Source organism: Mustela nivalis (genome assembly GCF_964662115.1).
Source record: "Mustela nivalis genome assembly, chromosome: 5".
Lineage (NCBI taxonomy): Eukaryota > Metazoa > Chordata > Mammalia > Carnivora > Mustelidae > Mustela > Mustela nivalis.
In genome coordinates this window covers 98,637,054-98,707,107 of record NC_139024.1, presented here as the reverse complement: position 1 = coordinate 98,707,107, position 70,054 = coordinate 98,637,054, and the positions used below count along the sequence as shown (strand labels likewise).

The following is a 70,054-nucleotide window of genomic DNA, read 5'->3' as shown; positions in this document are numbered from 1 at the left end:
CAAGCAGGGAGCTTCTCCTTTGATCAAGGAGCCTGACTCGGGGCTCGATCCCAGAACCCTGAGATCATGACCTGAGACACTTACCCGACTGAGCCCCCTAGGTGCCTCTGGGGGAAATTATTTGTTTGTGGTGGCCTTCCTCCACCATATTCATGAGGTGAGACCTATATCCTCTTGCTTCTCACTGTATTCACCCATCTGCCTTGTCCAGTGTCCAGCCCCATTCTCAAGGGGTTGGATGGCTGGTTCATAATCATCCTGAGTCATATATACCCAGCATTCTTCAGCTGCCCCAAGTGCCCCTGTTTGCTAGCATCCGTCCACGTCTGTTTGTTCCAGGACAAGGGCCCATGCCTTCTTTTGCTTACTGTTGTGGTTCCAGTCCAATGCTTAGTTCAGTGCCTGTGTGTATGAAGTACCACCCACGCCCACCTCCTGTTCCAGCCACTGCCCCTGCTCCCAGTTCTTTGCAAGCATTCCCCTACATGGTACAGGTATAATTGGTCAGCACCTCACTGGGCCCACTCCACATAGCTCTCTCTTCCTGCACCGGTGCTTCTCTGGCCTCTGGTGTGGAATCCCAGGAAAACCCACTTGACTCACAAGAATACACAAGCCAGAGGCCAGAATGTTAATGCCTGTGGGACAACTTTTGTTCCATGTGGACAGTTCTGAGATCCACTTCAGAAAGTTTCTCAAGAGGTCCAGGGGCTGGGCCACAGCAGCCCACAGTGCTAGCCAACTTTTTAATGCATCCTTGTGCTGCTGTCTTCCCTTCTGTCCTTTTTCAGTCTCCTGGCCTCTCACTCCTCCCTGGGATCACTTCCCAAATACACCTCTTATCTCAGGCTCTGCTTTCAGGAAGATTCAGGCTAAGACATGATGCAACAATTTGTTGTTGGAAGAAGGAATGAACGACCCAGTGAACGAATAAAGCCATAATAACTCCTGGAAACAAGAGTGTAACTGGTTCACCAAAAATATCATGATTGAATATTTACCTTCATTATAACTTCTAAGAACAGAATTACCTCTGATTGGTAAAAAGATGTTATCCCAAAGAATATCCTTAAAAGAACACATTCATTAAAAAGCAGGAAGAGAATGGTGGGTGTTTGCTAGGGACTGGAGGGAGAGGGGTGAGGAGTTATTTTCAACAGGTACAGGATCCCAGTTTATGAAGATAAAGATTTCTGGAGATGGCAGGTGGTGATGTTGGGACAACAAGCTGAGGATTCTTAGAATCACTGAAATGTACACCTAAAGATGGCTAGAATGATAAATTTTGCTAAGTATATTTTACTATAATAAAGAATTATGCCAAAACTATACATATATGGTTATAATGATAAAAAATACAAAGAACATAAACAAATATTAGTAAGAAATAAATACAAATGTTGATAGCTATGATATAAGAGTGGGATTTTGGAATATGTTATTTTTAGCTCCCAATTTTCTCTACCATTCTTTTATTGCACTCTTGACCTAATAGTGTGATGATAAAGCTATATTATTCCTTTGAGATGGCCCCAAAACATAAATCTCTATATATTTTTTTAAAGATTTTATTTATTTATTTGACAAAGAGAGATCACAAGTAGACAGAGAGGCAGGCAGAGAGAGAGAGGGAAGCAGGCTCCCTGCTGAGCAGAGAGCCTGATGCAGGACTCGATCCCAGGACCCTGGGATCATGACCCGAGCCGAAGGCAGCAGCTTAACCCACAGAGCCATCCAGGCACCCTACATCTCTATATTTTAGCTAACATTAAATCCCAAGTACAAAAAGAGACTTACTAATGAGACTGCCTGTCTCTAACAATGATAATTTAATGATGATGGTGGGAAATTTTGTTTTGTTCTCTTCAATTTTTCCTTCATGAGGACTTAATTTTGACAGGAGGTACAAATGAGACCATAATCATTGTATGACTTGCTTTTGTAATAGATATGCTTATAACATATATTACATATACTAAAGTCTTATGTAAAATATGAACAGCAAAGGAAAGAGTACTTCAGCTTTTTACAAAAATAAAGCTAAGCCCCCATTAATTACCTTCTTAACCTCCTAACCACCTCCCATTCTTATTGTTATTATGTGTTTTGCTATCACTGATTCTACATTAACATCGGTGTTTATCAAGGTGGTCACACTTTCCTCTTCCACTATTATGGATTTAACTAAGCCTATTTATCCCCAAATTTAGTGATCAGTGTACACACTCCATATGCATCCTGCTACTACTACTGATGTCAGGATTCTGGGATTCCATCTCAGTTTCATCACAGCCACAGTTTCTGTGTTCTAGAGCAAGTTGCTGTATCTTGTTTCCAGCTGACTTTTCAGAAACAGTAGAGACAACATAATAAAATTTAGAAATCCTTAAGAATCCCTATATGAATTATCCAAGGGTAGTCCCATGAAAACAGGTTTTATGGTCAAATATATATGAAGAAAGTCTACATGTTTATCCTCCTATTAGAGACCAACAATGAGCAATAATATTTTAAAGGCTCTAAGAAGTCCTTCAGTAAGGAAAAAAAAAAAAAAAGAAAGAAAGGAAGAAAGAAAGAGAAAGGGAAAAAGCAATAATTTACCTTTGATGATAAATGAATAAATACCTATTGAAATTTTTCTTTTATGTAACACCAATTTTAAAAGATCTTATTTATTCTTTTTTAAAAGATTTTTATTTGTTTATTTATTTGACATAAAAAAAGAGCATAAGCAAGGGAAGCGGCAAGCAGGCAGAGGGAGAGGGAGAAGCAGGCTCCCCAACAAGCAAGGAGCCTGATACGGGGCTACATCCCAGGACCCTGGGATCATGACCTGAGCCGAAGGCAGATGCTTAACCGAATGAACCACCCAGGAGCCCCAGATTTTATTTTTTCTTTGGGAGAGAGAGAGCACATATGAGAGTGAGAGTGGGGTGAGGAGCAGAGGGAGAGGGAGAAGCAGACTCCCCATTGAATATGGAGCCCTTGAGGCCAGGCTCAACCCCAGAACCCTGAGATCATGACCTGAGCCGAACAGCAGACACTTAACCAACTGAACACCTAGGCACCCTGTTACACCAATTTTAACATCCCTTGGAATGAAGGTTCTATAGAACACACTTGGAGTTTTACACAAATAAAAGTAACCAATTCTAGGCGAGCAGGAGGCAAGAACATCTTCTTGCTGCAGTGGAGAATTTCCTGTCACCGTGAAAACGTCAATGGTATGACAATTAGAAAATGGACCATGATGTGAAGCTCTTTGTGCCAAACTGAATTGCCTACAGTGGCAAACAGCCGGGATGGGGGCCGGGTAACCCACATGTCAGCAGTGGAACTGACCCACAGGGGTTATGTGCCTTCTCTCTCAGGTGCAGTCACCACGGAGCGTCAACTACTCTTCACATGTACCTGCCCAGGCCCGGTACTGCCAGATGGTATGATTGCTCATGAAACTGCCTTTGCTAAGGACATTGTTCTATGGAACAATATACTGTTCTGTGAGGGGCGCCTGGGTGGCTCAGTTGGTTAAGTGGCTGGCTTTGGCTCAGGTCATGATCTCTGGGTCCTGGGATTGAGCCCCGCATCAGGTTCCCTGCTCTGCAGGGAGTCTGCTTCTCCCCCTGCCGCTCCCCCTGCTTGTGTGCTCACTCTCTCTCCCTCTCTCTTTCTCTCTGACACATAAAATCTTTAAAAATAAACAAGTCTAAAAAGTACCTTTAAAAAATATATATTGTGGGGTGCCTGGGTGGTTCAGTGGGTTAAGCCTCTGCCTTGGGCTTGGGTCATGATCTCAGGGTCCTGGGATCGAGCCCTGCATCGGGCTTTCTGCTCGGCAGGGAGCCTGCTTCTGCCTCTCTCTCTCTGCCTGCCTTTCTGCCTACTTGTGATCTCTCTCTGTGTCAAATAAATAAAAAATAAATCTTAAAAAAAATAAAAACATATATTGTTCTGTGGACACCCCTTTATTCAAAAATATTAGCTCAATAAAACAAAAAAATGAAAACACTGTAAAGGCCAAACAAAACACTTGGGCAACCCATATTTGGTCCATAGGACAGCTGTCTTAAGTCTTCACAATGATGCTCAGAAAGAGTACCCCTACCCTCAAAGATCTAAAACTGAGGGTTTGGAAATTCCTGTGCCATGTTTTCAACAGTTGGCCTCCATCCCAATCCACTGGCCACCTCTTGCATGCATGCCCTCTTGATTGCCTGGGAACGTGACTGAAATATGTGACAAAAGAATTAGAATGCATTTAGCGAGGATGTGAAGGGACCTCCTATGGGGAAAGAATAAGGGACCTATAATATCTGGGTTTTGATCATTTTATTCTTTCCAGCTGTTTTCCACTAGCATGGAGTCACTTTGTTGCCTGAAAGGACTCAGGGACAGCCATCCAGCTTTCAGAAGATAGTTTTAATAAATTCTTCTGTTCAGAAATAGATTTTACAATTTAAATCTGTTTTAAGACAACCGAGGATTGATTCCAGCTTGCACAAACGCAAGCCACTATGGTTTCAAGATTTTACGATTGCTGTTCTTTTTTAAAAGAGGGGTAGAGGCTGGGATGAAATTGATTGATGAAACGTTACCAAAAAGACACCTCATCTCTTCTTTCAATGCTTTAAATCGTGCATAATGATAGAGCTTTTGATCATGGTGAGGCAGAGGAGAAGGATTTTAATGAAAGAGCTGGATGGGTGAAAAAGGAGAGCCGGGCAGGAAGGAGAGAGTGGGACCATCACTTATCTAGGGCATTGAGTAAAAGGCACTTTCAGTCTTTTAATTACCTTTTGAAGGTAATTTGACAACGCAACTAATGAGAAATCAATCTTCAGCATCTTGTCTAATCTTGTTTAAATCTTGTTTAATTCCAGATTAGTGGGTCATTAATGCAAGCAAATGGGTCATTCCTAGAGTGAGAGACTTTCTTGAGTGCTGACAAGGTACCAGACATCATACTGGGTATAGAGATTTTTAAAAATAAAAAAAAAAAAAGGACACTACAAGGACCTTGTCCTCCAAGATGTCCCAGGTCAGGGAGGAAAAAACCACATTATTATAATGTGGTAAGTGCCACAAGAGACAGCTATACCCATGGCATCACGGGGACATGGAAGGAGTCACCTAACATGGCCTGGAAGCATGTAGGAGAAGGGGAAGTGGACAGGTCAGGAAAGGAGTGTGCAAGAAGAATGTAACTAATGGAGAAACACCATTCACCCTTTGCTAATAGAGAAAGTTACCGCATTTTAACTCACAGTCTTCCTGTGGCCATTAAAGCAAGTTCCTGATTAAGAGGTTTTCTACATTTTAGCTGGGTTGACTCTGCAGTAGTGCCACAGCAAATGAGTGTCAGTCCTCAGCTTTCATATATGGATCATTTTTATTATTTGGTTTCGAAAAGCAACCCTCAGTGACTGTGCACTTACAATCATTGGAGAAGCGTGCTCTGTGTTTTGAAAATGGTCAGACTCTTAACAGGGCTTGCAGTGAATACATGTTCTCCTTTACAAGTGTGTCTTTGTACCAAAACAGTACTGCTGCCTTTAAAATGTCATAACAGAGCATGTGGCTTGCGCGTGTCCTCCTACGTCAAGAACCTCTTAACTAAAACAAGTACAGTCCATGCACAATTGGCATCCGTGGATACTATTGGAGTAGGCTGTATAAACTGATGCATTAGGTGCAGTTTCCATGTAAGTTTTTATGTCATCGACCGCTCTCATGTTTATTTTCCAAAAGTAAGAACTTAATGGGACCTATGAACACCTCTGTGTTGGATGTTGCTAGTCAATGTTGTCTGCTTAACACCTATGTGTTTAAAATAATGAACTAGAACCCTTTGTGTCACCTCGAAAAGACAATGCTTCACGTCTGCTATCTGAAAATTCTTGGCATATGGACTCTCTTAGCTTGTCTCTTCCTTTTGTTTTAGAGATTCACTAACAGCCCCTCTTTCAAAGATTACTAATCCCGTGATCAAGATGAGAAACTCTTGGTTGTCCCCGGTGACCCATCCCTGAGCTAGTCCTTTCTAGTACAGACAAATAGATTAATATAGGTGTGACCCTGATGTCAGCTGACTTCTCCAAGACTTTCTAATATTTAAATAAAATTGTCTTAACATTTCTAAGTCACAGCCGTTCCATGCCTTCACCAGGATTTGGGGGAATGAGCCAGGGCCGTAGGCTCACATGCTGTCACCTCTGAATCCAAGTTACTGCTCTGTTGAGCTGTCCCTCACAGCCCATCTCCGCACTCTGCTGCCATTTTTTGTTCTGTGCCAACCTGGGTGACTTCTTACTGATATCCACTGAAAACACCTACCCAGAATATCTACGTAGAGATGTAGAGCAGTCTTTCCTGAAACTTTTATGCCGTGGAGATCATTTACAGGGCAGAAATGCAAACTGAATGCTCAACATGGATAATTAGGCACCTTTGTTGGCACAGCTCCCTCAGCCACCAAGCCATCAGAAATGACTCCATCCTCCCTGGCTTCCCCACCTTCCCTGCCACCAGCAGACCACAGCTCCGGTCTTGTAACTCCACCCGTCTCCCTCGAGACTCCCACCATCTCTGGGCTTCCCTGTTTTCCAGGCTGCCTTCTCTCTGTTTCTGTCCCTTGGGTCCCCTCATTTCATTACACAGAGATGCTGAGCTCCAGAGCCCGCCAGCAGAGTAACCGAGGAAGGGAATCTACTGAAAGGATACCACGCAGCTCCTGCACTGACTCCTGGACCGCCAAAGAGGCCAGGAAAAGGACAGGAACAAGTAAAGACCCCACAGCCATAGAGAAGAGCCCCAGGCACCACAGCTACCCCTATGGAACAGTAGAAGCCACTGCTGGAAGTCCCCATGCTTCTGGCTCCAGACGCAGAGGTTGCCACCAGCCCTACCAGCTGCGCACAGTCCTGCAAACCAATGTTGCTGGTGCTGCTCACCAGGGCCTGCCAATCCCGGAACAGCTTCCTCTCTGACCTGCTTCTCTGCATCACTGGCTCCCAGTTTCCAATGCAGGGTACAGGCAGCCGATCAGTCAAACCCATGACCCAACCCTGCCATAGTGGACAAGAAGCCAGACAAAAGCATCCGACTTTTTTGGCTTATATGGTGGAGACAGACTCTGCTTCCCACCCAGCCTCTTACAGTGGGAAAGTAAATACACAACCATCGGAAAGGGGTTCAGAGGCCCAGAGTTTACTTCAGAGCCTGAAGTAAAGATGTCTTCATCACTTTCCATCGCTTATTTGTCTCCTGGCCTTTTGGTCCCGACCAGCCAAAGACTTACAGTAACCTTTGCGAATCAAAGGGAGACGTTCTCCACCCCTGCCTTCTAGAAACTGTCAGTTTGGTTCTCTGAGACTTTCCTGTCTTCTGCCTGAAATGAAACTGCATATTTCAGGCAACCTAAATTTTAGAAGCATCAAGGCAGGTGCTCAAACCCTACCATTTGAGATGACACATCATGATTTTTTTTTCAGTTTCCATTTAAAGAAAATCTTTAAGACAACGTCTGTCCCTGAAGTTCAGTTCTTATTTTGAACTATTTCTAGTACGTCCTGGTATTGTAACAGAAAGAGTAACTATAAGGACAAAAGATAACTCTGTTGACTTCCAGACTCTTTTGTCTTTCTTCCAAGTTTTCTTTACACCTGCACTGACCATACACCTATATTGTCCTTATCCTCAGTGTCTAATACAAACTATTGGACCCTTGAAGTAGGGCGCATCCAGATTTCAGCACTTGAAATGTCTCGAAAGTATAAAAGACCTGATTTTGAAGATTTAGTACTTACGTAGCATGTAAAAATACCTCATAATTTTATATTGATTGTCTGTTAAAACAATATTATAGATATACTGACTTCAGTAAAATGTTATTAAAATTCATTTCACCCGTTCCCTTTTTCATTTTCTGATGCAACTCCTAGAAAATTTGAAGTTAAATATGTGGCTTACATCATGCTTATATTACACTGCTTTGTGCTCTGAAATACACCTATTTTTTTATTTTATTTTAATTTTGGTATGTTATACAATGTATTAGTTTCAGGTTATAGTATAGTGATCCCTTCACCTTTTTCACCCATTCTCCCACCTAACTGGTAACCATCTGTTCTCCAAACTGTTAACCCAGTTAAGAGACTGGGTTTTTGTTTTTTTGTTGGGTTTTGGTTTTTGTGGGGCTATTTTTTGGTTTGTACCTTTTTTTTTCCTCCCTTTTTTTATTTTTTTATTTCTTAAATTCCACAAGTGAATGAAAGGATTTGGTATTTTGTCTTTCTCTTGACTTGTTTCACTTAGCATTATACTTTCTAGATCATCCATGTTGTTTGCAAGGGGCAGGATTTCATTCTTCTTATGACTAAATAATATCCCACTGTATATGTATATGCATATAAATATACACATATGATAAGTATTATTTGCATATGTATATGTATATACACATTATTTATATATCATATATAATATGACATATTATTTTTATATCATATATATATTAAATATGTATACACACACACACACACACACATACCACCTCTCCTTTATCCATTTATCCATCAATGGATACTTGGGCTGCTTTCATAATTTGGCTATTATAGATAATGCTGCAGTAAACATAAGGGTACATGTGTCCCTCTGAATTAGTGTTTTGTATTCTTTAGGTAAATACTCAGCAGTGAGATTATTGGATCATATAATTACTCTATTTTTAGTTTTTGGAAGAACCTCCATACTGATTCCACAGTGGCTGCACCAGTTTGCATTCCTACCAACAGTGTATGAGGGTTCCTTTTTCTCCATATCCTTTCCAACACCTGTTGTTCCTTGTGTTGTTGTTGTTTTTTTTTTTTTAATTTCAGCCATTCTGACAGGGATGAGGTGACATCTCAGTGTGGTTTTGATTTGCATTTCCTTGATGATGGCTGATGTTGAGTGTCTTTTCATGTGTCTGTTGGCCATCCAGATGTCTTCTTTGAAGAAATGACTGTTCATGTCTTCTGCCCATTTTTAATGAGAATATTTGTTCTCTGGGTGTTGAGTTGTATCAGCTCTTTATATATTTTGGATACTAACCCTTTATTGGATATGTCATTTGCAAATATCTTCTCCTATTCAATAACTTGCCTTTTAGTTGTATAGTATGTTTCCTGTGCTGTGCAGAAGCTTTATATTTTGATGTATTCCCAACAGTTTATTTTTACTTTTATCTTCCTTGTCTCAGCAGACATACCTAGAAAGATGTTGTTATGGTCAATGTCAGATAAATGGCTGCCTGTGCTCCCTACTAGGATGTTTATGGTTTCAGGTCTCACATTTAGATCTTTAATCCATTGTGAGTTTATTTGTGTGTATGGTATAAGAATGTGGTCCAGTTCCATTGTTTTTGCCATGTGGCTGTCCCATTTTCCCAACACCATTTGTTGAAGAGACTGCCTTTTTCCCATTGTATATGCTTGCCAACTTTGTTGAAGATTAATTGAGCATATAATTGTGGGTTTCTTTCTGGGCTCTATATTCTGTTCCACTGATTTATGTTCCTATTTTTGCATGGAAACCATACTGTTTTGATTACTACAGCTCTGTAGTATAACTTGAAATCTGGGATTCTGATCCTTCTAGCTTTGTTTTTCTTTTTCAAGATTGCTCCAGCTGTTTGGGTCTTTTGTGGTTCCCAAAAGTTTTTGGATTGTTTGTTCTAGTTCTGTGAAAAATGCTGTTGTGTGCACCTGTAATTTTCAGTCAGTCAGCATGTAGCCCATTCTGTTACTACATACCACAAAATGGAAAAATCCTTTGAGACCAAAAAGGATCAATTATACTGAAAATACTCTTATAAAATTCCTTTGCATGAACAAAAACAAAATTTATTCATCACTCATTTAGCAATTTTCTAAATTAAGTAATGAATTAACCAATTATTGATCACTAGTACATGTCAAATCTTGTGTTGTTGGTTGGGACTATAGTTGTCAACAAATCAGTTACAGTCACTGCTTCATGCAGAATGAAGTGGTTAAAAGCACAGACCATGGAGCCTGACAATGTGGGTCCAAATTTTGGCTCCATCCCTTACCAGCATGTGCTCTGTGATAAGTTAAAAGTTCTTCAGTTTCCTTATCTACAAAACATGGATCCTGTCTGATAAAAATATTATGAGGACTATGTTAGTTTATAAGGAAAAGCTCATCCTAAGGGTACTGTTATCAGTTACCTATTGCTGCATAAATAGCAGCTTAAAAAAATATACATTTATTATCTCACAGTTTCAGTAGGTCAGGGATCCATGAAGAGCTTAACTAGAGACTTTCTTTCATGAAATCAAAGTACTACACAAAGCACTGTGCAGTTTGAGAAGCAAACCTCAGAGAACAGCTTCATGTCGGCCAAGGCCACAAACACCGTGTATGACAATTTAACAGACAGATTTTGACATGTTCAAAATACAATATTAGTGCACAATGGGGATCACTGGTGCTGGAAACAAGGGTGATGGGGGGCAAAGCTAGTCCTTAGTAGTTTCACCCTCCTTGATTTTAACTGAAGCACTCTCTTGAGCTTTGGCCAACATAGAGCAAATGATCTCCAAGCCAATGGCTTTGATCAGGAATGGCAGCACTGTGTTACCCACCTGCCTGTGCTTATCCAGGATGTTCACAAGAGTTGAAGTCTCATCTGAAGGCTCAGCTGAGGAAGGGCCGACTTGCAAGTTCATGCAGGGTTGGTTGGCGGGATCCCACATCTTTGGGGGATGTTGGACTGAGGGCTTCATTCCTAGATGGCTTTTCCTTTCCTGGGTATTTCAGGTGGGACACTGAGCTTCATTAAAGCCAGCAAGGAAGAAAGTCTGCTCTAAAGATGGAAGTTGGAATCTTTCATAATCTACTCATAGAAATCATATCCCTTCAACATTAAGGTATTGTTATTTAGAAGTAAGTTGCTAAAAGTTAAGACATTATCTAATGCTCTGAATCGCAGGGAGCAGAGATCATTTAGGGATCATCCTAGAAGGGGAAATAGACAGCATCTTGGGAGCAAGTATGATGACCTTAAGGCAGGAGAGAGTTATGGTATATTTGAGACACTTGGAGAGGATGGATTTTGCTGGAACATGAAGATATCATAGAGGAAATCAGGGATCAGGTGCTGAAAGGCACTATAAACCAGAGAAGGATTTGGACCTCTATTCTGAGGAAACAGAAAGCTACTGAATTTTCTGCATGGAAGTTACATGATGAAATTTGAAAATATCACTTTGGCTACATTGTGGGAAAGATGGATTAGAGAGAAGCAAGAGTGAACACAAGAATGCCATTTTAGGGATTTCACAATGGTCTAGGTGAGAAGTAATAATAGCTGGGACCAGAACGGTAGCAGTGGGAAAGATATTACAGATATATAATAGCAGGACATGGTGAATAATGAGATGAGGAGACAGAGGTTCAGGGTGGAAAAGATGAGGCAAATGATGATGCCAAGTCCACCCTTTAAGGAACTAGATGAGTAATGGCTTGTATACTACCAATGGGAATACTGTAGAAAGAGCATATTTTGAGGGAAAATATGACTTGAGTCTTGGAAATAATGATTTTTAAGGACCCTATGAGATATCTAAGGACGTGTGAGCTCATCTGCCAAATGCAGCTTTGAGAAGTGAAGAGAGTCTAAGATGGCTCTGAAGTCCTTTAACCTGCAAGAGTTGCATTGAAGATCTAGAAAGAGAGAATGAGAAGAAATCAAAGTGATTGGTCAACTGTGTGAAGTAATTCTGAAAGGTCAAGCCCTGGAAAATGTCCCAAGCAATGAGGCGACCCAGGGTTATTTATGACTTCGGCACAAGCCCTTCGGTAGAAGGGCAAACAGGGAAGCTTAGTTGGACTGATTTGAGGAGAAAATGGGCAGCAACATGATAGAGGCTACAGATACAAATACATACAATACATCTGAGAAGTTTGCTTTTGAAGAAGTGGAGAGAAATATAGCCTCATCTAGAAGGGGAAATGGACTAAATTGAAAGCTTTCTTTTGTTGCACTGGTTTTAAACAGAAGAGTTTGTCTACCATTAAATAGAGGTAGAAATTGGCTAGCAGAGACAGGGCAGGGAGGTTGCTGGGTAAGAGTAGGATGAACTGATACAGCAAAGTTCCTGAAAAGGTGGTTCTATCTATAACCCAAAGTAACAGTGTGGGGGCTGGCTTTCGAAGGAGGACTCCTCTGTTGTAACAAGGCAAAGAAAGAGAGCTTGTAGTCTTCTTCCTGGTGGATTTGTAGATTTGGTATTAGTACATTGAATGTGTTCTGATACAATGGCTTTTACTGCCTTTTCAACAAACCCTCTTCCTTCAGGTGTTAGGGAGCCAAAGCATTCTAAATCCTTGCTACTCCAAGTGTGGTCTTTAGATCAGCAATATCAGCAACACCTGTGAACTTATTAGAAAAACAGAATCTCAGGCTTCATTCCAGACTTACCTTATCAAAACTGATTTTTTAAAAAAGATTTCATTTATTTATTTGACAGGCAGAGATCACAAGTAGGCAGAGAGGCAGGCGGTGGGGTGGGGAGGCAGGGTCCCCACTGAGCAGAGAGCCTGATGCGGGGCTCGATCCCAGGACCCTGGGATCATGACCTGAGCCGAAGGCAGAGGCTTTAACCCACTGAGCCACCCAGGCGCCCCTCAAAACTGATTTTTAATAAAGTTTCCAAGTAATTTTCTGCTTACTTCTTAAAGGACCTTTCCATAATCATGTAATCATTATCATAAATACTTATCTAAAGCTGATTTTTATCATACTACTAAGAAGAGAGTTGAATGCCTTGGCCCTTGACTGGAATCAAGGAGGGGGAAACATGAAGGATCACCTGGGAATGATCCTCTGTTAGCTTTGTAAACTGTACAATAAAGTTCTTTGATATACTTCTGACACATTTGAAGCTGGATGGCTATGTGTGAAAACAAAGAATTTTTTTTTAAAAAAATCAAAAGAGTTTTCCCTGCTAAAAAGCTGAATGGAATTTAAGACTAAGTGGTAACTAAGATGCCAACCAGTGAGCTGAGAGGTTTGGGAAGTCTGGAAGCCAATACATATGGCATCATAGAGTCTTAGAGTTGGAATTATATTAAGGATGAGCTAAGCCAAGTGCCCAGCTGGAGTGAGAGTCCCTACATCACCTTTTACCTCCCCACTTTCACTCATAAGGAACTGGCTCCTTTTCATCATTAGGACCCATTTTAATCATTAAGAGTCAGTTGCTATCAGAGTTTTCTTTCCTTACTTTTAATATTTCCCAGGAATATCCGCCCATCGGGCCCAATTTTGGCCACAATAGGGTATAAGAATGTTTGCTAAATCCACTTGTTGCCCAACAACCCCCAATACACTTGCACAGGTGTTTCATCCATCATAAGTCCTCTCTCGGTATTTTCTTCAGATTGTCCCAACAGTCACAGCTTCCGAAGTTCTCTTCGTTCCCGCCACTCCTTCAGGGTGCAGAATAATTTCCTAGTGTGCCAACACGCAAAGTGATGCCCATCATCCAACAAATGAAAAATAATTATAACATGAATTTTCCAGGGCCTATTTTTCCATTATTACAGTCTAATATCACATTAACTCTTATCAGCTGTTTCACATCCTTGGTGTCTATTAAAAACTTGTGGTCAGTTGTAATCCTCTGATTTTTTTTTTTAAAGATTTTATTTATTTATTTGACAGACAGAGATCACAAGTAGGCAGAGAGGCAGAGAGAGAGAGAGAGAAGAGGAAGCAGGCTCCCTGTTGAGCAGAGAGCCCGATGCGGGACTCGATCCCAGGACCCTGAGATCATGACCTGAGCCGAAGGCAGCGGCTTAACCCACTGAGCCACCCAGGCGCCCATAATCCTCTGATTTTGTTAGTTTGTTTTCATATGGAGTGTTGCCGAAGTAGGTATTTCTACACCTGCCCGTGTGCTAGAGTGTGTGTTAGTCTCAGACATCCCTGGGGATCACTGGAGAGTTAAGCACTGGTCCCAGACCTCACTCTGTGCAACTATACCATGACCCTAATCGTGTTGACGCCATATCTGAGGTACCAAAGAAAGCACTTTGTCCTCCTGAACATGCGCTCCACTTCTAAAGAACAGCCTATTTATAAACTCGATCTTTTCAGAGGACCTGAGGTGACCAGGGGATTGACGTTTCTAGAAGCTAATTTTTTCTTCACCAACTTCCCTTCTTCTTACCAAGTATGTACCCTGATATCCCTGCTTCCAACCATTCAATTCCCACCAAATTAATTTTTTTCCTCGCACCCAGGCTGACGGACTCTTGACTTACTTATTTTTTTGTTTAAACAGCTGAGCAGGCCAAGAAACCCAACCCCTCTCCACCAACCAGAGCCCCGCCTCTGCCCCAGGAGGCCTGGAGTTGAAGGCCAAAGAGGGAGAGGGGACTGTACTCTGGGTGGGGGAGCGTGGGCTCTGCTGCCTCATCCAGTAGGACCGCAAGGGTCACTCTAAAAATTGCTGCTGCTGGGACTCCTCAGGTGGCTGCTGGTGGCTCCCCAGTGCGGTTTCCTTTCCCTCCGTCCCTCTCTCTCCCCACAGATTGCTTCCCAAGAGGAGCCTCCTGCTGAAAACTCATCATTACACATCCCGACACCACACAAGAGGGTAAGGAGCTGGGACCACGATCTCCAATTCCTGACTTCTAGATTCTAGGGTGCGTATGGGTGGGTGGGTGGGAGCGGGTGGAGGTATCTGTGTGCTCGTGGTAGGGGGGCTGTGCCACTGACAGGCAGTCTATAGCCGGACCCCACGGCTCATGTTCTGGATCTGAAATTGGGAGCCAGAACACATTCTCTCCCAGTGTAAGGAATGCCAGAGATCAGAAGAATGTCATAGTAAGAGAAATGCGTGAGAGGGCTGCTTTTAAAAAGTAAAATGACCTGTCATTTCCATGGATAATTTTCAGTCTCTAAAGCCTAAAACATGTTCACCTTCCTTTATAGAGAAAGGGGGGACAAAGTAAAATTTGTAGGTTTTGTTCACAAAGTTTTGAATTCCGTCTTCATTTTTATCAGGAACCATGTAAACATTCAGTACCTGATAGGTTTAGATGAAATACAATCAGTTTAATTCAATCGGTAACACAAAAGTCAGAGAACTCCTTGAAGTCCCAGAAATATCCATATTGGCAACATAGAAACTCCCCCTATAAAAAGAACACAGGTTTTACTTAACCATAAAATGAGTTTTTGTTCTTAATGTGCACCTTTGGCTATCCTGACCTCAGTTTTACGTTAGAAGTGAAACGGTGAAATGGAAAACCCCCCCTTAAGTCGGACTTCACTTAAAATGGCAAGTGGCAGAAGCTGGAATGTTTCTATTCCCGGAGTCCGTGCTGATGAGCTAGAACAGATGCAGCGACTGGAATGTGACAGGACAGGGCAAAGGCACAGCTGATTCGCCCCTTTGGCAAAGACACATTCTGGGATCCCAGTTCATTCTGGCATGAGAGTGACAGTGACACTTCTACACACATGGCTTTGCAGCTTGCCCTGTGTAGAGTCTCTCCCAGGAGGCAAGGAGAGAAGGCGGCAGAAAAGAGAATGTTCTTAAATATAAAGTGGCAATTCTTTTCTATAATCAGTTGTAGAGGTTTGCATCTGAGGGCTGTGTCAAGACAGGAGGAGCTTCTCTCTAGGGTAATGCCTCCACAGGGACTTGCCGGCTCCTCAAAGAGAGTAGAATTACATCACCATTTCTTGTCTTCACTGTCCTCAGCCCAAAGGTTCTAGGTCTATTTTGGGTCATGGGTCTTTTTCAGAACCTCAAGGAAGGTCTAGGCCCGCTCCTCAGAAAAAGACACATAAACACACATGCGTAACATGTTTCTTAATATTCTAGAAATTTCCATGGAATACATGGACTCACTTGAAATGCAAACCAGAGCAGGGTTGCTAGATAAAATACGGAACACCCAAGACTCCATTTGAATTTCAGATAAACCACAAACCAGCTTTTTGTATAAGCATGTCCCAAAATAGCGTGAGAGATATACTTATTCTAAAATATGATACATGGTTGATCTGAAATTCAAATTTAACTGGACATCTTGTATTTTTATTGGCTAAATCCGGCAACCGAGACCCCACTGCATACCTCCTAGGTGAAGAATCCCCTGTCCCAGATGGTGTGTCTCTATCTGATACAGTTGATCGTAGGATTCTGAAAAAAACATAGTGAGGGGAGAAGAGATACCAGACCAGACTTTGACAGTTCTGGCAGCAAAAGCCAGCTGTTTATTCTTAACTCTGTGTAAAGTTTTAGAAGAGAAAGTTACACATATCCCCATCTAATAGATGTTGAAACCGAATTCCTAATTCATTGATGTTTTGCTATAGGTCTATTAGATGGTTAGAGCAAAAAGAACACTAAAACTCGATTTCCAGTTCTGTGACAACCAGAGAGACATGAATCTGAAAAATTACATTTCCAACCACCCCTTCCCACACACAAACACACAAAAGACTAGGAAGAGAAAGCTGTTTTCCTGAAATTTCAATAAAACCCAAACCAAAAGTTTTAGCACTAGATCCTTGTGTCCTGTATGCAGCCTTGGTGAATGGAATTGTAGTTAACTTTGTGCATAGTTTCTATATACTTAGATAAAAGCCAGGCATAATTCTTTAGCTAAATTAAAACATATGGAATAAATATTTGTTTTTAAACAACAAATTGGGTTGGGTTGATAATTTCATATTCAACCCAACACTTGAAGTGCTTTGTGCTCTGATCAGAGCAACCAATTCATGCAGAATCTCCTTGAACCTCTTTCTGTTTTTGGCTTACCCAACCTATGGGAGTTTTCTGTCTTTACTACCTATAACAGAATTAAGAAATCCACAGGTTTACTTCATCCTCTGATTTATTTTAAACGCAAAAAGGCAATCCTTTTTATTTCAGTGTTTGGCGTTACAAAGAACCATTTCATGTTCTCTATATCCAAATTTTATTTGACAACCTTAGGTCTGCGTCACTCAGTCTCTCTCTTCTCATGCTGGAAAGAGTTAACTTTTTAACCTGCTACAGGTTTTAACCTACCCTGCCTTTGAGGGAGGCGATTACGGTGGTCAGGACTCACTCTGGGTTTGAGTCTTTGTTGCACTATGGGTTGCACACTTGTGTGGCCTTGGATATGTTTTCAAAGTCTCTCTGACTCTTAATCTCTTCATTTGTAAAATGAACATAATATAACCATCTCTTCAGATTTCAGTGGTGCTTAAATTTAAAAAAATAATCATAATAAAGTCATGTAAAGTATTAAACCCAGGGCTCCACACACAGTTCTCAATTAATAAATTAATATAATTATTATTTCAATTAGAAGTGGAGGTAACAGTTTACAATTAATACATAATATGGATTCATGCTCGGTGACTTATATTTAGGAATAATTATTAATGTACTTAAATTTGGCAAATACAAAAGGTGATGAAAATACAATGGCTCACATCACTGCCCAGCTGTTTATTGGATGTCGAATGTAGGATACTATCGTAATAGAAATGGCATGGGAGCCAAGGTCTGTGGTGGACAATGGAGGAGAGTATGGAGGTGCCTTTCTATTGCCCTTCTATCTAGTTTTGAATGGGCAGCTCTACCAGGAACCCAAGAGACTGTTCTGGGTAATCCTGGATCCAGCAGAGAGAGGAAGGAGGCTGTGGTGTCCGTGACCAGAGAAAAAAAATTCTCTTGTGTGTTCTGCACAGAATGAAGGCATAGTTCGGAAGCATAGGGAGCCTTCTATAACCCTCTGCACCCTGTCCAAAGTCTTTTCTTTCACCCAAAAAGGGAAGGACAGGAAAGGATTTGCAGTGCTTCTAAAGAGCTGTTCACCCCATTACACAACCTCCCCTGCTGTAGCTGGTCCCCTTTCCAGCAACAGTCTTACTGTGGCAGGGGCTATGGGAAAAGTGCAAGTTCAAACGGTCTCAGAGAGTGTGTATGGTTCTTCCTTTCTTTCATTCCCCCCGTTGGGAAGGCTCCCCCACCCTTGAGCTCACTGGAGCTGGGTGCGGAGGGAGAATCAAGCCTGTTGTGCTGTAAGAAAAACAGAAACAATCTTGAAACTCTGCTAGCCATGGGCACCTCAGCAAGGCTGTGTGCTCCTCACCATGCAGCCCAGACCACGACCCCAGTCAAAGCCCCACAACCCCTACACCCCCCCACCCTTCACCCCCACCAATGGTAGCCATGGCAACTGCCCAAGTACCAAGCCCAGAGAATCCCTGAGCAGCTGGCCACAAGGCACTCACTCAGTTTTTAAAAAAAGAAAAAGAAAAAAGCTTTAAAAAAAATAACAATAACTAAAATCCTCATCCAACTCTGAATTGATATATAAGGGAATCAATGAGAATGGGGTGCTTTCAAAATGTATTACTTAATGTCTATGTTATACTCTAGATTTGCCCAGCTTCACAGGGGTGAGTGGTCCTCAGGTTTCTCTGAGGCATCTGTGGAGTCCTGATTGGAGGAAGAGGACACAGACTAAGAACACCTGGGCAGGTGGAGAGACAGCCTCACCTCCAAGGTGCACACCTAGGAAAAGGATGTAGTGGCAGCACTCGTAAAGAAAGATTGAATTTGCGAGCATATCTGAGAAAATATGGCCACTAGGAAGTGGAATGTAGGCTCTGATTTCGTGGTCTGTTAAATGGTCTCCTGTTTCTCTCCCTCTGCCTCCCCTAGAGCTAAAAAAGCCACTTACCTCTACAGAGTGATTTTTTTTAAATTTTTTATTTTTTTAAACATATAATATATTTTTAACCCCCGGGATTCAGGTATGTGAATAGCCAGGTTTACACACTTCACAGCACTCACCATAGTCTACAGAGTGATTTTAAGGGCTCTAAGAGCTCTCTCGTATTTTAAAAATGTATATATTAAAATATTGTTTTAAATATTACTTAATAGGAGCACCTGGCAGGCTCAGTCAGTAGAGCATGTGGCTCGATCTCAGGGTTGTGGGTTCAAGCCCCACATCGAGTGTAAAAATTACTTGAAAATAAAATCTTTGAAAATGTTAATAATATTAAAATCAAATTAATTGAATCAATTGATGTTATTTAAAATAACATTTACAGAATAAAATGACATATCCATAATAAACAGTTACCCCTTGAATAGCACAGAGGTTTGGGGTGCCAGCCTCCTCCATAATAAAAAATCGGAATATAACTTGACTCCCCCAAAACTGAACTAGTGCCATACACAAGTTACCAGGGAAACAAACTCTTTATGCAGAGAAGATTAAGGTCACACAGCATGTTAAGAGAATACTTGCAACACTTGAGCTCACTGCAATAGTACCAGTGAGTTCTACCACTTTCTTAGGTAGTGTAGTATGGACCACCGTTGCTTTTATGCAGCTATGACTTCATACTGTAGCTTCACATCTGTTTACATTTCTCCCAACTATAAATGGTGCCATGCATGTGGTCTGTAAGCATTTGTATGCCTAAGTTTTGACAAATTCTAACTTTTTATAACAGATTTGTGTATATCTCAAGGTGGTAAACAATAAAACAGGCTAGTATCTATGTATGTTTTATGTATTCATGACAGACCAAACTTTTCCTTAATTTTTTCAATATTTCTAGACTACATGGTTCATCCTTTTTTTTTTCTTCAAATTATTGCAAATCTCCAAAAATATACTTCTTGAAAAAAACCTGTGTAAGTGGACCCATGCAGTTCAGACTTGGGCTGTTCAAGAGTCAACTGTGTGTCCATATATATAGATATATATACCCACACATACATAAAGGAAATAAAAAGTGGCAACAGGAAATAAGAGAAGGAAGGACTGGAAGAACTACCAATTCCCCTAGGGCCTCATATTGTCTTCTCCATTCCTGGAGATTTTGTAATCCTTCTTGATCACAAAGGAATTTATTGAGTCCAAACTCTTCTCAGCATCCAACATCCTTTATATATTGACCGAATATGCCCACCCACTGTCTCCATCCTTTATATATTGGCCTAATATATAAGTAGTCTCCTTCATGACTCAGCTATCTGAATCTATGCATACCATGCTGAGTCATGGCTCCCTGCTTCAGCATGAGGCATTTCCTCTACTTCTAATGACCTTCTCCTTCCTATACCCACTCCTCTTAAAAATTCTTGGTTTGGTACCAGGACCAGCAAGACTCCTATTAACTGCAAATCTTCCCACCCCAACACCACTTCATCAAAATGATCAGAGAACGTACTCTGTATGACTTCAGTGCTTTTAAATTTATGGAAACGTGTTTTGTGGTCCAAAATAGGGTCTGCCTTGGTGAGTGTATCATGTACACTTGAGAACAATTTGTATTCTGCATTTGTTGAGTGTAATGTTCAAGAAATATCAATTAAGTCAGGGTGATTAATAATGTTCTTCAGATAATCTATAGCTTTACTGATTTTTTTTTTGTCTAGTAGTTCTGTCAGTGTCTGAGAGACAGTTATGAACATTTTCAAATATAATTGAGGAATTGGCTATTTCTCCCTTTAATTCAATCACATTGTTTTCCTTCACATAATTTTGAAAGTCTGTTATTTGCACATATAAATGTATATGTGTTATACCTGTGATGATTTGACCTTCTAATCATTATGAAATTCCCTCTTCATCACTGATAATTTTTTTTTCTTGAGGTGTATTTCACCTGGATATTAACATATCCACTCCAGTCTTCTTAGGTCTACCATTTTATGGTAAATCTTTTTATGCCCATTTATTTTTTTACCTATCTGTGTCTTTGTATTTATATTGAGTCTTTTGTACACAGCATATATTTGGGTCTTGCCTTTCTTATCCATTCTGAAATCCTGTGCCTTTTAATTACAATGTTTCACCCTTTAGCATTTAATATAATGAATAATATAATTGGATTTAGGTTGACCATTAAATTATTTGGAGGTTTTTTTTTTTTTTTGGTCTCCTCTAATTTTTGTCCCTCTGTTACAAGTTTCTTGCCCTCTTTTGAATGCCATTAAATTTACCTATTGGGTTTTTTCAGCTATATTTTGCATTCCTTAAGTGATTGTCTTAGGGCTCTGCTATCCATTACCAGTCATCAGTTCACATGTAGCTATTAAGCACTTGAAGCGCAGCTCGTCCAAAATGAGCCGTGCTGTAAATATAAAACACACCTTGTGTTTTGAAGACTTAGGATTAAAAATATGTAAAATATCACATTAATAATTTCATTCCAATTACATGTTGAAATGATAATATTTTATAAATACTAGGTTGAATAAACTCTACCATCAAAATCAATTTCACCTGGTTCTTTTTAACATTTTAATGTTCCTACTGGAAATTTTTTAATTGCATATGTGACTCATGTTATATCTCTATTGGCAAGCACTACTCTAGAGATTACGATATACAGTGAAACTCTCACAACTATAGAAGTTAATACTTATTACTTCACATAAAATATAGAAACCTTGCAACTGTAAGATTCACTTACCATCACTCCATCCTTTATGCTGTAATAATCATATGTGCTACATCCAGAAATGTTAGAATCTCCATGAGACGATGTTACCAGTTTTGCTTTGAAGAGTTATATGAATTTTAAAGAAGTTCAGAGTCTTTTATATGCATCCAGATATTTATTATTTCTCATGTTCTTCATTCCTTCATTCCCCTTTTGGGATCTCTCTTGCCCAGAATTCCCAGCTCACTTTCCAGGGGATGTGTTTGCCACAAACCCTCTGCTTCTTCAAGGCAGTGATACTTTCTGTTGGAGTTGTTGCTGCCCTGTAAAGTACCAATTGCAGTCTGCTCTTAGGTGAAAAGCCATCCAAAAAAAAAACCCCTAAAGTCAAAATCCACAAAAGCACCCCAAAATCTGTTAAGGGTTGGGGGACTCATGCTATGCTATTTCTTTTTTCCAACTCTTGATTCCTCTTTGAAATTATCCTGTTTTTTATACTCCCTACAGACCGTGGATAGTTTCCCTTACTTCTCTCCCTACCCCCTCCAACCCATGCCTCCCCCACCCTCACTCCCTAGAGCTCCTTCTTAAACTCAAGTGGTTCTTCTTCGGAGGGTGGAGTTTTCCCAACAATATTATGATATTCCTAAAGGCAGAGAGTGAGCTAGTCAGCAATCTATCAAACTTAATTTAGGATACTTGAGGATGCTCCAATTATGTGTGATATAGGGAAATAACAATGTAGCAAAGGAAGATTTGAAACTGGAAATCATATATTAGTGGCCCTGCAGTTCACCTTTGGATTCCTTTGGAATTCCCTGCTGACCCTTTGCCTCCTTGGACTCATCATATCGCTATGTTGTCAAGGCCAGATTCTCTCTTTTCTCCAGACACCTCAGAATTACACCCTGTCCCTGGGACAAGAATGATTGAATACAGTATACAGTTGTTAAAATAAAGAGATCCTTCTGTACAGAGTTGGTAAATGGGCAAATAAACAGCCAAATAGTTGCTGCCCTGAGCTCCCCCTGAAGCCCTTCCACTCCTCCATCCTTCTCCGAGAAGCCCCCGGGCCCCACTATTATCCAGCAACTGAAGACTTACACAGAGTCCTTCAGGGAAGCCTCTGGAACCCCGCTCCAGACCTGTGGCCTGTGAATCCATACTATTTAGTAGGTGCCATGTTTTATCAGTTGTTGAATATTTGAATACCACCCTGCACTCTAGCAAGAAAACAGGAGTTCCCCCTTCTCCACCGAGACACCTTCCAAGCCCCTTGGTGCTGCCTAAAATTGCAAATAGTTCTGAAGCTTCGATACACTATGTTTTTTCCTATACATATACTTGTGATAAAGTTTATTTTATAAATTAGACAACAGTAAAATATTAACAACAGTAACTAATAATGAAATAGAACAATTATAACAACATACTATATCAAAGTTATGTGAACGTGGTCTCTCTCTCTCTCAAAATATCCTATTGTTCCGTGCTCAGAACAGAACTTCTTCTTGCAGGGTTGGGAGATGATAAAATGCCTGTATGATAAGAAGATGAGATTGGTGTAGGCATTGTGACTTCGCATTAGGATAACACTGACCTTCTGATGATATGTCAGGAGGATCATTGCTTCCTGACCACAGCTGACCACGGGAAACTGAAACCAAGGAAAGCAAAACCACAGATAAAAAGGGGACTACTGTAATCATTTACCGATAGATAAACAGAATATTTACCATTTCAGTCTAAAATATTCACGTTACTCCTCAAGGTCAGGATTGCCTTCCAAATAAGGAGTGGTCACGAGCCCTACATCTGCATGAATAGAAACATCTCCAAAGGCGTTCTTCCAGGAAAATAGACAAGGCTTTTCCCAAAGACACATTGGTGCTTCTATTCATATGGTAGAAACTGATGCTTTAAAAAAAAAAAAAAAAAAAATTCTGCTGTGCTTCCCTAGTTGCTTGTTATCAATTTGTACTTGTCCTGTCTTGTCTGTCTCACATAACTTACATATCGTATGGCTCCATCCTTCCCAGAATGATGCTGCCCACACAGCAGTAGGTGTCTGATAACTGAACAAAATTTTTAAATTTTTTAAAATTTAAAATTTGCTCCAGATAAGTCCATCACAGGGACACTTGCCACCTAAGTCAAATGCATTTGAAGACTAAACTGATGGTGGGTTGGAAATCTGTTTCACAAGGTAAGGCTGCATCTGTCATTGCTTGCAAGAAAGAATGAGGAAGGACAAATAGGCTGTAGTTTGTAGACAAATATGAATATGAATATGACAATTTGAGCTTAATGAGGAAGACAAAGTCCCTGGCAAAGGGATAGATTTCTGTTTCCCACCCACTTGCTTTACTTCTTCCACATGGAAAGGAATAAGGACAAACACAATAGAAAGGTTATAGAATTTTTAAACATACTTTCCCATAATTAAACTGAAGGGCTTTTCAAGGGGGATCAAAGCCGGGTTTTACCCTTCAGGGTGAACTCAGCAGTGTGACTTAAGAGAGATACATACACATACAAACACACACCCCTCAAGAAAACTATGAAACACCGAAATACCTAAATGTCCATCAGTCGAAGCATGACATAAGTTTTGTATATCTTTAGTGTGGGAGACTATGAGAGAGTCAAGTATCATATGGTTTTACTTATGGAGCATAAGGGAGGACATTGGGAGATGGAGAGGAGAAGTGAGTTGGGGGAAATCGGAGGGGAAGACAAACCATGAGAGACTGTGGACTCTGAGAAACAAACAGGGTTTGGGGGTGGGGTGGGGGGTGGGGTAAGCCTGGTGGTATTAAGGAGGACACGTATTGCATGGAGCACTAGGTGTGGTGCATAAACATTTTGGATCACTGAAAAAAAAATTAAATAAAATTTTTAAAAAAGAATGATGTAAATTTATGTGTGTAGCAATCTGGAAGGAGAGCCATTAGTTACTGCTAGGTAAACAAAGCAAACTGCCCAATAATAAAACATAAAAATGCTTTGATGCAAGTTCTCCTAGAGGGGCTGGAAGTGACTTATATTGGCTCATGGGAGGCAGTTGTTACATTTTCATGAATTTGACAGGCTGGTTGTTAAACAGTAGACACTTTAAAATCAGCTACAATGAGTGTATTTGCACCAAAGAAATCTACACCTTACCAATAAGGGCTCTCCCCCCAGCCCCACTACCACCCCCAATCCCTTGCCTCCTTAGAGAGCTGGTTTATCAGCACACCACTGCTCAAAAATGTGCAGATACAAGTTTGTGTAAGCATAGCCAGTTATCTGAAATAATATATACCAAACCGTGAATTGTTGAATTTACGCATACTGATTTTATAATCTTTTCTTTAAAGATTTTATTTATTTATTTGACACACAGAGAGAGACAGGGAGTGAGGGAACACAAGCAGGGGGAGTGGGAGAGGGAGAAGCAGGCTTCCCGTGGAGCAGAGAGCCTGATGGGGTGCACAACCCCAGGACCCTGGGATCATGACCTGAGCTGAAGGCAAATGCTTAACAACTGAGCCACCCAGCCACCCCTGATTTTATCATCTTAAAAATGGAAAAAAAAAAAAAAAAAGAATAGTCTCACAAAAAAGTGAATGCTACCACGCTATAAGTATAATCAATTGAAAAGTCCAAGTGTAACATCTTCTGATAACTATGCTCAGAATTTTGAAAAATTCTAAAACAATTTAATCAATGGTATTTTAAAGGTTCTGCATGTATTTGCTAAACTTAATATATTTCAAGTCTGTTTAATACTAAAGCTGCTTAGAGCTGCCTTAAAGGGTCAGACCACGTCAGGTTTAAATACTGGTTCAAATATTGGGGCGCCTGGGTGGCTCAGATGGGTTAGTATCCAGCTCTTAGTTTTGGCTCAGGTCATGATCTCAGGGTCCTGAGATTGAGCTTGCGTTGGGTTCTGCACTGGGTATGGAGTCTGCCTAAGATTCTCTCTCTTCCTCCCTCTGCCCCTCCCCTAATCACTTGCACTCACTCTCTCTCTCTCTAAAAACAAACACACGAACAAAACTGGCTCAAATATTTATAACACTGATAATAGAAAATAGTTCTATTATATATAGAACCATATGTATATAGAATCCATATAAATATGTCCTTATGAGGATATATCTCTATGAGCACATTCCTACACTTAGATTTAATGTCAAAGCAAAAACTGTATCAGTCATACTCCCATCAACAATGCATGGGGAGTGCCACAGCAAAATCTGATTATTGTGAACACTAAAAAATATTTTAACTATCTGATAAGCAAAATGTGTCCACCAAAAAGTAAAAAAATCTCTGTGTTTCAGTTGACAGTTCCCTGATTATAGTTCAGTTTTAAAAAAAATATGTTGATCAACTATTTGTATTTTATTTTCTGTGAACAACCTAGTTTCCTAGTCACAGCCTTTGAGAATTTTGAGTTGAATTACCTGTTCCTTATTAACTAATTGTTGGAATTCTTTAAACATGTTAGTTAACCTTTCGTCAAGAATGTTACAAACATCTTTCACTATCAATGCTTGTCTTTTAAACATTTGATGTTTTATAGAAGTTGTGGGGTTTTGTTGCTGTTGCTGCTGTTGTTTGTATTCAGATGTTTCAGTCTTTTCCCTATGACTTCTGGATTTTTGGCTATGCTTAAGAGGGCCTTTCCTACCCTAAAATTAAAACAAACAAAAACCTACTTTGTTCTAGTTTTTGTGTGTGTGAGTGTGATCTAGCAATTTCATCCATCTGGACGTTATTTTAGTGACTGCAGAGAGTAGAAATCAGTTGAACTAATGTATCGCTTCAAGTCCTTACCCACTGATTTTTAAGTTCCATATTTATTCTGATATGTATGTGTGTGTATACACACACACACACACACACACACACACATTTTATATGGATTCCTGAACTTCAGTATTTTTCTGAGGAAAACTTTAGAATTTTAATCTTTAAGCCCTTCATGTGATGTTTAACTATTATTCTGTAATTGCTCTACAGCTAAATCAGAGACTATCTGGTCATTTCTGCTGAATAAAATGACTTGGCATAAGGAGAGGGTGGTGGGGTTATGGACATTGGGGAAGGTATGTGCTATGGTGAGTGCTGTGAAGTGTGTAAACCTGGCGATTCACAGACCTGTATTCCTAGGGCTAATAATACATTATATGTCTATAAAAATTTTTTTAAAATTAGTAAAATGACTTGGCAGTATAGCTACGGGGAGGTCACATTTGATAGTATAAATCTTTCTAGAATTGTCTTCAGTGCTTGATGCTGAAGTAAACTCAATAAAATGTGCATTTAGTTTAATGTAAGTCTTTAAATCCCCTTTGAAGTTTAATCTACGTCATTTAAAAACTATTATGGAAAAGAACGGTTTCTCAATGTGGCATTTCAAAGTCCAAAGAGCTGTTAAAATAAAACCATGCTTTTTTCTTTTCTTTTCTTTTCTTTTTTTTTTAGCAATATCTTGCCTGTGACAGTGTGTTTGCCAACATGGCCCCCAAAAAGAAGACTGTGAAAAAGAGCAAAGGAGATATTAATGAGATGACCATAATCGTAGAAGATAGCCCTCTGAACAAACTAAACACTTTGAATGGGCTCCTAGAAGGAGGCAATGGCTTTAGCTGCCTTTCTTCTGAATTAACAGATGCTTCTTATGGCCCCAACCTCTTGGAAGGCTTAAGTAAAATGAGGCAGGAGAACTTCCTTTGCGACCTAGTCATTGGCACCAAAACGAAGTCCTTTGATGTTCACAAGTCAGTGATGGCTTCGTGCAGTGAATACTTCTACAACATCCTAAAAAAAGACCCATCTACCCAAAGGATAGATCTCAACGATATCTCACCGCTGGGCCTGGCTACTGTCATTGCATATGCCTATACTGGAAAGCTGACACTCTCTTTGTATACTATAGGAAGCATTATCTCTGCTGCTGTCTATCTTCAGATCCATACCCTTGTAAAGATGTGCAGTGATTTTTTGATACGAGAGATGAGTGTTGAGAATTGCATGTACATTGCTAACATTGCTGAAACATACTCCCTGAAAAATGCCAAAGCAGCAGCCCAAAAATTTATCCGGGATAACTTCCTTGAATTTGCAGAATCAGATCAGTTTTTGAAACTTACATTTGAGCAAATTAATGAACTTCTCATAGATGATGACTTACAGTTGCCTTCTGAAATAGTAGCATTCCAGATTGCAATGAAATGGTTAGAATTTGACCAAAAGAGAGTGAAATATGCTGCAGATCTTCTGAGCAATATCCGCTTTGGTACCATCTCTGCACAAGACCTGGTCAATTACGTTCAGTCTGTACCAAGAATGATGCAAGACGCTGATTGTCACAAACTTCTTGTAGATGCTATGAACTACCACTTACTTCCATATCGTCAAAACACATTGCAGTCTAGGCGCACAAGAATCCGCGGAGGCTGTCGAGTCCTCGTCACTGTTGGGGGACGTCCAGGCCTTACGGAGAAGTCCCTTAGTAGAGACATCCTGTACAGAGACCCTGAAAACGGATGGAGCAAGCTTACAGAAATGCCAGCCAAGAGTTTTAATCAGTGTGTGGCTGTGATGGATGGATTTCTTTATGTGGCTGGTGGTGAAGACCAGAATGATGCTAGAAACCAAGCCAAGCATGCAGTCAGCAATTTCTGCAGGTATTTGATCCTTTATTAGGAACTGAAATGGTTCAGTATTGTGAGGAAATTGCTCTGACATAGAAGTAAATGAGTCCTGCCTGTTAGCTTAGTTCACTGGCTCAGTAAATCAATAATGCCACATTACATATATACAAAAGTCCACATTACATCAAGTATATGCATATATAAAATGCACTCCAGATTTCTGAATAAGCCTATGAAATGAGCTGGGAAAATGTGGTTATTCGGATCTTACATGTGAGACATCTGATACCCAGACAAGTTATACCACAAGTCAGTGGTAATTCATATTCTCTCATTTATAGTAACATTCCCTCACAGTACACTGTTTTTCTGAAAACAAACTGGGTACAAATTTAGTTTTTAACACTGAGTAATAAGAAAAGTCAAAATAATACAGAATTTCTTTTAAATGACTATTACTGATGATTGTCAAGATTCATAATTGGCAAATACAATGAGATCATTTAAAAATGTGGCAGGTCATTAATTCTTAATATTTTTTGAAGACTGAATTCTATAAAAACTGTCCATTGCTTTCACACATGTAGAAATAGTAAGGGTATAATATATCCTTCAGAAAATGGAATTCGAATGCCATATTGTCTGTGTATATTTATAATAAAAACACTTTCATATATATATGAAATGTCAGGAAGTCATGCTTATATCGTGGTATAACGATATACCTCATCATAACTGATGAGGAAGATCTAAAAATTTATAAAGCATATCATGAAAATATCCTTTATTATTTTATGTCTGTGTGTCATTTAAATGAATCCAAACAATTAACTGATTTTCACCCTTTAATTTATAACTATAGTTAAGTTTTGATTTGGAGGTTAAATGGGACAAAAATGAAGGAACATCAAACTAATGCAGGGAGGCCTGTGTTTACAATGCTTTGGAACTACGTAAACAGTTTAAAACAGGTTTTCTAGGACTACTTATTTTCCTCCTGCTGATAACTCTGTTGGGTACTCAGCCGTTTTTGCAGTATTGGTTTCAGTAGTTATGATATAATAACTGTAATATCAAACACTGAAAAGACAGATCTCTAAACTGAAAAAGCTTACCTATGGATAAGTGCTAGAAAATAGAGAAATATCGAAAGTTAACCCTCTGGTGATGCTTTTGGACATGAGTTCCATTGATCTCATTCTAAGCAGATAGAAGACTTGGTTGAGTGACGTAGCTTTACTGTTCCAGTGGCCAGGTGTCTGCCAGACCTGGAGAAGTCCAGTTAGCCAACTGCTATCTAATGAAGCAGGAGGAATGAGCCAGGGATGGCTGGTGTCTGAAGATGTGTGGAACTGACTTAAATGTGGCAGGGTTCCCTTTGTGATTGCCGCAGATACCCAGCTTCCACCTGCCTCCCCCACAAGCCCCCGTCTCATAAACACCCCTCTACCCCCATGATGTGGGAGTACGGGAGAAGGGAGAAGAGGGCCTGACGAGTGGCGTCTGTGGGGACTTCTCCAAGAGGCCCGATAAAGGCAGCGGTTTTATAAACGGGAGGAGGGGAGTCGCAAACTCGTCACCCTTCACTAGCTGAGAAACAAACCCCAGCCTGCGGGTGAGGAAGTGCGCTCTGTGCCTAGCGTAGCCTCCCTGCCTGAAGAGTGTCACAGTGGCCACGCCGCGGGTTGTGGCGTCACGCGGGTCCCTGGCTGCCGCCAACCTGGCTGTCACACTTGCTCTACCATTTTCAGATACGATCCCCGCTTCAACACCTGGATCCACCTGGCCAACATGACCCAGAAGCGCACGCACTTCAGCCTGAGCGTGTTCAACGGGCTCCTGTACGCCGTGGGCGGCCGCAATCCCGAAGGCAGCCTGGCCTCGCTCGAGTGCTACGTGCCCGCCACCAATCAGTGGCAGCCCAAGACGCCCCTGGAGGTGGCGCGCTGCTGCCACGCCAGCGCGGTCGCCGACGGCCGCGTGCTGGTGACCGGCGGCTACATCGGCAGCGCGTACTCGCGCTCCGTGTGCGCGTACGACCCCACCGGCGACTCGTGGCAGGAGCTGCCGGGCCTCAGCACGCCGCGAGGCTGGCACTGCGCGGTCACGCTGGCCGACCGGGTGTACGTGATGGGGGGCAGCCAGCTGGGGCCGCGCGGGGAGCGCGTGGACGTGCTGACCGTGGAGTGCTACAGCCCGGCCAGCGGCCAGTGGAGCTACGCGGCGCCGCTGCTGGTGGGCGTGAGCACGGCGGGCGCCTCGGCGCTGCACGGCCGCGCCTACCTGCTGGGGGGCTGGAACGAGGGCGAGAAGAAGTACAAGAAGTGCATCCAGTGCTTCAGCCCGGAGCTCAACGAGTGGACGGAGGACGACGAGCTGCCCGAGGCCACCGTGGGCGTGTCCTGCTGCACCCTCTCGATGCCCAACAGCGTGACCCGGGAGTCCCGAGCCAGCTCGGTGTCCTCGGTGCCAGTCAGTATCTGAACCCAGGTAGCTGCGGGGACGCAGGAAGGGCAAACAGGCGTTCGTGGGTTCGCGGAAAGGAAAATACGTAACATTTACTACAATGATTGTATCTTACGCCGTATCGAGGCGTCTGTCTTGCTAGTTTTGAATTCCTGGTAGGGCGGGCGTAATCTACCTCTTTAAAAAAAAAAAAAAAAAAAGGCAAAATACGGGGCCCTGGCCAACAAAGAAAAGAAACCATTTATTTCAGCGGCCACTGGGTGGCAGACAGAATTCGTCGTAGGCACTCTTCCCGCAGGGGCATGGCCCCTTCGTGGATAGCGGTTACACCCACATTTGAGATTTTTCTTCTACCCTTTAGTACACATGAAGCTTATGTGAGTAAGCAATTTCAGGTACGAAAGTTGATCTTCTCTCGTCTTTTTCTTTAGGAATTTAAAAGTGTTCAGTTACAGCTTTTATTTTAAAATGGAAGTCCATCTATATCCATAAAGGTTAAGTTCTACGTTTAAATACAGTTTCTTTTTCCATACGCGACTGAGTAAAGAATATTGAAAGGCGTCCCATGATAACGTTCTAAAACTTACAACAAGGTTTGACTGGAGAGTAACAGGGATTCCTCCCTGGACTGTCACACTGATCCCTTTGGTTTATCCCTTAATTCTCCTCTAATTCTGTGCCTTAGTCCCCAGGGTATTTGCTATTGAAAAATACTTGCTTTCAAAGAAGCTACTAGCCATTTAGTTTATGGTGTAAATTTTGTATATTTCAGTCATTTTGTTGTTTCTCCTGGAAGTATTGGCACTTTAACCTTTGTCCCCTATTAAAGGAATTGCCAGTATCATGGCAGTCTTACTTTGACCCTAAAAAGATGCAACCTTGACCCTAATATAAGCCCCAAGAAGAACACCAGATAAAACTATGGCCGTAAGGACTATTAACTTAAAGCTTATATAGCCCGTAGATTATACGACTGATAGCAATAATTTGATTTCCCTCGTTTTTTATATGGATGAGAATGAAGGGAACATTTGGAATTCTTGGGTTTGGCAGTAACAGGATGAATGGCTTCTCCTGTTGGTAAATGTCACCATTTCCCATTTCATAGCAATTCTCCTGATTTCCTAATTAAAACTCTAACACATTTATTTCACATGGACATAATAATGCCCTTCTGTTCTATATATTTTAACTTCATCTGCTCCAAATTAGCTTTGCAAATTAAAATGTATCCACTGGATATCATTTTTCTTACATATTTGCCAAGTTTTAGAGCAAGGGAATGATTGTAGTAAATGATATATATTTTCCTTTCTTACAATTAATCACTCTACTCTGGTGGCTTATTTGTTTTGGAGATGTGGCCTATCAATTATGGGTTATGTGCAATTGGTTTTTGAAAAATAAAACTATTTAAATGGTTAACCATGAGATGTATGGAAATCTAACTGGGTTTTCATTAGTCCCATTTCTCCTACCCTGTGTAGCTAGGTTGTTGCTAGAGTTACAATATTTATATTTAAAATATTTTATTTGAACTGTGAAAAGTGGTTCATATAGTACACTTTGTGGAACAATTTTATATCATCGCCCCTTATGAAAAGTTCAGTCTATGTGTATTTAACAGTAACACTTGGTAAAGCATACAACACTGTAAACTAAGAACAAGGCATTATTAATGTAAAAACACTGGGCTGTCTCCTCACCCCACACAGAACATTCGGAGCTTCTCCAAGTAGGGAGTAGGTCTAAAGGCACCTGCTCCCTTGACTCATTCTCCGGCCACACTGGAGAATAAAGCTGTACAAGAAACAAGTTTATGGAACAAGTTAAACCACTGAGCCCCTTAAGCTATCAGCATACTAACTATAGATAATTTTTGTCCTTGCAGGATCTTTGATAAAATAAACTTCATTTTTAATAAATTAGTTTGGCCACAACTAACAAAACCTATGTGAGGGTGGCTATGACATCTTTTAGTTTGGTATAAATATAATATATTCTTGTACACTTGAGCAGCCTATAGTATCTTATAAATTTTGAAAGAAAGAAAGGTGATTTATTGTGGATCACAGGTCACAAGTGGGGCAAATAGGCATAATTCCTGATGTACAATAGTAGATGTGTCTCCCATTGAGATTCTAGAGGTTTTGTGAAGTGGAGGACCTAAGGCTTGGAATGAAATAGGAATCAATCAGTTGTAACATTTTATCTTGGAAGAATGAGAGATTGAAACGAGAGGGTTCTTCAGCCTTCAGAGCTTGGTAAGAGGTTGTCCATAGACTTGGCAGTGGCTTTCTAGACATGAGAGTGAAGACATGTTAGCGCCGGATAAATCATTTAAAATGACCATGTAACATATTTTCCATATTGTTTATCTGAAGATTCTGAAAACACACCCGTCGAGGCTTACCAGGTACCGGATGCGTCGCTGTTCTATCTTATGCCTCAACAGATAGGTCAATAAATAAAGACGGTATGAATTTAGAATCCTGGGATTTCTGGCATGGCAAATTGATAAGGAGGGTGGGACATAAGGGTGGGAGAAATGGGTGGGGTCCTATCCTGGAACATCTCTCACGGACAACTGAAAGACATGGAGGTCTAGAGAATCAAAATAACGTGTGTCCTGTTTCGTGTGCTGGAGCCATTGCTCCTAGAAATGTGACGGTTTGTCCATGTTTCCCAGCTGGAAAACGATGTCATTTCTAATGTGTTTTGAGCTTACATTTAGTTATACTTCCAGCCTCAGGATCCAACTCCAGACCTCCTTTTATTTTTCTGAAAGAAAAGGACATCTAATTTTTGTAATGTGTATTTTGTAATCACCAAGTCCTGTGATTAAATAAAAGCATCAATTCAATCCATCAGAGTAGGAGCAAGTTCCCCAGCTGCTGAAGGGATAAGCTGTCTTTTTCTGAATGGGCCAGATTCCTGATGTGCTAGTCTCGAGGAAGCAAGACTTTAATGTAGTCTGTCCGCTTTGAGTTAGACTCTTGGTGCTTCGCTCTTGTCCCTGGTGCACTAGTTGCTTTAAGTGACTTTGAATGAGTTTCATGTTTACTTCTTCTGGTGTAAGACTGGTTAAGTATAGAAAGTCGGTGATGGTACAGATTAATATAATTCAAATCAGTGATTCGACGATAGTGGGGTTTTAGGAGCGAAGAGGTGTAACTGGGGAAAGAAGGAAGTGAAAATGTACTAAATGGTTCCTATTTAAGCCAGAGCAGCAATTATAGTAAATATATTTTACAAACATGCATGTAACTAGAGGCTTCCCTGGAAATACGTGAGTGTTAAAAGGCCAATTTTTTGCTGGTTATCTTGGCCAAATATCTTCAGAAATTGATCCAAGATACTAGACAAACTGGAATTACTTCATTTTTTCCCCCGAGTTACAAAGAAACATGTTTATGTAATCTTCTTTAAAGGACTCTTCTGCATTCTCTTTTGAACGAATGTTCTCTGAATGAGCTCCGTCCTCATCCGAGCCACTGATGAATACGATTTCTAGCACCAGATAGCATTACAAGGAATTATTTTTCAGTATGTCTCTTCATACCAGTAAAAACACAGCATAATTACCTCAACACTCCTCTGTGGTAATTATAAGAACTAAAGATTCTAAAATATTAAAGATTTACCCTCCAGCACATTCAGAGGGTAAAAACCACCTAAATTTCCCTCCCAGAGAATTTGGGATAAAAATACTTGTCTTGGACACTCCTTTAAAAAACAAACAAACAAAAAACCTTTGTATTTATTCAGCAAATCCTGGCGAAACAAAACAAATTCTTTCTTTAAAACATTCTGGTATTATATAAGGAACAACAAACTAAAATGTATGTGTATCTGTATCCTTACCACTATCAATAAAGCTGTATTCAGTGAGAACTTAGTCAATATCAGATGTGGGTGGTTTTGAAGTGTCCTTTGTGTGATGGTTGGGGTGTTTGGTTTTCTCCTCCAGTTAGTTTTCATGATGATTCATCTCAGCAAAACACAACAACAACAAAAGAGATGACAAATAATTGAAGGGTTGTTCCAACAGCTTGCAGACTAGTAAAAGAAAAATGTATAAGCAAGTCAGCAGTGACTTGCTTGTGGCTCAGACAAAAGCCTACGTTTGGTCTCTCTCAGCCCTGACCATTTAGAAATCACAGATAAAGTGTGGTGGTTTCTAGCCTTATTCCCACCCTGACCACAGCTGCCCGGTCACGGACTCGGGTTCGTCATCATTGCGATGAAGCTACATTTTCGGAAATGAAATCGTGCTGGTGTCCCGGCAAACTCTCACCGCCTTACTCTTCCACCTCGCCTTCCAGATGAGCAAAGGAAGCGTAACCCACATAAGATGCTCAATCTTCGATCTGATCTAGCAGTTAAAGAGTAACACTCAGTTGAGATGGTCCTTTCCAGAAAATTCAAAATGGCAGCAATTACTTTTTCTTAAACTTCTCCAAGCTCTGTTATCATGAAAAGAGACTAGAAAACCCGTGCCACATTCCCAGTTTTGAGCATACCTGCAGGAGCCCCAGAGTTTCCTTGAGTTCTCTTTGAACTCCCACATCTAGAACTCCAAGCTTCCCCACAGGTCTGCACTCCCTCCCACGTTCACATACTAGTCTGTCTGTCCAGTTCACAGCACATGTGAAATTATTTAATGACACGAAGGACATCTAAGGTACTCTAGGATGTAGCAAAGGAATAACCATTTTGCACCTACTGTGTTTGGCAAATTTGATAGAAAGACCAGAGACAAAAAGATATCCAAACCCACCTCTATGCTTTTTCCTCATCTGGGTGATAAAGAAGTGCATTAGGAAGTCCACTTCAGGAAAGGGGACAGGCCTGGATGGAGAGAGGAAATCCAACCCATGCCCTCTAGAAATACTCTGCTCAGCCCCTCTTTTTTTTTTTTTTTTTAAAGATTTTATCTATTTTATTTGACAGAGAGATAGATCATAAGTAGGCAGAGAGGCGGGCAGAGACAGAGGGGAAAGCAGGCTCCCCGCTGAGCAGAGAGCCCGATACGGGACTTGATCCCAGGACACTGAGATCACGACCCAAGCCGAAGGCAGCGGCTTAATCCACTGAGCCACCCAGGCGCCCCTCAGCCCCTCTTGTTTTCCTTTCCAGCCACATTCACAAGTTGGGCTATGAACATAGGTGTGTGATAAACGATTCCTTAGCCAATGCCAGTCTTCCACCCTGTTTCAGGCCAGACTTGCTCCTTAAAGAGTGGTGAGGAAGGGAGGCACTTTTCCCTAACCTTTGGACAAATGCAGTAGCTTCTGGTTAGCCAGCCCAAGATCCTATATTGCTTCTTTTCTTATCCCTTTCAGGGAAGCACCTTTAAAAGTCAGCCTGACTCATCTTGGAGAAATGACCATTCAGGTTTTGCCTCAATATTTAGTTGTAACTATAGAAGCAATGTTCAAGAAAGACCTTTTATTTTTTTAAGACTGTATTCATTTATTTGTTAGAGAGAGAGAGAGCACAAGCAGGGGGAGCTGTAGGCAGAGGGAGAAGCAGGTTCCCTGCGGGGCTCACTCCGAGGACCTTGGGATCATGACCTGAACTAAAGGCAGACATGTAACCAACTGAACCACTCAGGCGTCACCAAAAAAGGCTTTGAAAATGACTATTTCTCTCATTCAGATGGGGTGATATGTCAAAATGGAAGAAACAAGACCGTAATTTCATAACAAACATGTCTCTGTACCCCGCCGCCACCATCTCAATCCGTATCCACAAGAGGGAAGTGCCCCATGATATGAATGGAGGACTGGCTGGTTTTGCCTTGTGCTCACATTTAGGTTATCCCTGTAGGCTCTCCATTCAGAAATTATTTTTCCGTCTTGGAGACATCACTACCATCAATTAGAGGGGGAAACTGAGCGGGATCTATTTTTGGTGAGCCAGGTATGAAGTGACTTAGGTCAATTCTGCCTCCATCACTACATCACAGAAGTAGGCATCTGGCCATACCTAGAAGCAAGGGAGCTGGAGAAGAAGACTTCAGGGGAGCCCAAGAGGAAGAAGAAAGGATTTCATATAGCATCATCTCTGCACATTGAATGATTACATTTTGGAAACCACTGCTCCCAGCTTCCTTCCTCATTGCCCATGGAGCGAAGAGCTTCCCAGGCCAACTGCCTCCCCTTAATCTCTGGATCCACGTTCTCCTCTTTCCTTTTCCTGGCTCATAAGACTTGTTCTGAAGTCCTCTAGTGTGTCTTGCCTTTTCCCTTCTGAAGGCCAAGCCCGAACAACTCTTGCGGCCTTTTTTCAATTCAGGGCCCCCACAGGTCTACACAAACTTCAGTTTACTTAATGCTTTTCAAAGTTTATTTAAGTAATCTCTATCCTTGATGTGGGGCTCGAACCCAGGACCCCGAGAATGAGTCACACATTCTTCTGACTGAGTCAGCCAGGTGCCTTGCGTTATTGCTTTTTTTTTTTTTTAAAGACTGTATTTATTTGACAGACAGAAATCACAAGTAGGCAGAGCAGCAGGCAGAGAGAGAGGGGGAAGCAGGCTCCCTGCCGAGCAGAGAGCCCAATGAGGGGCTCGATCCCAGAACCCTGGGATCATGCATTACTGTATTCAGTAAGCCTTGACTGTTGGTATAAATCTGGTTCCCACAAACCATCAAGGAAATCCGTCCAATATCAGAATCACCCCCTCCTCCCTCCTTGGGTCTCCCTGTCCCAGGGCCCTGGGATCATGAAATGAGCCCAGACAGATGCTTAATCAACTGAGCCCCCCAGGGTTCCCCATTTCTTTAAATATTTCTTGAGGGCGGCCACATTCCTGGCCACATGGAGAAACCTGAAAAGTCAGGAGCCTACCCATTAACACCCAGAGGACTTCTTCCAATTCAGGAATAAGAGCTAGAAGGAGGGACTGCGCAGGGCACTCGCAGCCCAAACCCTGGCCCCTTCAGGACCTCCACACCTGCCTCCATCTGTGGTTCTTTCACTTCTTTCAAAGTTAACGATACTGAGGACAAGGGAGAGTCCTGGGTGATAGACAGTAAGGCTCTGGACCTGAGGCGACCAGAGATTGTAGGAGAATGAGATGTTGTATTACAAAGACAAAAAGTGGCAAATGCAGGGATGCCTGGGTGGCTCAGCCGGTTAAGCCACTGCCTTCAGCTCAGGTCAGGATCCGGGTCCTGGGATTGACTCCCGCATGGGGATCCTTCCTCAGTAGGGAGCCTGCTTCTCTCTCCACCTCTGCCTGCCACTCTGCCTGCTTGTGTGCTCTCTCTCTCTCTCTGACAAATAAATAAATAAATAAATCTTAAAAAAAAAAAAAAAGGTGGTAAATGCAGCTGTAAGGGGGATCTGCTTGTTGTTCTTCAGAGACACAACACGGAGGCACACTTCTGAAGGCGATGTGGTGGACCACAGACCAGCCCCACGCACACTTGGGAGCTGCGCTCTGAGGGTGACAGGGCCACTGGAAGAGAGTCTCCCAGGAATGTTTGCATTGAATGGAGACAGACCGGCTCCATAAAAAACCATGAAATATGAAGACACATCAGCTCCCCCTTGATTTCTCCTGAATTTTCCCAGTTGAAATCCAGCTCAGCAAGTGAGTACCTTTGGTGAAGACCTCTGCCCTTGCCTCTACTGACCAAACCGAAAAGAGAGAGGGAGACTGCAGGGCTGGGAGGGCCCTGGGATCACTGTGGGCAGACCAGAGTCCTGGGCTGCAGAAGGAAACTTGAAACAGAAGAGTGAGGCTCCCCCGGGGTGGGGGGGGGGGGCAGTGGCAGGGAGCCCTTTACTGCAGGGTGTGCCACCATTAAGCCCTGACATGCAGGGACTGGGGTCTGGAGCAGCACTGCTTTGATGCCTCCCAGGTTTGCTGCTGGGGTTTTGCTGCAGGTTTGCAGGGAGAGCTGAGAGAGGCCAGTGCTCACAGGCTGGTCTTCTCTGGCTGCATCAGCCCTTTCCGTTCTCCACCCGGTCCCTTTGCTGCCCCACCCCCACTCCTTGCGCCATACAAACCGTTTCCTTATACACTTTCTCTTTCCCTGGGCAGGGCAAAGTTAGACAGCCCTGTTGTACAAAACCTGGCTTCCCCCTCTCCCTGTCCCACTAGTGGTCTGTCCTGGATGGAGGTGAGGGTTTAAGAGTCAGATGTGGAACAGTCTGCAGGGTTCTGTGCCAGTAGTGGCTAAGGGCACCAGCCAACAAGAGGTGGCGCTGCGGTACCCTTTGGAAGGATGGAGGGCCTGCCGGCTGGCACAACTATGACCTTCCAGCAGTCCTGAGCAGCTGTGCTGGGATCAGCCAGGGCTGTCGGGAAGCTGGAGACAATGCACAGTTCTCTCTGGGTCTCCTGGTGATTCTGGTATTTGCTTTCTATAATAAAGAGCCCGTGTACTTTAAAGAGGAAGAAAAGAGCTAGGCAAAAGCTTTTCTGTGCCGGGTGGAAGAATAATGTGAAGTCGGTGACGCCTGGACTCCTTACAAGACCCGGAAGGACCCGAGTCACCTCTAGCCAGGGTGATTCCTCAGTGTTGCAATCATCGTGCCTGCCTTCAAGGACAGACGTGTGGCCACTTGCAAATGAATCAAAATCCCCCCAGTCCTTCAAAACTCACATCAGAAATGTCTTAAAGGCTCTTGATTTCATCTCATTCATGATCTCAGGATCCTGAGCTGGAGCTCTGCATCAGAGGCTGGTGAAATCTGGAGCAGAGAAACCGGCCAAGTTAACGCCTCTCCAACCTGCAGAACTCAAAAGGCAATAAATGTGTGTTGCTTTAAGGCACTCAGTTGGAAGGGTGATGTGTTCAGCAACAGAAGAAAACTAAAGTCTCTGCTGTTCAATGAGCAGCCCTGGCACAGGCCCAAGAGAATCGGGACATCCCCTGATCAGCAGGTCCCTAGGGGAAGAGCAGAGTTAAGCTGGGAGGACTCAGGAAACCTGGGTCACATGCAGGTTTGATTCAACTTTCAAAGCACCTGACCCCTGAGTGTCCACAGCCAATGGTGATATGCCTGTGTTCCCCCTCTTTAAAAGTCATTTTGATGGACCTCTTTTTCATTTAACTACTATTATTTGATTGATGCTACATTTACTGTTAGTGAGGGCTGACAGAATAATGACCCATAAGGTAGTGTTTTTCAGATACAGATGTTGTTCTATCATTCTTCTGCGGGCCCTGTAGACTATATACAATGAATTGTATTTTGCTCAAAGAAAAATGTCCATTATTACTTAAATGATCATTGAACTTTGACACGACCAAATGGAGACATTCAGAAGAATAACAACCATTTCTTTACCCTCTGAGCTGCTATTAGAAATCGGTAGACGTTGGGCAACCTGGATGGCTCAGTCAGTGAAGCATCTGCCTTCAGCTCAGGTCATGATCCCAGGGTCCTGGGATTGAGTCCTGCATCAGGCTCCTTGCTGAGCTGGGAGCCTGACTCTCCCTCTGCCTGCCTCTCCCCTCTGTTTGTGCTCTCTCTGTCTCTCTGACAAATAAATAGTGTATTTTTTTAAAAAAATAAAAGTAACTTAATATTACCTCAAAATGGTTTGACTGGTTTTAAAATAACACATACACACAACCCCAAATGGCAGTACCATCCCCAGCTAAACTTAGTAATGTTTTTATTATTAATTCATAGGTTAGGGGATTTGTCATTTTGCAACCATTTGTTTCTTATTTTTCTATTTCTTTTTAATTTTATTTCATTTTTTATCTTCCTTACTGTTTATTTTTTTTTAAGGTTTTATTTACTTATTTGACACAGAGAGATCACAAGTAGGCAGAGAGGTAGGCAGAGAGAGAGGAAGGGAAGTAGGCTCCCTGCTGAGCAGAGAGCCAGACGAGGGGCTCGATCCCAGGACCCTGGGATCATGACCTCCTTACTATTTTTAAATGTTTCTGAATTTTAGCAGTCAAAATAAATTTTCCTTTTAGGAAAAAAATAAAGATCCTTCTCGAACATCTCCTATGTCTAGAAACCTGCTAGGTGCTGGAGACCCAAGATGGCTTGCCCTTGTCTTACTGTCCCCTGGGGTGGGGGTGGGGGGACCAGGAGGAGGAGTCTGGAGAGGCAGACATGCACATGAACTATTGCTGTGTGACAAGATATGTGTAATTACAGGGCTGAGAAAGCAGCCTTATGGGATTGCTACAAGGGTAACAGATTCTTATCCAGAAGGGTCAAAGTAAAAAAGGCAAGCTTGGAGCTGAATTTTAAGAAGATTTTGGAATTCAGTGTCACTGTGGATTACATACTCTGTTCAAAGACCTTATCAAGTCTATGTGTGCGCTAGTCTGTCTTGAATTTTGCCAAGAAATTTAGCAAGGGTTGACCCCAAAATGCCTCTTCTATTGTCTCTGGAAAGTAGTCTAAACTGAGAGTTGGAAGACAGGATTTTTATCCCTAGACCCAGCATGTACTAAACAAATGGTTTGGGTCTCAGTTTTTGTAAAAATTGCAATTGATCATAACCATCCTGCTTACATCATAGGGCAATTATAAAGATTGAATTAGACCATGTATATGAAAACACCAAGTCACTCTAAAATTTATCAAGGTCACACCATTTCTATTCTGAGTTGCTGATGACCAATGTTAATTACTACTATGTATTAAAAGAGACAGTAACCAAAGTAACAAAAATGTTTGATGCCTTAGAGTTTCATAGCACCTTTCCTCTGAAGCTTGGCAGCTCTGTTCCCTCCTTAGGCCTTCTAATATCTTGCCAGGATGAGCTGCGGCCTGCGTCATTACTCCACACTTGCAGAAGAATGGGGAAGATGAAGTAGGAGGTCCCAGATCCACAGGCAGAATCAAGACTTGAGCCCCAGGTCTCGCCTTTGGACCATTTCCTGGTACATGCAGCACGCAGAGGAAGAGACAGGCATGACCGTGGTGTCTTCTCACAAATTATTTCAATAGAGGGTGCCTGGGTGGCTCAGTCGTTAAGCATCTGCTTTGGGCTGGGGTCATATCTCAGGGTCCTGGGATCACAGCTCACACAGGGCTCCCTGCTCAGTGGAGAGCCTGTTTCTCCCTCTCCCCCTCCCCCTGCTTGTATTCTGTCTCTTGCTCGCTCTCTCTGTCAAATAAATAAAATCTTAAAAAAAATAAATTTCAACAAATAATATTTTTAAAAAATTATTTCAAGTCGCCCAGAACAGATAAAGATATAATCTATTCCAATTACAGATGCTCAGCTGTAAAGTTCTCTTCCAAATTCAACTGGAATATTTAATAAATAAATAATAATGCCTTTACATTTTAAAAGGAGAAAGCCCTACCTGACTCCCTCTCCTCCTTGTCCACCAGGCTTCACCCATTCAAGGCACAGAAGACACTTCCTCCATCTCCAGGGGGAAACTCCCCAGCCCTAAGCTCAGCTGCAGTGCTGTTCATTCCCCAATTCCAGCTGCCAAAAACATCCCCCTCTCTCGAAATCCCTGGGCTTAGACTAGTGGGTGAGAACCCAGGCTCCCAAGGCCGTCTATCTGCGTCCGAATCCCAGCAGCTGTCTTCCTCTGGTCCCTTATCTGTCAGTGAGACATTGGTGGCAACACTAAAAAAGAACAACAAAAAGCATGGTCACTGCAGGGTTATTGAAAACGTTAAGGAGCGTCTGCATGGCGCAATTGGTTAAGCATCTTGACTCTTGACTTCAGTTTGGGTCATGATCTCGGGTTTGTGAGAATGAGCCCCATGTTGAGCTGTTGGGCTCTGCACTGGGGGTGGAACTCGCTTAAGATTTTCTCCCCCTCTCCCACTGTCGCTCCCTGCCCTCACCCCTGCTCCACTGCATGTGCACACACACACTCTCTCTCTCAAAAAAACATAATAATAATGGTAAGGCATGTAGAGCATTAATGACACATGGCAATATCCAATAAATATTCGCTGTCCAGTTCTCATCGGTTCCTTTACAGGTTTTTCATCTGCACCCAAGTAGCCAGTTCTGTGGGGATAGGAACCGATTCAGAGCACCCCTTGCCTAGGTCAGAAGAGAACATCCCAGCTCTGCCATTTATGAGCTCTGTGGGCTTAGCCTGTCATTTAATTTCTGTGTCTCAGCCCCTCCTCTGCAAAATGGGGAGAAGATGAAAATTAAAGGCAATTATGCATATCTATATCTTAGCCCTTATTTGGTGTTTAAGAGTCTAAATTATATTAAAGAGTTAAGGCTCTGATGTCACCATGTTTCTCAGACCGTATTTTCTGACCTGTACAGCTGAAATCACAGATCAAAATTAGGAGGGGGAGAGAGAGAAAGAGAGAAAATGCAATGTGAGAATGCTCAGAGCTGGAAGGCAGTCGTATGAGATGTACTCTCCTCGAGAGACAAGAAGCCCCCAACTCTGCAATTGGAAGAGGGCTACCACCTCCTCCCTGATGAAGGGGAGAAGGAGGAGGAGATGGGGGAGAGCAGAGCAAGGAGGGGAGAAAGTCAGGGAACAAGTAAGGTGAACAGGAGTGGCGGCAGAGGGAAAGAGGAGAAGGGAGAAGAGACAGAGACAGGAGAGGACAAGGAGATGAGAGAGATTTATAAATAAAAAAGGCCGAACCTCATGGCCATGAGTTGGAGTTAAACAACCCCTAGAGGTGCGGACATTTCCGGGGATGGTTGTTTGTTCTAACAACAGAAGTTCAGGTGTGGTAGATACCATAGAATGCGTGAGATGGCCCCACAACTAAGTAGTCCCACATCCTACTTAACTGTCATATTAATTCAAGTAGGTGACAAATTCAGGACTCAGGTCTATTTCCCACAATAATGCAGTGTTTTTTCTTGGTTTTGATATAGGCTGAATATCTCAGCAATGCCACTAAATTTGAGGGGAGGGACGCCTGGGCCACACTGTCAGTTAAGTGTCTGCCTTCAGCTCAGGTCATGATCCCGGAATCCTGGGATCGAGTCCCACATCAGGTTCTTTGGTCAGCTGCAAGCCTGCTTCTCCCTCTGCCTGCCACTCCCCCTGCCTGAGCTTTCTCTCTTTGACAAATAAATAAAATCTCTCAAAAAAATGCAAATTCTTGGGAAAAAAATTTGAGGGAAAATTGTATGTTGTTTTATTGACAACTTTTTTGCTGCTGTTTTTTTAAATATTTTATTTATTTATTTGACAGAGAGAGATCACAAGTAGGCAGAGAAAGAGGAAGCAGGCTCCCTGCTGAGCAGAGAGCCCGATACGGGACTTGATCCCAGGACCCTGAGACCATGACCTGAGCCAAGGCAAAGGCTTAACCCACTGACGCATCTAAGTGTCCCTGTTGTTGCTGTTTTATTTTATGTTTTTTTTTTTAAGATTTTATTTATTTATTTGTCAGAGAAAGACCACAAGTAGGCAGAGAGGCAGGCAGAGAGAGAGAAGAGGAAGCGGGCTCCCTGCTGAGCAGAGCGCCTGATACGGGGCTCGATTCCAGGACCCTGAGATGACCTGCGCCGAAGGCAGAGGTTTTAACCCACTGAGCCACCCAAGCGCCCCTGTTGTTGTTGTTTTAATCAGGGGAAGATTACATGCTGTTTTACTAATAATTTTACGTAGATTACTCACCACCAGGAGACTCACCTCAGAGGTAAGGCCGTTCTCGGGGTGTAAGTCACACCACACCTTGTATCCTGCATACTTGCATTTGCACATTCGGCTGCAAGCATCTGCCTACATCATTATGATTTTCCTACAGTTGGTCCTGAGCAATAAATATCACACTATGCAATTTCTACTTCTTTTCCTTTGGTTTTTTTCTTTATGATTAAGCTGCGGCATTACACTGACTTTTAATTATGTATAGAAGTAGCTTATGTTATCTATGAAAGTCATTTTAGGATAAAAGGATTTTAATAAAAAAATTGTTATGAATAGGCTGTATTGGGACCAATGGGATTAAATCCAGGTCCTAGAAGCAACTATGACTCCTCCATTCCCTAATCCTTTCTCCTCTTGACCGCTTCAACATTAGGAGCCACAGGCCTGCAGGAGGTCCCTCAGGGGAGGCATTGGACTCTGGCCCTCTCTTTCGTGGGTTTCTGATACCTCGTCCCAGATAATGTGTTATATACAGAGGTAAGTAGACTTGCAGTCAATCATGCATAATCACTACCATTAATTTTAGTGTATAATAACATGATACAAAAATAAAGCATTTAATTTTGCAAACATTGTGATATTTCCAGTTAGTGGGTCTAGTTCAAGAAGATATGACTGCTTAAAAATGGTGCCCATGTGGCCTAGGTCATTCAAAGTCAAGAGACCTCTGAAACATTGTCCAATCACCAAGGCTCTAGAGCTGAAATCCAGAGGCTCCCATTCAGTCCCCTTCCTGCAAAGACGACCCTGCCTCCTCAGGCAAGTACACAGATCCAAAGCTTGGTTAGCTGAAAAGGACATAAAAACACTGATTTTCAGGATGGGAGTATTTCCCAGGTAGAAAAGAAACAGAGTAATGGTCAAAGAAAAGACTTTGCCACTGGAACACCTGCGTTCATCATCTTAGTCCTGACCCACCCAGCCCTGTAACCTTGGGTAAGTTTTACTTATCGTTGCCATAAATTGGTTCCTTAGCTATAAAGAGGGGGAAAACAATAGCACCTGCCCCTTAGGGTCCTTAAAGAATAAAACCATTATCTGCTGTCAAGCATCTAGGGGAGTGTTTGGCACATGGGACTCACTCAAGTAATGTCAGCTCTCAGACTTCTTTGGTGTGGGAATGTTCCTTCCTGCATCACAGCCTGACTTCCGCCATGCTTCCATGCCATTCTGCTCTACTAGGTACCTGGCCTTCTCTATAACCATGTCATCAAGGACAGGTCACATTAGAGGGAAAGTGCTAAAGGGAAACAAAGACACCAGAGAATTTCTGTTAGACAGGCACAGCCAAAGCAAAAGGAGTACGTGACCACTGGCCATATATTCAGAAAAGTTTGGACAATACAGTGCTTTGTTATATTTCATGAGTTCAGAGGACCCAAAGAAGCTCGTACAGTAGAACAATAGCTGACTTATCAGGTTTTTCAGTCATACTATCAGTTGCTGACCATTTGCCAAACTGCCTTTGGCCTGGCTCTGAATTCACATGACAAAAAGAGGGAAAGTATTAAAATGATCACTTCCACTAGACTTTGAAAGTCCCAGGTTATCTGCAAGATACCTTAAAATAAAATCAGAATGTAGCCTTTGCCTATGATGATAGAACACTAAGCTTACCCCACTACCGAGGTATCCAGATCTTGAGGAGGAGGAGGACATTTAATGAACATGAGCAGCGGGGAGCACACTACAGAATCGATGTGAGCTATCTGACGTCGGCCTACAGTTGGCAAATTCGTTTTCTAGGACGGCCATAACAAATTACCACAAACAGCAGCTTCAAACAATAGAAGCGTGTGCTTTCACAGTTCTGAAGGCTGGAAGTCAACAACTGAGGTGCCAAAAAGGTTGGCTCCTTCTGGAGGCCTCTGACAGTGAGCCTGTTCCACGCTCTTCCCTCGCTTCCGGAAGTTACCAGTCCTCCCAGATATTTCCTGGCTCATGGCTACCTCCTTTCAATCTCTGCTTCTGTTGTCAAGTGGCCATCTTCTCCCTGCTCACTCTCCTCTGTGTGTGGGTCTGTGTCCGGATCTCCCCCTCCTCACAGGAACACTGGTCATACTGGATAAGGATCTACCCTAATGACTTGAACTTAACTCGATTACATCTGCAAAGACCTTATTTTCAAATAAGGTGACGTTCACAGGTCCCAGGGGTCAGCATTTCACTGGATCTTTTGGGAAGACAGAGTCCAACCAATAACAGGTGGTAAATCTGGTATTCGCTGAAGAGAATCTAGAGTCAACCTAGTGCTATCTTGTCATCTGACCATTTTCATTCCTTAGATAAGGAGGGCAAACGTGTTTAACCTTTGGACTTGATTTTGGCCAGGATATCTCTCTTCTAGTAGTTTCTCACTCAAGCTCTCTGGTAATTTTCTGCATTTTAGGAGGAATCACATTTGCTTCATCTTTAAATCTGTTAACTCTTTACTTGGATAAGCCGCTCCAAAGAGAGTAAAATTACAAAGGCTATTTACATGGTCACTGTTGCCAGTGAAACTCAGAAAAAGAAAGAGTAGAGGCTGCCTAAGGGACGCTACTCGACTCTTACCAGAGGCTGTCTGTGTGGGAAGACTATTCACTAGATAGGAGGAAAAAATAGCAAATGGGGTCCCCTTCTTTAAAATTAAAAAACCCACCAGAATATATTCCAGCCCCTTCTGTATCTTTTAAAAGTAGGCAAGAAGTTTGGTTTAAGGCTATTAGCTTCCGAGGTTACAAATGTAAGAGAGAAGGTAAATGACAGTGTCCATGCAGACAAAATGATTTCTCCTTCCCCTTGTCCTTTAGGAAAAGACAATTAGAATACGACAGTTGCTCGTGGGGAGGTAGAAAGGGTGTTTATCTGTCTATGTATTTCTATCCTGGTTCAGCCACGGTGGCCCACGTGCCAAACCTGACTGCTGCCTGTTTTGTGGATAGAGTTGTCCTGGGACACAGCGTATCTGTCGATCTTACAGTCTATCACAGATTCCCACCACAATGGCGGACCGGAATGTTGCCAGCAAAGCCTAAAGCATTTACCATCTGGCCCTTACCAGAAACACTTTGCCAACCCTTTACTTAGATTTAGGGGATTAGGAACTGAAGAATACCACAAGACAGCAAGCAAGAACGGGTTACAAGTAATGACTTGCGGCAAATCTCTCGGCATGGCATTGCCATGTCTTTAACAAGCCTTTGGATTCAGTGGTAGAAGTTTGGCATTAGTGCCTACTGGAATGAGCCAAGTAGGATTTAAACTACGAAAACCCTGAGTAATCATAATCATCCCCATGCCAAAGTCAGTACCATGAACAATTAGAATCCCAGACCTGATGGAAAAGAAGACTGAATCCCAGTCCAGTAGGGAATAAAAATCCTCTTCTTCTATTTTTGCAACTATTTTTTGGTGTTGGGATGAAATCTGGCACAGCTTCTCCCTGCTCTCGTGATTCTTGTACTTTGTCCCTTCCTTTGCCTGGATCCAGACTGTGGGAGGGTATACCCATATGGTGCTAGACACCCCATACCCCTCTCAGGGTTCCCAAAGAGTACCCCACACACCAGCGCTCTATAAAAAGTCACTGCTGCTTTATCCCATGGCTGAGACTGCCCTCCAGGGCCCTGTACCCCGTCCGCAGGCCTCTCGCTTTGATCTAGGGCACCCACATTCTCAATCCAAACTGTGCCTCTCTGGCCAGCCCCTATGGATGAATGCCTCGGTCGAACTGTCTGCCTGGCTTCCCATCAGCTCATCTTTGAATCCAGGCCTGCTGCAGAAGTGCCAGACCTGATCTCTCCCTGTCTGCTCTGACCTCATCGTTTTTCCCCTAAGGGCACCACATCCAATCCCTGCCACTAAGCCATGGGGACTTCCACGTAACATATTGGCTGGTCCCTTTTTGCTGAATCTGTTTTTCCATAACAGTTTCTGGGTTAACTTGTCTTAGAACATACCAGAACTTGAAAGTTCTGCTTATCCTTTATGCTCTAAGAAAATAAAGAAATTAATGTGTGTGTGTGTGTGTGTGTGTATTATAATATATATTTACATTATATACTATAGGCTATATATACAGTATATTAGTGTATATAGTATATATATAAACAGTGTGTGTGGGGGGATGTATATCACTTAGAAGTGTGCCTGGCAAAGAAAAGCATCTAATATATGTTATTTTATCAAGGTCTGAGCCAGCAATTGTAGTTTCTTCAGGGCTACGTGGTATTCAGAGAACTTTTGGAATCAAGCATTTATTTCTAAGAACAGTATTGGATGCTGGAACTCTAGCCTTCTCCAGTATCTCTTTTTACTGTTTCTCAATTCCTGTTTTCAGGTGGAAAAGAAAGGCTTGGAAAATTTGCCTTTGAAGAAGGAAAGACTGCCTGAGTTTATTTTTCTTATTTTATTTTTAATCCACTGAAACTCAGTATGGCCAATAAATAGGTGATCCTTAAACCCTCACCAGCTTTGTCTAAAACAAGCATTTTTTTTTTCATCTTCCTAACAGAATGTCTTTTATGCTTTCATGTGCAGCAAGAAAATACTAGCCCGGAAGGAACCACTAAGAGCAAGAGGCCTTTTGTTAGCCCAGTGTGACTCCACTGGGGGCATCTATTTTCATGCCTTGCTAAATTATCCATGATAATGATGTGCTGAGGGTTTGCTGCTCACTTCTTGAGCTTCAGGTCCCTCCATGTCTGGTTTCTTGCCCTTTGAACTCTTCTACCCGCTGGCCTTGGGACAGGGCTCTAGGAAGGCATGTGATAGAAATCAGGAAGTGAAGATGCTGGTTCCCCAGCAAGAGCCAGAATGGAAACAGGCCTATTTCAAAGATTGTGGGGGCCAAACCCATGCAGTACTATTCCTGATACTACCCGTCTGGTGTCTGTTCCAGAAGTAACACTGTGGGATGGATAATAATTAATGGGCCTGTAGGGACCAGACCAATAACTGGGTAGCCACTGGGAAATTTCAGACTGCGGGCATGGCTCCAGGTGTGAGATCATACATTATCTTTAGACTCATTTAGAATAGCTGGAGCTGGAGTGGGACCCATACTGGCTTGGGGGCAAAGGACCTCCCAGGGACATTATGTTCCATGCAAAGACCAGAAGATTCCTTATATCTTTATCTGCTTTATTGTTGTCCTTATCACAAATATCATAAATGTTTATATCCCCCATTTAAAATTTGAGCTCCTTAAGGGTTTTGATCATATGATTTTCATGTTTATGTCCCCAATGCATACTGATCAATCAATTAATTCATCAATCAATCAATAAATCACGTTTAGGTTAAAAAAGAACACTATATTTACACCCTTCAATTCAACCAAACCAGTTGAGATACTCATGAGGATTTAGAGACTCCTCCAGGGTGGATTAAAAGTGGTATCTTCCTCTCCCCTACCTCATTCTCTGAGGTCATTCACAAATGGACTGGGAATATATTGTCCCACCCTTGCCTTAAAACTAAAAAGCTCGGGATGTGCGATATTGGAAGAATACAGAGGATAATGAAATTTCTCCCACCCATCTGCCAGGGGGCCTGAACTCCCCCCAAGCCTAGATGGAGGGATTCACCCAAATGCTTGCTGTAATCTAGTGCATATCCTCTCCTAGGATGGCAGAAAATTGGTGCCATATCTCTGTGTCTCTGAAAGTCATTTCTTTATCAAATCTGACCAAAGAGCATCTCTTGATCTTCTACTGCTGACAGCATTGACCATTCCAGTAGTTCAGTGTTGTCCTGACCAAGCCCTCTGCAAGTGTGCATGACTCATCAAATCCCATATTCTGGAGGTTACAATAGGCTCACAGCCATAGCGAGGTGACCAACCTGCCCCTTTCCCAAGAACAAAGACCACAGAAGTTCTTTCCCTTCTTTATCCTCCTGATTACTCCATTTTATGTTATTTCTTTAAATGAATCTAAGTTTCTTGTACATTCCTTAATCTTAGTCCCTCACTCTAGATCAGCGTAGATTCAATGACCTCTACGTAGCTCTTAACAACCCACTGGTTCACCATCTGAGTCTGACCTTCTGGACTTGGACCTCTGGTCAAATATCTGATACAAAAAATAAAGACTTTCAAACTTCCAAGGGATAAGAACCAGAACAACACACCCAACCCCAACAAGTCTCCATGTCTCTCAGAAGTAACAACTATTCAGATGTTAAAAGACTGGGCGCCTGGGTGAATCAGTAGGTTGGGGCCTCTGCCTTTGGCTCCGGTCATGATCCCAGGGTCTTGGGATCGAGCCCCATGTGCTGAGCAGAGAACCTGCTTCCCCCCTCCTCTCTCTGCCTGCTTGTGATCTCTGTCAAATAAATAAATTAAAAAAAAAAAGACTAACAGAGGTACCTCACGCTCCTCATTCCCCTGATTAAACTGATTACAAGAAGGGGGTGGAAAACAGAAGGGAATGGAGGGAAACCAAGTAGGAGGTACACTGGCTCGAAGCCACATGCTTGTGGGGGAAACAAATTCTTTGCCCTCCCCCAACATGATTCCCAACCTTTTAGGAATCTTGGCACTCTATCATTATCTACTTGACTGTCCGGTCTTGATATGACAGCCTCCCATCCTGCACATGCATGAAAATGAAATGCAATTCATTTAATGTTTTTAAATGTGAATGAACAAGACTTTAATTGCAAGCATTTTGCGGCATCCTTTACAACAACTTGGAACATGTTGGCTAAGTGGAACGGACACTGCTTTTTAAAATAAAATTAAGCCAATTGTGTAGCTGTTACAACCCTGTAGTCACGTTATGAGGTGAGCCTTGCTGCAACAGTCCTAGGAAACAGCCGGAGCCATTGGAACCTCAATCAGGGAGATAGTGCAAGCCAGAAAGAGTTCCCAGGAGGTCCCAACACCCTTTCTGCAAATGACTCCAGGGCATAAGCTCAGATCCTTCCAGTGAACCCTCTTTTGCTTGAGCTGCTTTCAGGTGTTTTCAATCCTTACAAACAAGTGATGCTGAAATGGCACGTAAAAAAAGGACACATGGAGACCAATAAAAAATCTTTGACAGACCCATGCCCCACCTCCCTTCAGCCATCAGAGTGCAGTGCCTTGTGGGGAGCAGAAGGGAAACAGAAAGATTGCCTCAGCATCTGGAGCTACAGATGTGCTGCCCAGTTTTGCTATGACCAGATCTGTGCTCTCCTACATAACACAGCCATTGATCTACCCATATATGAGTGTTTAACTCTGGATAGAAGGAGGCATTTTTCTTGGCTCCCTTGGCCAGTATCTTTTTTTTTTTTTTAAGATTTATTTATTTATTGGACAGAGTGAGAGAGATCATAAGTAGGCAGAGCAGCAGGCTGAGAGAGAGGGGGAAGCAGGCTCCCCCCAAGGAGAGAACCCAATGCGGGACTAGACCTCAGTCATGACCTGAGCCGAAGGCAGAGGTTTAACTCACTGAGCCACCCAGGTGCCCTCCCTTGACCAGTATCTTTTGACAGACCAAGAGGAAAATGGACGCTGAACTACATGGACAAGAAAAATAAAAGATGGAGACTTATGGCCAATATATTCCCACCCAAACATGCACACACTCCATTCTACAGAGCACATAAAAGAAAAGACCTTAGATTTAGAAAAAGACTTTTTCATGAGAAGGATACTTACTGGGCTTTTCTACAAAGAGGTTTTGCCCTCTGCTTCATTCCTGCTATAAAACAAGATCCAACTTGGTCTGGCCTTAATGGGGAAATGCAAAGTTTGAAAATTTTTATTTCCCCAGCTTCTTGCAGAGCCCCACCTCCCACGTTATTATGCTAACTTCCTGTCTTCCACCCCATCTACCCACAACCTCCTGATTTCCCTCTTGCCCATGGCCTGGTCAACACATATCAGTCAGTGGTCATTTCCTCAAGGCTCTGCCTTCTGCCTTGTGACCGTGGGTGGTACCAGTTCACATAGGAAGTAGTAGTGCGGACAAAAGTCTTTGGATTAGCCAGGTTGACAGGCACAACTGTGTAGTCCCATGCCTTCCCTGGGCTCAGTTTCCTAGTGTGTAAGATGGAGATTTCTTTGACCATAATGTTAGCGAGGATGTGGAGCAAAGGGAACCCACATGCACTGTTGGTGGAAATGCAAACTGGTGCAGCCACTGTGGAAAACAGTGTGGAGATTCCTCAATAAGGTAAAAATAGGACAACCCCATGATGCAATAATCACACTACTAGTGCTTTTACCCCCAAAACACAAAAACAGTGACTCAAAGGGATACATGCACCTCAATGTTCATGGCAGCTTATTTACAATAGCCAAATTATGGAAGCAGCCCAAGTGTCTACTGATTGACGAATGGATGAAGAAGATGTGGTATATATATATACACATATACACACACACACACACGCGCGCACACACAATGGAATATTACTCAATCATCAGAAAGGATGAAATCTTCTCATTTGCAATGATATGGACGGAGTTAGAGACTCTAATGCTCAGTGGAATCTGAGAAAGACAAATACCATATAAATCCATTCATATGTGGCATTTAAGAAACAAACAAAAAAGCAAGCAAGCAAAGGCAGGGGGAAAGAGAGAGATGCAAACCAAAACACAGACTCCCAACTGCAGGGAACAAGCTGATGGCTACCAGAGAGGAGGTGGCAGGGGATGGGTGAAACAGGCTATGGGGATGAAGGCGGGTACTTGTCATGGGGAACACCGGGTGATACACGGAAGTGTTGGATCACTATGTCGTACACCTGAAACTAATGCAACACTGTGTGGTACATCTACTGGAATTTAACATTTTTAAAAATGGAGATTTCTTCTCTCTTGATGGTGAGTTCTCTCTCTCTTGCTGACCAGATGGAATGCACATCTCCAGGCTGAGGGCAGGCACCTCCTGGAAGCCTCTCCACACTTTCCTGGGGGTGAGGGGGGAGTCCTGGCCTTCTCTTCTCAGATAACAAAGTACTTGCCTCCTTAGAGCTACTGTAAGTGTAGGTCCGAAAGTGCGTGGAGTTGAAGGACAAGTTTACGAGGCAAAGGGCAGAGGATGGAGGCCTTTCTGTTCCAGGGGGCTTCTGGGTCCTCATGGGGAGAATATGCTTCCAAATACCTACTATGGTCTCAGATGAAAACCTCAGGACGCTGAGCAGTAGAACTCAGTACAATGCTGCATAAAGATCAAAACCAGAATTGGGCAGATAAAATTTTATTGTGAAAGAGGTTACTTGGGAATGACAATGTGATGACATGAAAGTAACTGAGTTTATATACTGAGATGGAAAAAAAAAAACGATTAAAGTCATTGTTAAATGCTTAGCCAATTCAGAGTCCTTTGGGGGAAACAAAATGTCCCTTAACATGTTAAAAAAATTTAAATTATTCATTTTAGAGCCTTAATAAATCTCTTTGACTCTTTGTTGGCAAAGACTTTAAATCTATCTCTTCCTGAAATAATTTTGTTCATTCAGTAACTTTTGATTCCAAGAAATTTTGACCTTTCAGATTCAAAGCTTTGACCATGCAGGTGAAACACCAAATCCAGATAATGAGTTCGAGAGAACGTAGCTGAGAGTGTGGCTGGGCATTTCATTCTCTGAAGTATCTTAGAAAATAAAGTCTATGGTTGTTTATGTGAAGACAGTAATGCAAGTCACATCATTGTGTCAATCTTTAGTTGGTTACAGTTTTTTTTGTTTGTTTGTTTTAAGATGTTATTTATTTGAGAGCAAGAGAGAGCGCAAGTGGGCATGAGCCGGGGTCGGGGGATGTGGAGCACGACAAAGGCAGAGAGCGAGGGAGAAGCAGACTCCCAGGGGAGCAAGGACCCCACTGCAGAAGCTCATCTCAAGACTTGGGGATCATGACCTGAATCCAAAGCAGAGGCTTAACCAACTGAGCCACCAAGATGCCCCTAGTTGGTAGTAGTTTTTAAATTTAACTAGTGAGTTAGTTATTCCCTCACCATATTCCATAAAGACTAAAAGGCCACTTAGAAGATTTTATAAAAGATAGCTTGATAACATAAGTTACAGAGGTGGAAACCAAAGGGGAAAACAAAGGTAATTTCCTGAAATAGAACTAGGAATGAATCCAACAAAAGATTAATTGTTTACTATATGAAGCTATTTAGTGACTTCAGTACCAACTTTTTAACCAAGTGAGGAAAAAATTGTTTGACTTTTTATAAATAGAAAATGTTTAACTTTTTACTCTTTCTAGTTTAAATTTTACCTATTTGAAGGACATTTCAAAAATATTCCAGTGCACATCTCAGAATCTTCTACTAAGTCATCTTAGAATCAAAATTTTATCTTATTGTCAAATTAAATGATTTTTTTCTACTTGACAGTTCAAAAATAAGGACTATTATATCATTGGAAAATCTTGCAAGAAAGCAAATCTCAGGGCGCCTGGGTGGCTCAGTGGGTTAAGCCGCTGCCTTCGGCTCAGGTCATGATCTCAGGGTCCTGGGATCGAGTCCCACGTCCGGCTTTCTGCTCGGCCAGGAGCCTGCTTCCTCCTCTCTCTCTCTGCTTGCCTCTGTGCCTACTTGTGCTCTCTCTGTCAAATAAATAAATAAATAAATATCTTTAAAAAAAAAAGTCTCTTATGGTTTAAAAAAAAAAAAAAAAAGAAAGAAAGAAAGCAAATCTCAGCAATAGCGTGAACTCCTGGGAGGTGAAGAGATTGTTTTCAGGAACTAAACAGAGAGATACATTTACATTTATACATATATTTAAGACAAAAATAATTTATGTAGGAATTGCTTGTAACTTTCTATTTCCAAGCTTTGAAGACTTTGCATACACCCTATACCTCTACTTAATAAACTAGTCTTTTACTTAAAAGATTTTTCCAATAAAAATTTTAGTTTTATCAGGTTTGGGGCCAGCAAAGGAAGTCAGTCACCTTGCAAATTTCAGTAACACATAACCCTTAGATGGGTTCACAATTTCTGATCTTAGATTTTCTAAGTCCTACTTTCCAGGACTCTGTCCCATATTCTGTCCTACTGAATCATCAGAATATCCTAGAAATTCCAGCATTCTGACCAAAAAAAAAAAAAAATATATATATATATATATATATGTAGGTGTGTGTGTATAATATATATTTTATTGTATATAAACTATGTACTATACTTAATATATATCATATAAAGGTGTACTTGCAATTCTTTTTATTCCTAGATATATCCCAATAGATTTGTTTATATGTTAAATTACTGTTTATTAAGCCACTGGAAATAATTTTTCTCTGTATAGTTAAGCTACTAACTCAACACAGTAATTTTTAGTTTACTTTGTTTTTAGGAATTATTTTTGAAATTTAATTTGATTTTTATCATTACATAAAATCTTTACATGTTTCTAAAATCAAATTCCCCAAACAAGGTATAACCCAAAGTGTAGTTTGTAATGTGTTTCCTTCATCCTATTCCCAATGTAGGTAACCAATTTTTTTTATACCCTTTTGTTATGACTTCAAGTATAAGCAAATACACATTCATATCCCTGACATTTCGGGGCCTAAAGAGTGAAATATTATCTATTTTCTTTCATCGTGTCTTTTTCAGGTAGTAAAGCATCCCACGGAGTATGTATCAATAGCAGCAAGAGGATGAATATACTATTGACTTTGAAATGGATATATGACAACTCTTTATTAACCAATAAATGTAATCTTATTAAGTTATTTTTTCTTAGATATTTTTATTCTTTTCAACAGAACTATCTTCAATGTGTGTCTTAATATATCATCTTTGGAGAATTTTTATATTTGAAACATTTTAACAGACTCTTCAGACAAAATAGTCCAATCTGCAGCTCAGAAAATATTATCATCACTCTTAAAGACCATAAATTAAAACTCCTCCATCTTTCGAGTTGGAAAACTGGGTCTCCAAATCACAGGACGAATTTTTTTTTTTTTCACTTTTAAAAAAAGGAAATGAAATAACTTCAAAGTTATAGAAAAGTTACAAAAACAGGAAAAAGAATCCTGTATAACCCAAATTCATCAAATGTTAATGTTTTAGTACACTTTCTCTTCATCTCACTCTCTTTTCTCTCAATGTATACACACACACGCACACCCAGAACAAGAACATCCTCTCACATAACCACGTTGCAATTATAAATTTAACATTAATACCATAATCACTATCTATCATTCAGTCTATATTCAAATTCTTCCAATTTCCCCAATCATGTCCTCTCTGGCAACCTAGGATCCAACCCAGGATTCTGAGTTGCATTTAGCTGCTGTGCCTCTTTCATTTCCTTTCATCTGGAAAAGTTCCTCAGCCTTTCTTTGTCTGACAGTGATGGTTGTGAAGAGTGCAGACAGTCCCTAGAACAGGAGCACTATAATTTATAATTTCTCAATCCCTTCTGGTGTTGGCTTTACCTTCACAGAGGAAGGTATTTAAAAAATATATTAAAAAAAAATATTTTATTTATCCGTGTGTGTGTGTGTGTGTCTGTGTGTGTATGCAGGAGAGAGAGAGAGAAAGCACAACCTGGGGGAGCGGGGGATGGGGGGGAGGCAGGCTCCCCACAGAACAAGGAGCCCGATGCAGGACTCAATCCCAGGACCCTGGGATCATGACCTGAGCAGAAGGCAGATGCTTAACTGACTGAGCCACCCAAGTGTCCCAGTGTCTGCTCTTCTAACCTTCTAGAATCTATTCCTTGAGGGTGAATAAACCGAACAATTTATTTTCAGGAGCTTTTATTTGTAGCGTCTGAATCCACATACACATACAAGGACTCTAAGCAAACCTAAAAATAGTAGTTGGGGCGGTGGTAGCTCTCTCTGTTTCATGTATTTACTCATTGGCTCCTTATGATAACTCCAGGAGAGTAATACAATTACTTTTTATACCTTTTTATAACAGGAAACTGAGGCACAAAGCAGCTAAGCAACTGGACAAAATTGCACAGCTAGAGTGTGGCAAAACCTGAACTTCAACCCCAGCAATCTGGCATGAGAAGCTTCTATGGGTCCTTTCTCTCACAAATAAATCTCCTCAGCACTATTATAAACATTCAGGCTGGGAAAGGAATATCTGGCCTTTATGATAGGTTGGCATGTGATTCAGGTAGTAAAATGCATAAGAACAACGTTCTGGTCTAATTCATAAGCCCCATACTCTCCATCTGATCTAAGCGGTAAAAGAGAGGCAATGAAGTTAGCAACAGACAGCAGTTCCCTGAAAGCAGGAAATAGCAGTATCTGAACAAATTATCACTGAGTCATTTTAAGTAAGTTAAATATTGACTTAGCTGTCAGGGGTAAATAGCACATTTTTAATTGTTACCCACTTTCACCAAAAGGTAGGTCATACCCACTGCATCTGGAAGATCATATGCATTTTGGCAAGAACCCAAATAGAAAAAAGGGTCTCAGGGAGCAATACCCATTTAGGAAAAGATGAGAGCTTAAGAATCTTGACTAAGAAGCACACATGTTGATATATTAGTACTACATTAAAAAAACACTGTTCCCACAAAACCCAAGAGAGCTGTTAGAGTAGGGAAAGTTTAAGAAGATAAGATTTTCCTTGAATGTATGAGTTTTAAAACAGGTTTAGAAAACCAAGGGGCTGGGGTGCCTGGGTGGCTCAGTGGGTTAAGCTTCTGCTTTCAGTTCAGGTCATGATCTCAGGGTCCTCGGCCCCACATTGGGAATCTCTGCTCAGCAGGGAGCCTGCTTCCCCCATCTCTGCCTGCCTCTCTGCCTATTTGTGATCTTTGTCTGTCAAATAAATAAATAAAATCTTAAAAAAAAAAGAAAGAAAGAAAGAAAGAAAGAAAACCAAGGGGCTAAGTGGGGTTAAGAGTATCCAAAACAGAGTAAAGATGTACATCTCTGAGGGAACCACACACAGGGGACCAAAATCACCAGAGGAAGGACAGCCTAGGGCTCACTTCAGGAAGCTAAAGGATGCGAACACCAAGTGTGATCAGCATTAACCCCACCTGTTCACCAGATGGGTTGGAAAAAAAAATGAACTCAGGGTCATAATTGTCAGGAAGAAGAGACTATCTCAAAGGAGAAAGGACTTTTGGTTGAAGACAGATTTTTGTGTCATTTTGTTTTTTTAATAATGGCAAACCAACTAAGCTTGAAAGGGAGTACGAAAACAGCCTCCTGGCTCATGGTCAGAAGAAAAGCACTGAAGCTTTATAGAAAGTGATGTATTTGGATGGGCAGTGAAGCTGAAGTCAGGCAACCCCTAGCTGAGGTGAAGGTGAGTAGGATAGAAATGTTGATTTCCCCACACTATGCATCTCGTCACAGATATTTGTGAAAAATGCAATGGTAATTGGACACTGTAATGAGGTCAAGGGAGGGATGCTTTTTAAGTAAAGAGAGAACACTATACACTGGTTACAAATTCCATGTCTAACCAGGGCCATAGATATAAAATCAACTCCTGGGTGCCTGGATGGCTCAGTCAATTAGGCATCTGCCTTTGGTTCAGGACATGCTCCCAGGGTCTGGGATCGAGTTCCGCATCGGGCTCTCTACTCAGCAGGAAATCTACGTTTCCGTGTGTGTGTGTGTGTGTGTGTGTGTGTGTGGTCTCTCTATTTCTCTTTCTCAATCTCAAATAAATAAATAAATCTTTAAAAAAATATCTACTCCTGAGGAGAGCTTTCATGACTCCAGTCATTGGGAAGATGTTCAGAAGAAACAGGAAATATGAGAAATATATACATTTGTGCAGAAAATTGTGGGTATTCTAGAAATAAAACTTCAAACTTATGTGCATATGACCATACTGCATATACGTTAAATTTAAAGGAAGGAAGCAGAGGGATGTCTGGCTCAGCTGGTAAAGCATGCAGCTCTTAATCTCAGGGTTGTGAGTTCAAGCCCTACATTGGGTGCAAAGCCCACTTAAAATAAAATTTAAAAATAACCCACCAAAAAAATAAAAAGTAAAAGGAAGAAACCAGAGAAATATGATCATATAAAAATACCAAAGTCAGTTAAAGTTTTATATATGAAGGTTCAAGGCAAACTTAGAAATAATAGTAATCACAGCAGGCATAGTTAACACTTGTGTAGTGCTCACTCTGTGTAAAAGCAAAAGTCCTACTGAGACACTAATTTTTTCATCACATCTCAGAGTTTTGGGGAAAAAAAGTAGACAATGGATTGATTGATCAATTTGGTAAAAACATTTGCTAAACATTAGGGGTATAGAGATAAATTCAATATGGCCCCTTTGGTCAAGGAGCCCCCTAATCCAATGGAACTGGCAGATAATTACAGTCCATTGCTCTGGCAGCTACCAAGGATAAGGATAACAAACATCAAACTAATGATTGGCAGCTACCAAGGATAAGGATAACAAACATCAAACTAATGAAAATTTGTTTAGTGACACATGGGGTTCCACTCAGTAGACTCCCAGAAGCCCCCAGACTTCCAGTTCCTCTTTTATCCCAAGAGGATCCTGGATCTCCATGATACTTTTTGGCATTCTTACTCTAAGACTTACTGTAAGTCTTACAGTATTGTCTTACTCTAAGACTTGACTCTACTACGATGCCATGGTGCGCGCGCACACACACACACCCCCAAGGAAGGATGATCTCAGTTATTATTCTATCCCCATTGTCAACACTTGTCACAACCAATCTTGCCAGGTGGATCTTACTGTTATTACCAAGAAGGGCTTCATCTCACCTCAGTTAGAGCTCTCCTACTATATTCCAAAAAGTTGTCTGGCTCCTGAAGATAATTTTTTTTGGTCATCTTCTCTGTATAGCAACTTGAAATACCTCTACTCTGTTCAACAGTGAATAAGTTTTTAAACACCTAGTAGTGAGGTTAAGAAACACACACACACACACACACACACACATTCCTTTGCTCATTAATCTAAATTTCAGTGTTCTGGTGCTTGGACATCAGTCCCAACTCCTCTACCCCCTACCCCCTACCCCCTACCCAGAATTCCCAGGCAAATCTAATTGAGTCTTTGGGGCAGGCAGACCCATTTCCCCTGGGGACAGGGTTATCTGAGAGCTTCGCTGTTTCATTCTGTGAGGGAGATGCACCTGCAACGTGAGCTTTAGTGGGTGAAAAGTAATCGTGTAACCGTGCCTCCAGCTTACTTCAGCCAAAGAAAGGAAATGAAAGGCAAGCTCTCGGTATATCCTTCTCACTAGAGAATTACCAAATCACAGTGACTCAGCACCATCGGACTTCTTTGGCATCGGTACCTATTACTATTACATTATGACCCACATGTTGCTCTATCAAACCTCACCAATATTGCTAGAAAAACATATATTTGGTGCCGGAAGAATGTATTTGTTACACGAAAAAAAGAGAGATTGCATGGCAGAAGTGGGCAGTGATTCAGTGCAGATCAAAGTTCTTTTTCAAAAGGAATTTGTTGTTGGTTCACACTCTTAGATGGGAGCTTTTGTTGACGCATTGTACAATATTCAAAGCTTCACTGAGCTAATGTTTAGAAATCCATTCACTATGGAAGCAAAGTCCAATATCAAATTCTTAGAAGCATGTGACTTGGTCTATTCATAGCTGGGTATGTACTTATTCATGAGTCTAGGTACACAGCTGCCCATCCACACAGAGCATGACTCTTAAAAAATGGAACAGTAGCTGGACCTGGAAAGAAGGTCAACACAGGGTGACTTTTTATCAGAAATAAGAAAACACTACACATGGGCCCATAACTTCCCTCCTTGCTCCAGTATCTACCAGGACGAGGGTAACAAACATGTAGCTGTTCTGACCTCTATCACCACAGTCTCTTTTGTCTGTTCTTGAGCCTGATACAATTTGAATCTATTAGATACATAGTTTAATTTTATCCAATTTTTAAAAATGCAATACATTTGAAAGGTATTTCTCTCTCAGCTCTGACCTCAGTCACTCAACACCTCTACCCAAGACTATCAATGATACCAGTTTCATGTGCATCTCTACAGAAATATTTATTCATATACATGCCAATGCACATGCGTACACATAGTTTTCCTCCTCACACAAGTCTACAGAATGCACTACGCAGTGTCCTTTACCTCGCATTTTACACACACACACACACACACGCACACACACAGATATCACAGATATTGTTCCTATTCAAGACTTTTCCTGATCTTTATTCTGCTGCAGAGTATTCCTTTCATGAACCAATCCCTTACTGATACATATTTATTTATTGCCTATTTTTTTGCTATGATAGACTTTTAGATAATGTTATTCTACCCATAGGAAAGGAAATCTGTAGGAAAACATTCTTAAGAGCAGAACTGTTGGGTCAAAGGACATATGTATTTGCAATTTTTATAGATTTATAAAGTTACTCCAGTGACATAGTTTTCCAGTTTAAACTCCACAGGCCTGTTTCCTCACACATTTACCAACGCAGCCTGTTATTAAACTTTTGGATCTTTGTCAATCTGGTAAGAAAAAAAAATTTCCTCTTTGTAGATTTAATTTGCATTTCTCCTATTGTGAGTGTGGCTGAGCATATTTTCATGGATATAAGGACCATTTGTAGGTCCTTTTCTGTGCACTCTCTTTTCATACCATTTCTTCATGCTCTTGTTTGATTGTTGGTTTATTTTTTTGAAAATACTTCTTACATACTCGGAAATCTAGCTTTTAATCATGAAACGTCTTGCAAACATTTCCCCCCAAGTTCTTGTTTCTCTCTTGTCTTTCCTATATTAGCACTTGCCAAATAGATTGTTTTTTATGCAGTTGGATTTTATTGTGTGGCTTCTGACCTTTCCATTCAAAGATTATAAGAGGAGATTCTCCCATGAATTCTTTTGGTGTTTTAATAGTTTTTGTTTGTTTGTCTGTTGAAATGTCTGAATCACGTGGAATTTACTTGGGTATAAGATGTTAGCTGCGGATATAACTTCCATCTTTTTCCAGATGATCGCTCAAGTTTACAAACACCATTTATTAAACGACTGCCTTTTCCCTAATGATTTGAAATGCCATTTTTATGATATTCTAAATTTTTGTGTTGGGGCACATTTCTGTAACAAGAAACCAACCCATGAAGATTCTCTACAGCCCTGTGATTAAATTGGACCTAAACAGAGGTCTTGATTACCTTTGAAGGTATGCTTGTACACCAGGGAGGGAGAGAGTCAGCAGACAGCATGTACAAGGAACCACACTCAATGAACCACATGCAACAGAGCCATCTGAAAGGAACTTTAAAATAAACCTTTCAAATGTCAAAGAGATAGAGGAAGGAAGAGAATCTGTAAGGCAAGAAAAAAACATTTTAAGAAAAGGGCATGCAGATTGAAAGAGAGTTAAATAGTATGGATCTAGTTATGATCTACTATTCTGAGCATTAACTGAGCATTAAGCTGACCAATTATTAACTAAACTTTGTTGTAAATTTTGCCTCAGAATAGAGAAAAAAATGAAGGAAACAAATACAAATTTGACAATTCAAATGATTTGACTATTCTAAAGTTATTTAAGAAAATTAAAAGAATCATTCTATATGTTTTGTCTCAACTTCTGCAGTCCTTGTTTGATAGCAATTTTTATGGGGAGAAAAGGGGCATCATTTTACCTGAGTAAACACATGTTGCAGGTAAAGAGTGGCCAAAAGCTACTAAGTAGAGAATCTTTGGGTTGTAATTCTTCATGGATTGGAGGTAACCTTGAAAACCAACACAAGTTAAAGGCATTTCCAATAGGTAAGGTAAGTAATAAAGGATATGGACACGGTACAGAGTTATCATTATCCTCCCATGGAGTCCGGGCGGGTACAGCCAATTTATTGCTTATAAAAATAAATAAGGGGGGAAAAAGTAGTGCTGTTGTGTAGCATTTAGGAATGTGTTTAGCTATAAATAACAGAAACTCAACAACAGTAGCTTAAATTCTATGCTTTCCTGGTGCAACAAGAAATTTGGGGAAGTCCAACATTGTTCCGCAGGCTCACCAGGCTTTTCCTGTTTTATCACTTCCACTATCCTGAGCATGAGGCTTTTTGTCACCTCTTAGCTACAAGAGAGCTGCTGCACACCCACGTACTACATCTGTAACCCGGCAGGGAGAGGAAGGCTCCATCTGTGTCAGGAAAACCAAAGCTTCCACAGAAACGCTCCACAGGGATCTTGTGCAACACCTCAGGGTCACGTGACCCCTCTGGCTGTGAGACAGTCTGATGAAGCAAATAGTTTTAATTCGGCACCGTGGACAAAATTAGGGTCTCTTAGAAAGAGAGAGGGAATGAATATTGGTATCCGCTGATACAGAGGTTACCCCTGGCCTCACATGATACTACAATTCTGTTGATGATGAGACACTGGGAAAGTTAGGGACTATTCCAATACATCTTAGTTTTGATAAACACGTATTCCCATTCATTTTTGCTTAGTCCATCCTACTTGTAGCCAAAGAGTGAACTAAAGCACTCCGAAAATCTCCTCTCCTTTTGTTGTGACAAACCGGTCCGTCTTTCTTTATCCACAACTGCAAAATGTAAAAGTGAGGCAGACAAAAACTATGAAAACAAAAAAAATGTTGCAACCAATTTTGTGGCAAAAACTCGATTTGACCCGAGAAAAAGATATTTAGAGTCTTCATTCATATGAATTAGTGTGAACATTTATTTCATATGTTAAAGAAATATTAATGTTTAAGGCGTGTTGCCCCAGACTCTGCTTGGAATAGGACATAATAAACAGTATCATCTAAATTTAAAACTTCTGAATTCCTAAATACTTCTATTCAATGGTTTGAATAGGGGATTGTGAAACCACATTTAAAAAGATAACTTTGTGCCCCCGAGTGGTTCAGTTGCTTAAGCGACTGCCTTTGGTTCAGGTCATGACCCTGGAGTCCCGGAATGAGTCCTGCATGGAGTTCCGGCCCCGTAGGGAGTCTGCTTTTCCCTCTGACCTTCTCCCCCTCTCATGTTCTCTCTCTCTCTCTATCTCAAATAAATAAAATATTTTTAAAAAAAAAGATAAAGATAAATTCAATGTAAATACATAGTTTAGCAAAAAGCGTGGGATTGTGACTGGCGTAAGGAACTATAATTAAAAGAAGGAAAGAAAGAAAGAAATCCTGAAATTTTGAGAACCTAGAAAAAGGTCAAATTAGGATGCTGCTTAGAATTAAGGAACTTAAACCATTACTGTAGTCACTTATGATGAAAGCATCAAGAATTATTTCTAAATTTTAAGGGTGCCTGGGTGGCTCAGCTGGTTAAGGATCCACCTTTGGCTCAGGTCATGGTCCCAGGGTCCTGGGATCCAACCCTGCATTGTGGGGGGAGGTCCCTGCTCAGTGGGGAGTCTGGTTCTCCTTCTACCTCTGCCCCTCCCTGCCCCCTGTCTGTGCTTTTATTCTCACTCTCTCTCAAATAACTAAATAAGATCTTTTTTTTAAAAAAAAGAAAGAATTATTTCTCAATTTTAAACACTACATGCACTTGAATGCTAAACCAGTCCTAGGACTAGTCCAGAAATGTCACTGAGTAGAACAACTTAATGTTAATATTTGCACCCCCTTGGCCCCCCGGATCACCACAGGATGTCTAGTATAAAAGCTAAAGTAACTGCATAAGAAATCTTTGCTCTTGTTTGCTACTCTGAGATGATCCTCTGCCTGAAAATATCAAAGCAGAAACCCCTGTTGCCATACAAAATGAAACCTAGTAGCTCCCTGTGAATGCTCTGAGTGATCATCAAACTCCTACTGTGACACACTGATCCCCATGATAAACAATAACCAAGGTATCCGATGTGTCATCTTGTTCAATATCTGTATTATGTTGTACAGGAAAGATACCACACGAGTAGAATACAAAGAGTATTGTAAGGTACAAAAATGCAGCATGTTTACCCTGCGTGAGCTCTCTGCAGGGTTGCCATGGGAGAGCTGAGCCCCACGGAAGTGATGAGGGTAGGGGACAGCCACAGCAGCACTCCTCTGTTTTTAATGTGCACGCAAGTGGGGAGGCAGAAGTTGTTAAAATATGCATTCTGATGTAGCAGGCCTGCAGCTGGGCTCTCGATTCTGCATTTTTCCCAAAGTTCCAGGTGACGCCGATGCTAACTAGAGGACCACATTTTGAATAGCAATGCCCCCCACAGCTTCTTCCAACCCTAAGTTTTCATGCTCTATAAAGGGATTTATAATCCTTTATAAATAATCTATGAAACAAGCTGCAAAATATAGAGTTATAAGAGTTTACTACTCTTAGTCGCTTGGGAGGACATCCTACAGCTCCGAATACACAAAGTCTTATGGGAACTCCATGTGATTTAGCAATCTAGCTAGCTTGCCAAGAGTATAATGAAAAACATAATTGAGATGTGGGCGAAAACCTCCAAAGACTAAAAGTCTTTGCTCTGACATGCACCCTGAATATGGTTGTCCCTATGCCAAGATTTTACTAAAAGGTAATTAAGCCCAACCTTGAAAAACCATGTGCTCTCAAGAGCCTCTTGAACCCTCTCAGCCTCAAGTGGAGTTAGGCAATTCTGGAGGACTCCACTCGCATCTTAAGTCTATTACTTGCAAGGAACATGTAGACCCCATAAACACATAAGATGTTACTTGGATAATAGGCCACAAAAGAAGTAGGGCAAAGTGGAGAACCACAATAATCAAGAAGGACAAAAAGGAATTCAGAGTGAACCCTTTCTACAGGGTTATTAATCTATTCTATTCTATATCTGTTCTATTATCTACTAATCTATTCTAGATCTATAATCTATTCTACTAGGTTTAAACTGGTCTCCTTGTTTCTAGAAATGTTAATACCAATTTATGTGCTTACCATAGCCAAAGCCATCCTCCCTGAGGAGAATTTTTTACATGCTGTTCTGTTGTGAAGGTTCACACAGAAAAACAAATGCTCACTCTTTTTTAGAGAAAAAGAAATGTGCACAACTCTATAGGTTTTCACAAAAGCATGCAGTTGTGTAAGCACAACCACAGTCAAGATATTGAACACGACCAGGACACCTGGGTGGTTCAGTCAGTTAAGCATCTGCCTTCGGCTGAGGTCATGATCCCAGAGTTCTGGGATGGAGCCCCTGGGTCCTATCAGGCTCCCTGCTGAGGGGAGCAGCAGGGAGCCCCTCCCCCTCTGCCCCTCCCGCCGCTCATGCTCTCGCTCTTCCTCTCTTTCTCTCTCATATAAATAAATAAATAAATCTTAACCAAAAAAGATCTTGAACACTTCTCTCATCCTCCAAATCCTTCCCTGTCCCTATACAGCCAGTCCTTTTTCCATGATCCCAGCCCTTGGCAACCAGTGATCTGCCTTCCATGCCTCTAGTTTTTTCTATTCCCAAACGTCATTTAGGTCCTTCTGAATTGGCTTCCCAACTTTACAGGATACTTTAGAGATTCCACAGTGCTGTGGCCTGTGTCAGGAGTTTGTTCCTTTCTGTTACTGAGCACAATTCCCATTGCAGTGCCACAAGGAGCTATATTGGAGCCTACAGCAAAAGGAAAACCAGGCCCCCCTACATACATGTATTTATGTATTTTATGGGTATTTTCTTTCTAGAACTTTTAAGTAGCTGAAAAATATTGAAAATTTGAAAAATAGGTATATTAAAATTCACAGTCCATATAAAAGTTTGGGACGCCTTGGTGGCTCAGTTGGTTAAGCATCTGCCTTTAGCTCAGGTCATGATCCTGGGGTTGTGGGATCGAGTCTTGCCTCAGGCTCCTTATTCACTGGGCAGCCTGCTTCTCCCTCTGCCTGCAGTTCTCCCTGCTTGTGCTCTTGCTCTCTTTCTGACAAATAAATAATAAATAAAATCTTTAAAGAAAACAAACAAAAACAAAAAAGTATAAAAGTTTTATTTATACCAAAGCACAATTTATTGTCATTTTACTTTCCTGGCTTTAACGGAAGCAAACTCATCATTAATATTTTCAAAATCTACTTCTTTACTTATCTCATTTTCTTTCACAGAAGATTATTACACTAAGATTAGCGTTGTTAAAAAAAAAAAAAAAATCTCAAGATCACCTTCCAGGGGCACCTGGCTAGCTCAGTCTGTGGAGAATACAACTCTTGATCTCAGGGTTGTGAATTCGAGTCCCATGATGGATGTAGAGATTACTTGAAAATAAAATCTTAAAAAAAAAAAAAATCACTTCCAAGTTTGGAGAAGATTTCTCTTAGTAAAGTCGGTCAGTCAGTTTTAGAAAATCCAAACTCAATACCGATTTTACATTTCAAGCTATTGATATTGTATATTTCTTAAAACTATTTCAGAAGAAATTTCTATAGGACTTAAGTTGTCATAATATTTAAGAGCCAAATCAAATCAGTGGCTGATTTTTGTAAATCAGATGCAATCATAGAGAAATAACAGTTTTCTAGTTAAAAATTTTAAATCTGAAAATGCTTTATTTAATTTTTCATATCTGTACCTCAAGTGTGGAAATTAGGATACTTATACTCTCCATAGGTTTTGTTTGGTGTGCATTTTTTTTTCATAATAATTGATACTCTTCTGCAGTAATTTGTAAACTTTTTACTTCTTAATTTTCTTTTTCATTTATTTTCAAATTGAGGAAGTGTATTCATATCTTTTATTAAAGTTTTATATTTATCAAATATTTTTTAAAAGGAATTTTCTCATTTGTTATAAGCAAGGGGTAGGCATTCTATTAAGCATGTAACTTTATGTATAGTCATAGGTTTTTTAATATACAGCTTTGTTAAGTTTTTTTGTTGGTTTTAAAACATCATTCCAGAAACACCTGGGTGGCTCAATTGGTTAAGCCACTGCCTTTGACTCAGGTCATGATCCCAGGGTCTTGGGATTGAGTCCCACATTGGGCTCCTTGCTCAGCAGGAAGCCTGCTTCTCTCTCCGCCTCTGCCTGCCACTCTGCCTGCTTGTGTGCTGTCTCTTTCTCTCTGAAAAATAAGTAAATAAATAAATAAAGTAAAACATCAAATTAAAAATTAAAAAAAAAAAGTAAAACATCATTCCATACACATAAGTCTCATAAAAATGTGTAATCTATTGCACCAAGATGCTTTTAGATACTGCATACTGTCATTAGATGTTATATCTTTTAATATTTGATAAATATTTTAAATTTTATATAAAGTACCTTGATACAATTGATCTTTATGCCATCAGGTGTTCCATAATATTATTCATTTTTTTAAAAAATTTTATTTATTTATTTGACAGAGAGAGAGAGAGAGAGAGATCACAAGTAGGCAGAGAGGCAGGCAGAGAGAGAGGGGGAAACAAGCAGGGAGCCCGATGTAGGGCTCGATCCCAAGACCTTGAGATCATGACCTGAGCTGAAGACAGAAGCTTAACCCACTGAGCCACCCAGGCGCCCCCCATAATATCATTCCTAAGACAAAAATCTGACATTGAATTCACCAAAAAAACTATATGTGCTTTATCCCATACTAAAAACAGTTCACATTTCAATTCACAGAAGCAATATTTTTTCATCTTAAGACTATGAGCTGAATGTTGCATAAATTTGGCATAATCAATTTTAGGAGGAAATACTGGCTTCTAAGTCCTTATATACACCAGCCATGTTTGCTCTGTTATCATATCTTTGGGCATGAGCATTTTTATGTTAATACCATTTTTTCCAATTTATTAAAATTTCACAAGCTAAGCCATATCCTGTTATCTTGTTTCAGTGGTCAGCATAACTTTCTTTTATTGATGCCATTATTCATAATGTGAATATACCTAATAATCTCACATACCTATTCACAATTAACTATAATTATGAAATTATTAATCAAAATAATCAAATTAATAATCAAAATTATTTTGCTTCTTTTATTCTCAATAACTGCTCATATTTACTCTGGTTTCCTAGTAGCTCTACTAATTTGCTTGAAATTTTTTAGACATGACTCATGGATTCATTTTTATGAATAGCCATGTGATTAGTTTTATTGACATTAATGATCTATAAGTTTGACTAAATTCAGAATCATTCCAGCATCTAGACTTCCAATAATTTATTACTATTTTCTAAGAAGTAAATTATTTTTGCACCAGATATAAATCTAAAATCACTGGCAAAATATTCCACAATTTTTATATTTCCAATTTCATTTCCTTCTGCAAAGCATTATCTATTAAACAGTTTGAATGACTTAAAAAAAAAACTTGATTTTAGAAAAGCATTATGATAAAAGGTGGCATTTTTATGGCAAAAAGAAAGTTTAAATTTTCCAATTTTTAAGGGTTTTTTTTTAAAGATTTTATTTATTTATTTGTCTCAGAGAGAGAGAGAGAGAGAAAGAATGCACAAGCAGGCAGAGGCGAAGAGGGAAGCAGGCTCCCTGCTGAGCAAAGAGCCTGATGCGAGACTCGATTCCAGGACGCTGGGATCATGACCTGAGCTGAAGGCAGCAGCTTAACCGACTGAGCCACCCAGGCATCCTAATTTTCCAATCTTTAAAACCTGTTTTTGAATTGCAAATATCCGATTTTGAAACCTGTTTTTGAGTTGCAAATATGATTTTGTAGTATCACTGATAAAAAAGATGCATAAAAAAATAAAGACAAAGAATTTTAGAATAAATGAACCAGTTGTGATGAATTAATTTGTCTTTAGAACATTTTTTTTTAAATAGTCTCTTGAAATCTTTAGCCACTATGTGAAATAGATTCACTATAATCTGGTTAGGTCTATTAAAATCACTTTTTGTACTGAAAATTGGTGGTCACAATGGATTATTAAAATTTACTATAAATAGCATTTTCTTGCTCTCTTGTTTATACTCTTTCTTACTAGTTTCTGAAATGTACATCTCCTTTTCTTCAGTTTTTTCTTCACAATTCAAAAACAACTCTTTAGGTAACTCTG

General features: G+C 41.1%; 1 protein-coding gene and 1 long non-coding RNA gene across 6 annotated transcripts; one reads left to right on the top strand and one right to left on the bottom strand.

Moving 5' to 3' along the window:
• The first annotated feature begins 14,276 nt into the window (after positions 1–14,276).
• KLHL31 (kelch like family member 31) lies at positions 14,277–43,971 on the top strand. Of its 5 annotated transcripts, none has more exons than XM_082729405.1 (4): positions 14,277–14,714; positions 26,968–28,172; positions 29,891–30,629; positions 43,947–43,971. In XM_082729405.1, the coding sequence occupies exons 2-3, from the start codon at positions 27,001–27,003 to the stop codon at positions 30,621–30,623; spliced, it is 1,905 nt and encodes a 634-aa protein (XP_082585531.1). In that variant the 5' UTR covers positions 14,277–14,714; positions 26,968–27,000; the 3' UTR covers positions 30,624–30,629; positions 43,947–43,971. The 5 variants fall into 5 exon arrangements, with proteins under 5 accessions (XP_082585531.1, XP_082585530.1, XP_082585529.1 ...); XM_082729404.1 differs by lacking the exon at positions 43,947–43,971 and adding an exon at positions 41,354–41,697; XM_082729403.1 differs by lacking the exon at positions 43,947–43,971 and adding an exon at positions 37,977–38,030.
• LOC309864061 lies at positions 16,480–22,574 on the bottom strand. Its single transcript, XR_014311365.1, has 3 exons — positions 22,286–22,574; positions 21,520–21,812; positions 16,480–18,097 (listed from the first exon to the last, which is right to left on the bottom strand). It is a non-coding gene; the product is annotated as an uncharacterized lncRNA (long non-coding RNA).
• Positions 43,972–70,054: the final 26,083 nt, after the last annotated feature.

Bases quoted from the DNA above. Each gene is read 5' to 3' on its own strand.
- KLHL31 (XM_082729405.1), top strand. From the start codon at position 27,001: ATGGCCCCCAAAAAGAAGACTGTGAAAAAGAGCAAAGGAGATATTAAT. The intron at 28,173-29,890 runs GTATTTGATCCT...TACCATTTTCAG, and splicing joins GCAGTCAGCAATTTCTGCAG to ATACGATCCCCGCTTCAACA.